At 42.3% G+C, this 69,943-nt stretch overlaps 7 protein-coding genes across 10 annotated transcripts in view; 6 read left to right on the forward strand and 1 right to left on the reverse strand.

Annotated features, from left to right (window-relative positions):
- Positions 1 to 1,489, reverse strand: part of fgf14 (fibroblast growth factor 14) — a 90,292-nt gene extending 88,803 nt beyond the window's left edge. The window contains exon 1 of the mRNA XM_071923534.1: positions 1,282 to 1,489. Within this exon, the coding sequence (XP_071779635.1) occupies positions 1,282 to 1,489 (208 nt within the window). The remainder of the gene's footprint in view (positions 1 to 1,281) is intronic.
- Positions 1,490 to 14,959: 13,470 nt separating this feature from the next.
- cfap97d2 (CFAP97 domain containing 2) lies at positions 14,960 to 17,520 on the forward strand. Its single transcript, XM_071926325.1, has 6 exons — positions 14,960 to 15,055; positions 15,246 to 15,326; positions 15,699 to 15,826; positions 16,008 to 16,185; positions 16,376 to 16,583; positions 17,516 to 17,520. Exons 1-6 carry the CDS (start codon positions 14,960 to 14,962, stop codon positions 17,518 to 17,520), a joined length of 696 nt encoding a protein of 231 aa, XP_071782426.1.
- On the forward strand, positions 17,460 to 27,306 carry cdc16 (cell division cycle 16 homolog (S. cerevisiae)). The gene is made up of 18 exons (XM_071926364.2): positions 17,460 to 17,608; positions 17,800 to 17,854; positions 18,131 to 18,228; positions 18,485 to 18,523; positions 18,653 to 18,787; positions 19,431 to 19,590; positions 19,727 to 19,821; positions 20,289 to 20,422; positions 21,061 to 21,140; positions 21,310 to 21,359; positions 21,439 to 21,512; positions 21,625 to 21,750; positions 24,151 to 24,303; positions 24,508 to 24,571; positions 24,708 to 24,769; positions 25,557 to 25,692; positions 26,215 to 26,305; positions 26,461 to 27,306. The coding sequence occupies exons 1-18, from the start codon at positions 17,561 to 17,563 to the stop codon at positions 26,718 to 26,720; spliced, it is 1,860 nt and encodes a 619-aa protein (XP_071782465.1). The 5' UTR covers positions 17,460 to 17,560; the 3' UTR covers positions 26,721 to 27,306.
- Positions 27,307 to 29,856: 2,550 nt separating this feature from the next.
- On the forward strand, positions 29,857 to 33,866 carry upf3a (UPF3A regulator of nonsense mediated mRNA decay). Of its 2 annotated transcripts, none has more exons than XM_071926380.1 (10): positions 29,857 to 29,997; positions 30,517 to 30,623; positions 30,903 to 31,009; positions 31,395 to 31,493; positions 31,679 to 31,789; positions 31,956 to 32,011; positions 32,113 to 32,271; positions 32,409 to 32,542; positions 32,679 to 32,982; positions 33,693 to 33,866. In XM_071926380.1, exons 1-10 carry the CDS (start codon positions 29,857 to 29,859, stop codon positions 33,864 to 33,866), a joined length of 1,392 nt encoding a protein of 463 aa, XP_071782481.1. The 2 variants fall into 2 exon arrangements, with proteins under 2 accessions (XP_071782481.1, XP_071782482.1); XM_071926381.1 differs by having other exon boundaries at positions 32,679 to 32,970.
- A 3,746-nt stretch (positions 33,867 to 37,612) lies between these two features.
- p2ry8 (P2Y receptor family member 8) lies at positions 37,613 to 39,583 on the forward strand. Its single transcript, XM_071926324.2, has 2 exons — positions 37,613 to 38,058; positions 38,551 to 39,583. Exons 1-2 carry the CDS (start codon positions 37,682 to 37,684, stop codon positions 39,299 to 39,301), a joined length of 1,128 nt encoding a protein of 375 aa, XP_071782425.2. The 5' UTR covers positions 37,613 to 37,681; the 3' UTR covers positions 39,302 to 39,583.
- A 940-nt stretch (positions 39,584 to 40,523) lies between these two features.
- Positions 40,524 to 47,222, forward strand: asmtl (acetylserotonin O-methyltransferase-like). Of its 3 annotated transcripts, none has more exons than XM_078286028.1 (15): positions 40,524 to 40,567; positions 41,267 to 41,386; positions 41,589 to 41,720; positions 41,840 to 41,887; positions 41,989 to 42,053; positions 42,153 to 42,217; positions 42,495 to 42,603; positions 43,006 to 43,354; positions 43,440 to 43,682; positions 43,840 to 44,002; positions 44,744 to 44,943; positions 45,048 to 45,180; positions 45,263 to 45,403; positions 45,589 to 45,711; positions 46,957 to 47,222. In XM_078286028.1, the coding sequence occupies exons 2-15, from the start codon at positions 41,294 to 41,296 to the stop codon at positions 47,160 to 47,162; spliced, it is 2,070 nt and encodes a 689-aa protein (XP_078142154.1). In that variant the 5' UTR covers positions 40,524 to 40,567; positions 41,267 to 41,293; the 3' UTR covers positions 47,163 to 47,222. The 3 variants fall into 3 exon arrangements, with proteins under 3 accessions (XP_078142154.1, XP_071782448.1, XP_071782449.1); XM_071926347.2 differs by lacking the exon at positions 46,957 to 47,222 and adding an exon at positions 46,189 to 46,807; XM_071926348.2 differs by lacking the exon at positions 46,957 to 47,222 and adding an exon at positions 46,189 to 46,807 and having other exon boundaries at positions 43,885 to 44,002.
- Positions 47,223 to 47,431: 209 nt separating this feature from the next.
- Positions 47,432 to 50,624, forward strand: slc25a6 (solute carrier family 25 member 6). Its single transcript, XM_071926342.2, has 4 exons — positions 47,432 to 47,791; positions 48,535 to 49,021; positions 49,248 to 49,388; positions 49,497 to 50,624. Exons 1-4 carry the CDS (start codon positions 47,681 to 47,683, stop codon positions 49,652 to 49,654), a joined length of 897 nt encoding a protein of 298 aa, XP_071782443.1. The 5' UTR covers positions 47,432 to 47,680; the 3' UTR covers positions 49,655 to 50,624.
- The last annotated feature ends 19,319 nt before the right edge of the window (positions 50,625 to 69,943 follow it).

Consider the following 69,943-nt stretch of genomic DNA (forward strand, 5'->3'; position numbering starts at 1 on the left):
TGGAGCAGGACTTGGGGAAGTTGGTGTTTTTGCTGCGGCTTCTCCACTGAGCAGCACTCAATCAGCTGCTATTTCACCTCAGCCTTTACATCTTTAGAGAAGGCAACACTGTTCATCTTTATTGGAAATGCCAGCCTGGGCATCCTGGTAATACAGCACATTACACAAATTAGACAAGATGTTAAGCTTTGTAGATAGTATGTTTTGTCTTTGCTTCTTGCGGTGTCAGCAAGGCAAAACAGCTAAGCTACAGTATGATGATGATCTACTATACTGCAGTGGCAATGTCGAGGAAAGAAACAGTGCTGCTGAGCACATCAACTTCAAACCTACAACACGAGGTAACAAGTAGCCTGGCTACATGCTGTCCACCCAGGGGTTTTCTTTCATTCCTACAACAGCCTGTTGAAATAAACATTGTTTGCTCTCTGAAGCTCTACGATATTTCACAGTTTTATAGCTGCAAATGCGCGGTGTAGATATGATGCTGAAGGCAGACTATAGCTTGCATCGCTTTTACAAAAAAAAAAAAAAAAAAAGCCTAATGTTTGGACTGAAATGATGCCGACTGCTCAAGTGGATGATTTGCATTAGTGCAGTAGAGCCCAATTCCTTTTCTACATGCCCCATTCACACCTATACTACTGGCCTGTTAAACAAAATACATCAACTAAGTGAACATAAAATCATCTTTCCCCAGGCCCGTGTGATGAATACTGGCCTGTGATAGCCTAAAGACAGACATGAAAGAATAGTCTGTCTCCTCCAGCTGGCTCGCTGAAAACACAGCGAGTGTAGCCCATTTAATCGAGAAGTGGTGTTGCAGGGGGGGAATGCTGCTGCAGTAAGCCCGAGAACTGAAAACCTGGTTATGGGGGATCACGTTGGATGGACAGAATAGATCAGCGAGTAGCGGTGCCTCGACTTGATCCCTCTCGCCACTGAAGGCATTGAAATAACATCTATCTGCGCGCTATTTAAAAAGTTAGGAGATCATGGTGCCTCGGTGATGCAGGGGGGCTTTTTGTGTGTCTGTGCGCTGCGCGTCCCCAAGCCTGGGCTCGCCGATAGTAGCTGCACAGGATAAGTTGTTCCCCCCTCCCAGCGCCTCTGCATCCACTCGCTGCATAAATATGATTGCAGATCTATCACCATTACAACAAACAAACGAATAACACAGAGATCCACACACACACACATAGACACACACACACACACACACACACACACACACCGGTTCGCAGCGAAACGGAGGAGTAGGCATAATGGTGATGAGCTTACCACTTGGATTCTTGTTTTTCTTAAGACTCTTGCCACAAAGACACTGCAGCATATGCGTTCCTTTGCTGAAAATGTTCCAAAGAAACCACATTGATTTGGGCGAAGAGCAATCCAGTGGCTTAAACACCCAGATATAGATGAGATCCTTGCGGTTGCATAATAACACAATTGGATCAGTTCTCCAGGACAAGGCTACCAATTGTATCATAGAAAAATAGGTATATCCAAGTCCTATGCGTTTTCATTCACGTGGCAAAATATTCACTACCTGTCAGACTTCGTAATTAAGGTGTTTTTTCTTCTTCTGGCGTATAAAGGATGCCACCTCAACTAGTCGATAATAGAAAATATACTCTATAAATTGCATGTGTCGCACCGGGAGGAGACGTGCAGCCAGTAAACAAACAGAACTAACGTGAAAACAGTGAAACACGGTGGATTTCCGAGGAGAAAATCATTGCCTATTAGTTCATCACTCTGAGGAGAGGAGGGTGGATCTGCACAGCATCAAAAGCCAAGGGAGGATGCATCCTATGCACAGACTGCTGCAATGATAGCCCCAACAAAACAACACATTGCCGGATCAAGTCCACTTGGTTTCTCGTATAAACCGGCTTGTTTGGCGAGGTCAAATTCCAACAACCTCAGTTTGCATTTCTTTTAGTCCCCCCACTGCAACGTTTCTGTTAAAGCCAGGTTTGCTTTCTTGGTGTCTGTCCGTGATTCCTGGAGTATGTGTTTCTTTCCTTGTGGGGGATTTTCCTCAACCCTTTTCACCACAACGCCACTGGCATCTCCAAAAGTACGGTGCGCTTGTATAAAAATATTTGCATGAATTTCCCTTCGCATCGGACCTCTGTTAGAAATAGACGGGGAGGAGGGGTTAAATTGAAAGATTGGCTTTCCATTACGTAAACACGTGGTTTCTGCGCCGTCATATCACTGATGCTCTCAGAAATTTTTATGATCTGACTGAGACTATTGTCTTAAGCCATTTCAGTGAGGATTCTTGGAAATAATGTCAGTGAAGTAACCCTAGATTTTCTGCATTGCTTTAGGAGGCATGTGTGTGTGCCCCGCACGAAGAAGATCTGCATTTACTGCGCTCTTCTTCATCCCATTTCTACTCGATGTGCTATTTTCTTTTTTACTCTTAAGTGCTTTAAGACTTCTAGCGGCTTTGTGCATCCACATATGTATTAGTTTATCGACACATTTGGGATGAAAGCTCTGTTCCGTTATAAAGTCACAGGTGCTAAGACTCACCTGTGATAGGTTGGTGGGGATGCTTGCGTGGGCCAGTGTCAAGTGATCTAAGCATTATTGAAACAGGGCTGCAGAGTACAGTAGACCACTGGACACTGCAACAGCTGAGATCACTATTACTTCTATAGGCTGAGTGTATTGAATCTCACATTAGTACACAAAAAACAGCAAGCATTAAAAAGCTGAATGTAGAAGGGAATTGAGTGCATAGTAGATAGCAGCATAATGAAAACAGAACATCCCCTATGAAAAAGAACTATAGTGATTTTAGAAGGACACTATACAACTATCACAACAAAACAATAAGTTTGTTATATCACAAAACATTAAGATATACTGTTGAAGTTGCCAAGCTCAGCTCTGTTTTGTGGCTTCATCTCTAGGGACTGGAGGCCAGTTAGTGTTGCTGATGACGACTGTTTCTGCTGTATGAGTACCTCTCTCCAAGGATTTGATGGTTTTCCATCACAGACTTTGTTTTCTTCTGGTTTCCTTCCTCACCAGAAAGGGGTTTGTCAAGGACCCAGACTACTGTCCAGACTGCTATTCTGTCCTCTTAAGACCAGGAAGTTAAATGAAGTTTCCCCACCTAAGAGATTTTACGTCAAGAGACTGAATTAGTACCAGCTGTGTCTTTGCTATCTGCTGTTTCTCTATTGCAGTCATCATTGGTGGCATCTCATACTTCAAATCTAAGAAGATTACACCCATGCCTGTCAGCATGACTCCCTCTCACCACAAATGGCAGATGTCAGGGCTTCTGTCAGTGTCTGAAAGTGGATATCCATCAGAAGCTTAGTATAGAGTTGACCCCTCTCACAGGTGTTAGATACTGGTTGCCAGTGAGCCACCATCACTAGGCTACAATACAAATAAATGACCGTCATGCCCTTAACAAGATAAATGACTCATTTAGATTATTTTTTTTGTACCTTTAATGTGTGCAGGGATATACTGCAAATCTTGGCTGACTAAGTTTTTTTTCTGTGATTTAGAATTTAGTAATCAGGCATTAGTGTTGCACTCTTGCCTCTATGGTGATTTACTGTACATCTACAAATGCAATAGCTATCAAGCTTGAGGGAAAAAAGTTAACGCATGCTTATAAGTAAACAGTGTCTCATTAGATCACTTTAATGATCCATCATTTTGTGAATGGCCTCCAAAAATGAAGGGAAACATTAGGGACCATTTATCTGGATGCATTCCATTCCATTATATATCTATTACGTACTGTATATCACCCAACCTCTAGAGATCTACCATTTTCATAGCCGATATCCTTTATGCACAACTGTGATAAGCTTCTCATATTTGATATTATATGTTCACAAGCTACCGTTGAACTCTGTATGGTATTGAAGACTTATCATGAAAGCTCCTTGTGCCCAATGTAATGTAGAGTGAGCAGAACAGAGAAAAAGCTGAGGTTTGTGTAAACAATATTAACCACAGCACAGGAAGCTTGATGAGAGACTGGAGGGGTTCATTAGTGGGGTTGTGTTGTGTGTTCGTCTCTCTGAATTACAGCATTAATCCACTTTAATGACCTAGTTTTGTGGCGCCCAGGTCTTGTCAGTTGTCTGTGATAACTGGTTCCTCAGGGATGTGGGCCACTTAGAAACAAAATGTTTCCTGATTGGATTTCTTTACACAGCATAATAATTATGCGACGTCACTGTTTAAAGGCTTACTGTAAAGAAACTGTTATTGATGGAGGGGTTCCCATCAATTATTCAATTATTGATGGAGGGAGCGCGCGCACCTGTGCACACTAACACACCTACATAGGCGCTTAGCAGACAGGCGCACAAAAGCACAGCACATACGCGCACACACACACACACACACAAGCAAGCAATGTGCATGTGTGCACAGTGTCCATCCACATGAGTCCTGTGAGGTCAGGTGGACTTCGCCTCACAGTGGAATCAGCACAGCCCCTGGAGCAGTACACTGCAGGCTCTCCAGCTCCCTCCCTCCGCAGAGGCCTCTCATGTCAACCTCCCTATCGATCCGTCTACCGTAATGTAAAGTATCATTGCACCCTGGAGGATATCGTCTGACAATTTTGTCAGGCATCATTAGAATACTTCTTTTTGATTGCCTGGGCTGCGGCCGACAGGCAGTGGCTCCCTTGTGAGTTTTAACAGCCTGTTTTCTCCTGATGGGGAAAGATAACTTGGTTTAAGGTGCATGGAGATGGCCAGAGATAAATGGGCCAGCCCCAGTTTTACTGTACAGCCTTAAAAGGCTAACATATGGGGAAGACTGAAGACTGCATTCATGAGTGTTATCATGCAGAGATGGGCATGGGTGGGATGGAAGGGCTTATGTCATATATTATCTGTTTGATGTTTTCAAGATCAAAAGAGATGATAAAAACTATTTAGTGGAATATCTGATAACACAGGGGAGTTGATTCAGACTTTTTTTTAGGACCTTGAAAAGATGCTCAATAACAATCCACACTAGCAGTTACTCATCCGACAAACCAGAGCAAAAAGTAAACAAAGATAATTCCATTCAAACATCCTGATTATTCACTGAGTCACTGCTATACAACATTTAGAAGCTCAAGACGTGATGAAAGCTAGAGGGCTGTAAGCAAGTTTTGCCTTAAATGTCTTCATTCATCTGTCTTTATTTATGCATTTGTGATGTCAAAAAGGCCAGGATGGCAGCACAAAAAACAGAGGGCAGCTATTCTGTTTGTTCAAAACAATTAGGATGTGGTGCATAGATATACACAATTTACATTTCAGGCATTTAGCTGATACTCCTATCCAGAGTAACTCAATGAGTGAGACTAATCTACAGTGAATAAGACTAAAGCTCAGCGGAACATGTGTTGTGTATTGGATGAGCCGTGACACATTCAAATCAGTGAAGTGACTTTCTAAAAAGGTGGCAGTAAGCATGTTGACTTTTGTTAAGAGATTTTGCACAAAGTTGAGTGTTTCCTCAATATTAATTGCTGACCTGCAATGATAAATGTCTACAAAGCAACATTAGTGTGTAGCCAGTAGCTTAATGTGATGTTCTTGGAAGGAGTGGATATTCAAGCCAGTTTGTTGTTTGTTTTTCAGGGTGTTTTCTCCAAGTGACTAGCAATGATTAAAGCCAAGATAGATAAATCAGCCTGTCAACCCCAGTATCCAACACAGTATAATATGCCTCATCTACTGTAGTACTGGATAATGATGATGACACATTTGCCCAGCAGTAGCCCATAGAGAAATAATCTACTGAAAAACCTACTGGTATCAAAAGAGGGCTCTATAATGTGACCTACTCTGTGAAGAGGGTCAGTGCAATTTGAAGCTCAGAATGATGTAAATTGGCTCAACAGCACTGGGTGCAAGTTCCTTACATAATGATTATATGGCATTGAGAATCATTATGACAATCAGACTATTTCAACTACTGAGTTGAAACTAATACAAAGGCACGTAGGCAAATATTATGATGTACTGCTGTTAATTTTTTCATATAATCCAAAATATTTCCAGCAGTTGGATAAGAGACAATAATTTTCTTGCAACCTGAGATCTCTCAACCATACATATAAAATGTATTAACTTCTATAATCAGTCTTTTGTAGCCTACATTAGGAGCTTCTGCATTTGCCTAAGCCATGGCTCTTGCTTTCAGGGAATGCCAGACCGGGCCCATATCTATGACCATGTCCAGTAGCAGTGTTGAAACCGTCCGCTCCCCTTTACCCCACAACTCACCCAGAATGCCCACAGCCAAGTTCTCCACCAATCAGAGCAGGAGAGAGCGCTGTGTTTGGCATTGCTTTGAGCAAGGGCTGCCTAGCAAATGGACAGCTGCTATGAACCGAGTCACGAGCAAAGACTTTCCCTCTCTCTCACACATGCTCACACACACACACACACACACACACACACAAACTGAGCATGTAAACAAATTTTAGCTAGCTTCCGTTCCCTCCCATTAGGCTCTTTGCCCACTGAACGCCCTCCTTCAGGTTGTCCACAACACAGCTGCTGATGTCCGAGGACAGAGTTGAAGGCCAGAACAACAGTCTGTGCTTTGGGCCCAAACTGCCAGACTAGTATTTCACACAACTCCAACCAGACCAAGATGTGATTCTGATACTTTCTGGGTTAGATTGTTTTATATCTAAACATTTCTAAAGTGTACATTCATTATTTTGTGTCCAGCCACGTATGCACAGTAGATGGTTGTATCAGATTGGGTGCAGAAGATGTGAGTAAGAGTGCATTGTATGGTGCACATGCAATACAGGATATGTGCAGGCTGAACAGTTGATATATTTGGTACATATTAGCATTCAGCTTTGATTTACTGTCAGTTGGCTAAAATGTAATGTCATATGTGATGTTTAGAGAACAGCACTAAAACCTCTCCAGCGCACCCACATTGTGACTAATAGGGCAAAAGACCAATAGAACAAATTGACGAATCCCACACACATAATAACCAGCTCCTCTTTAAAATCCATTGTGATTACCAATATTCATTATTCCAGAGAGATAAGGGCAGTGACACTGGCACAGTGAGAACTCAGGCACCCTCAATACAGCAATCCAGCCCACATTCAATGAGTGTAGAGTGCGAGCCATAAAGACAATGTAATTCTGCCCATTAGGATATATCAAGGCCACATAATGCAAGGAATAGGCAGGGGGGTAAGGACAACAGCTAGCGGTGTTGTGGGCTTACATGTAATCATCTCTCTTTCTCATATCTTCCCTGTTAATTTTATGACATACAATCTAAAAGTAAAAGATAAAAAGATAACAAAAATATTTTCAAAATTGAATGGAGTCTTGTTATACACAGCCAACACTGTATGTAACTAAAAAGTTAAATGCAACCTGTTTATTCCCCCAGAGTTATTAATAAGTTTTCAGTTAGGTGAAGTCACATCATGGTTAACAGACAGACTGGCCATAGTAAGCCTCCCCTTTGCTCTCTGAATGCCTTGTGCTGCATTAATTTCAGGCCTCAGCCTCTCTCCCCTCCAAACTTCAGGGCCCATTTCATGGACGCTCAATAAAGCCCATCGAGCTTCTGGAATATTAGGAGCAGTCGGAGATGTAACCAACTTTGCATTGATTTCATGTTTTAATGAATCTCCTGGTGTTCTTTTCAGCATGGGGACTGGCATTCTCTCTTCCTCTGACAAGCAAATCTTTCCCTCTGTAAAGAAAACAAAGCGGGTCTAAGACAATCACAGTTTCAACACACTCATATGATATATTATACATATGATTACATCCAAACTTATAATCTTAAATCCCGCTGAGGACATTTGACATAGAGGAGTTTGGTTGAAATGTAGAACCATGCAGAAAACTGTTGAGAGATGTTCTCAGTTTCGCTCTGGGCAAGGTAAGGAGAGCCTTCACTGAGTGACCACTCTGAGCAGGAGAAAGGGCCTGCAGTCAAATGGAGCAGTGAGTAAGTATGTTGGTAATGAATGCCACTGTGGTCACTCTCATGCCTGGCATCTCTTGGCCCTTCCTTCTCTGGCCTCTCTAACCCCCCAGAAACACTCTGTCCTCTCTATCCCCCCCCGACCCCCTATCTAAACTTTGCCTAGGAGTGATACATACACACACATATGCACACACACACAAGCACAGTCTTAATGATGCACAGGGCCTAAAATAAATCCCACTCTAATCACGCTCTTTCATAGTCATCTCTCGGGGAGTTTCCTGTCCAGTGAGAATTGTCACGATCAACATGTTCCCCTCCTTATCATGAAAACACTTTCCATTTTTAGCCTCTCGGAAATCTCTTCCACAGCTTCATTTACATTTCACGATGAGCCTCTGTTCAGGTTTACAGCTTTATTCCTGAAATGCCACCTGATGGTCCGGTATATGCCACTTTATTTAAATTGTATTGTGGCGTTTCTCTCACGGTCCCTAAGACACGTCGCGTTACTGTATATGGTTGTATCAATGCCGTTACATAGCCATGCTCATGAGGTTGGAGTTTGCCCGCGCCCACAGCCATGTGCGGTCATGCGATTGATTGGTTCCTGCTGTGCCAACAGATAATCAATATTTCAGCTATGTCACCCTCTCTGTAGCCACTAATCTGCCATGTAGTGACCCGTTCTCCTCACTCCTGCTCTATACCCAGTCTTTATCCTGTATCATTCTTCCCACAGACACAAGTCACTTTAACAGTGAGGACAAAATATCATCTTGTACCAGGTGTTTTGTCTAATAGCCTAATGATTCCCACAGAAGAGGGCTGGTGCAATTACTCTGTCCAGTGTAGGAAATTAGACCTTTGAGTAGCTGTGAATTATGTTGTCGGAGAGCAGAGGATTACTGGGAAAGGGTCCTACTGGTCAAGGAATACGTTGCGGCCGGTTACCATAGAAATAGAATTGTAATTCCATGGAGGTAACAGGGCTGTGGCCTCCTGGGAGTTGTCCACATCCATGAGAGATATAGATATCAAAGGGACATAAGTAGGAAGGGGTAATACATTTTATCCCAGTGATGTTACAGTACACAGGGGACATGCTAAAGAAGTCACTAATCAATATTGTCTTGATTAGTTTTCCCCCACTCCCTTCCTGACGAAAAACTGAAAAATGTCACATGTAGCCGGACATTATATTCAACACCACCTGGCTGTTGTGAGTGTCAGGGACGAGGCAGCTGCGCCATAATGAACTACTTTACTCCACGCTGGAGGCCAGTACAGCGTTTTGCATTACCTGACCTGCCAGGTTCACTGAGTATGACGACGATCAAATTAGCTCTCCATGACATATTATGGGCTAATTCATATTCAGAGATTCTGCAGTGCAAATATGATTAGCTGGCTTACTTTTAATAGTGCTAATCTTGGAGGAATAGGCAGGTGCACCGTTTCTCCTGGTCTGGACTAATAAATATAATAATAATAATTATATATAATAGATAAAATAATATAACAGATGATAGATATATTAAATAATAAACTTTATTTGTATAACACTTTTCAAAACAAAGTACTAAGTGCTTTACAGAGTCAATAAAGGGCTTTACAGAATCATTAAAAGGGAGGACAAAACATAGCAGAAACCTCATAAAATGAAGACATAAAAGGCGGTTACACACCAGACAAAAAACAATAAGATAGAGATAGGAGGAGAGGGGGAAAGCCCTCTAGAATCAAGAATAAAAGGCGGGATACATAGCTCGTAAAATAACATATAAAACATAAGAAGAGCAATAAAGTGGGAAATTATGCAAAAGCCTGTTCATGAGGATACTGATTTGGCTAGCTTTAGTTTCTCGGGCAGGGTGCTCCAAAGCCCAGGCACCCTGACAGCAAAAGCACAGTCACCTTTAGTATTTAACCGGGAGTGTGGAGCAGCCAGGAGAGCCCGGCCTCAGGACCGCAGGCTGTGCGTCAGCTCATAGGAGTTTAAAGGTCAGCGATGTAGGCTAGATCATGTTATGCTGGATCACATTGAGCCTTACAGAGTTTTCTTAAAATCAGTTCTGAAAACTAACCGGCCACCAGTGAAGTGAGGCTAAAACGGGAGAGCAAGAGTAGAGGGAGTTACAGTAGTCTAGACAGGATGAGATAAAAGCATGGATAACTTTCTCAAGGTCTGTGAAGGATAGAAAGGACTCAGAATTCTGACTTTTTTTTTTTTTGGAATTCTGAGTTTAATCTCAGAATTCTGACTTTTTTGAGATTGGCCTGTAATTGCTCAGGGCAAGGGGATAAATAAAAATAAAAACTATGGATTTATGGTCCAATATCTTCTATGTCCAAGTCATTTGGAATGAAACCTGACTTACGATATGACTTTTAGAGTGAGTGGGCTCATTAACAGATTGAACAAAAATAAAAGATTCAGAAAATCACGGGCAGGGATAAGAGTCGGACAGCAAACATGGATATTAAAATCACCAAGAATGAGTATATACAGGCATGATAAGTGAGTAGTTCGGACAATTCTTCAATGAAAACACTGTTTCAGAATACACAGAAGAGGGGCCTTGCCAGTAACCAAGAAGCTGAGATGTTCAAAAGAGGTGAAGTTGCCAAGGGAAACAGGAGGACATTTATAGTCATGAATTAAGTTGAGGGTTACACTTATGAGGACAAATCTGAGCATACATCTATGTTTGTGTTACCTTACTGCAGTTGCTTAGTCTGGTATGTTACTTTACCTGGTCCCACTCCAGCTAGTTTATGATCCTCATCACTCATTCCACAGTTATGTAACAGCACTAGACTGAGCATTTCATCATGCTTTGCAATTGGACTGTGGGCCTTTTTTTCCTTGTAAGGACTGCATGTTTCATTATTTATACCCTTGCATAGCACAGATCTATGTGGAGTATAAGCCTATATGGGTTGAGTATTAAAATGGGGCCGACTTCCTGCATTCAGGAGGAAGTGCAGCTTGTGTGTGCCAAACTGTCATCAAAAGAGCCACTTTTAGAGGGATAAAGCCTGTTTCCAAGTCAAAGCATCCATTTCTCTGTAGCTCAGCAGCATTAATGGAGCAGCGGGACTTAGAGTAGTGCCTCAGAGTTGTTCCCCCTTCTACCATCCATTAGTTGGAAATTGTGTTGACTTTGAAACTACTTTCTATATATCAAGGTAGAAAGGTTTTTAGAATTTTGTGCGAAAGAATAGATTTCATTACAGTCTAAGCTTTTTGTCACTGTGTTTACCGAGAAAACTGCATGGGAACGTGTGTGTGTGTGTGTGTGTGTGTGTGTGTGTTATGTGGTTTTTAATACTTCCTTCCTACTGTTTCTATTTTTAAAAGGTCAGAACAGTGTGTATTCAGTGCTTCATAAACACCAAGCTGATAGATGATCACTGAGTGGTAAAGAACGCTTTTAAGGGGAGAGGCGGGACCGGCTGTTGGTAAAAGCTCCATCCGCAGAACGCATCACTTTACAGCCCTCTTGACCTGGAAGGTATGAGCACATGGGATTGAGTAACGGCATAAACAGGAGGACAAAATAAAAGTTTCATTGTTGCAAAACTTAGAATAGCACTATTTAAGCATATTTCAGGTGCGACATTTAGAATGACCTCGGCAAAAAGTAAAGACAAAATAATTAAAACTGAAAGCTAGAGACAAAGAAAGTCATCCGTTTACCAACAAAAAAGAACACCTTAATTGCAGCCATCTGTTCGGCACTCCTAGCAAGCAGTGTGTGTCCTGGCCGGGATGCAGTGCGGTGCAGCCACCTCTAAACAGGATCCTCCCCTGAGACCTGTTACCGTAGTCACTTTCCATCACACAGATAAAAAACACTGATCCTAACCTTGGGGGAATGCACCCCTCCTGCTGATGCCTCTGTAGTGATGGCCACAGGCAGCACCGCTACCGTTGCTGCCCAGAAAAACAGGAGCTCTGAGGGAACTCTTGGTATTTGTCTCAATCAGCTGAGACAGGGTTGCCAGCAGGGATGACGAGGTTAGTGTTCGGTGGCCGCAGTGGGATAAGCCTATTTTTTACAGTCTATGGGATACACAGAGGAATTATATCGATGCACAGACGCACAAATGCACAAACACTACTTGAGGTTTCCCTCAGTTACTGGAGTTTATTGCTCATTTTGTATTTGGGTTTAGGTTTTTCAGGATTGCTGATTGTAGCTACAAACCGCTATATCCCTAGACTTGCTAACATAATCAAACAGGGATGAAATTGCCAAACAGGATGAATCAGGATGACTAGGGGTCACTGAGTGGAGCATAACACTGATGAAGCAGGTATCATATAATGCAACTGACGCAAAAAAAAAAACACCAGTGGTGTATCTGTTGGATTACATCAGAATTTTGCAGCAAAACTACTGTTAGTCATATTTGACTACTTTTAAAATGTTTTCAGCCTTGTAACAAACTTTTTCATTTCTCTTTTTTCTTTAATTATGTCAACTCTGGATTTGGGTGGTTGTCTGGAGACCACAAATTTGCAGATATAAGGTTGCATATTTTACAAGAAGTGATTTTCATTACATATATGAATCTCAGTCTTTGGAGGGAGGCTTTAAGACACACAGGTTCATCTGAAAAACACATCACACACGCACAACTGCACACACACACACACACACACACACACAGACCTGTTATGTTGATATGAGTATCAGGTCTTACTTTGTCTCTCCCACAGAGACTGTCTCTCTTAGCACGTATTCCCACAACAATGCAATGGGAGATCTACCAGTGAGACTTCCCTGGAACAGTGAACATCCCCTGCCATTCTGAGAAGGTCATGAAAACATGCGTCATTATCTTAGATACATCATTATCTCCCTTCTTATTGGATGACGACACTTGCACTGAGTTTACAGAATAACCTTATATGCTTCCTCTTTATGCATAACATACCAAATGTAAGCATACAGCACCACTGTATATATTATGCATGTATCCGTGCCTTTGGCAATATCCCCATCTAAGCATTGGCTACATAACAAAGATTTTTTTTAATCTTTGAAATGAGATAGAAGAAACAGAAAGAAAGAGAGGGTGAGAGAGGGAGAGGCACCTAACTCCCTTTCCCTATTTTATCACCCTGATATCTGCCATCTGTCCCATCAACACGTCTCCTCTTATACAACTAAGTAACAAATTAGACTGGAAACATTTTACTGCCCATAATTCATTCATGAGGGCTCTTCCCGCGCAGTGAGATGTGACTGCGGTGGGGGAATAATTAATTGGCTCGTGGGGGTGTCCATGGGGAGATGTCAGACATGGAGAATCAACTCTTGCCAGGACAGTTTTACAACTCATACAGTCTCATACAACTGTATTATTCTGTAATATACTCATAAAAATGATACATCCATAATTATTTGCTTGCAATGGACAAGTGCAACTAACCATTGAACATTGCTGAGTATGACCAATCTTGTTGCACTAAACACTAAATTTAAAGACTATCATGGTGAAAAAATTAGTAACACAATGCATTCCTACATTATAATTTGATTTCTTTTAGATTTTCATGATCTGGTTTTGGCTGTTCATGCCGGCGTGGGATAATATGAATTATAAACGGTGGTGATCTCAATTGCTCTAGAAAACGTCATACCCAGTTCTCATCAGTAGAGGGGAGTGTTGTAATGAATATGTCCATTCATGAAGCTTAACATAGCCTCAATGGGATTCATTCAACAAACCTTTGATGATGAGCTCCTTATGTTGCATTGTCTGGATAAGAGATATATACTTTACACTGCAATATAAATACTGACCATCATTCCAAAGCATATTATACAATTCTACGTGCAGTATGTTTTAAACTTAAATGAAAGTTCAAATCGTTTTTATACAAGAACTGGGAATTTTCATGGCCAGACATCAACTTAATATTGTGCAATTTATAACAGTAGATTCTCTGTGGGAGTCCTCTGTAAATAGCTGTGTTTACACTAGATGTGTTGGTTCAAGTTGCTGCAATGTTAGTTTCCAAGTAACTGTTACCAAGGCTATTATTGTCTGTATGCAACAGTAAGTAGGAAAGTGCACGCCTTTGACTTCACTGATTAAATCCAGTCTGTTTTTTTCCACTACATGTAATAATTCTACATTTGATTTTGAAGATTATTTCATGATCAGTCTGTTCAACAGATTTATTGAACTCTGGCATACATTATGGAGACATTTCATAGGCTTCCTACCATATTTAGCAGAGCTCTCAGCTATTCTCACAGGGGTGACAGAAAGTTTAAGTCTGATCACCATTCATAAAGTTCTCGTAGTACATAAGTGTGCTGTATATAGCTTGGGTTATGATGCGAAATGTGACTGGGAGAGTATCATTTTTCTTCATTTTTCTTCCAGGCATGAACAATAATTTAGCGTAGGATGAACACATTTTGAAAACTGTGTTTGTATTCCAGTTCATCTTCAGCTTTGAACTGTGTGGAACGGTGTATTCAGCAGCAGCTCATTTTACAGTCACTCTCCCCACAGGTCCCCGCTAATTATCTCTATGCCAGTATGCGTTTCCCTGTGTGGAACTTGTTAAACAAGCACAACGTTTGAAACCATTCATTCATCTCCGCTCTCTCCTGCTGCTGTCATGGCAACCTGTGTATGACTGGCAGAAAACAGACTGCAGTCTCAGAGCTCCAGTCAACCTGGATGGTTTAGGAAAGAACAGACTCTTGGGCAGACGAAGAGTTGAGCTAAGAGGCCCGAAACTGATACTGAGAGGCCAGGCCAGCCACAAACAGTGAGGTAGGTCAGAGAAGTCTGAGGCCCATGGTCAGCTAACACACTGTTTACATTTGTCTGATTAATACTGAACCTCATCACTTATGCAAAATGATACAAGACTGAAAGGTGTTTTTGTGAGAGTAGCATTACCACTTTGTCTGTCTGTCTATTGATTTGTCTTTACAGGACCGTGATGCAGCACTTGGCTTACCAACCCCTGCTTCCCACTGGGAACAAATACCTTCAGCAGAAATGGGACAAGGCTTCATATGACATGCACAGGAGAAAGGTTAGGCATGATGTGTGACGCTTTGGATTATGAAGACTAAATCTGTTGTCATGTACCAAATGATATTCCAATTATTATGTCATACCCCTCAAGCCTTTGTTATAGTTACAAACCATGCAGTTAGGTGTTGGATTTAGTATTATCCCATCATTCAATGCCTTATACAGAAGTGTGTCATTTTTATCCCAAGGTGAAATCAGCCAAACCAACATTAAACACAACTCCACCAAGGACCTACGGTCACCTGTCTGTCAAGCTGAAGAAGCAGAAGGTGGTTATGGACATTCACAGCTTATGTTTTCAGATAAGCTCACATCATGTCCACAGGGTGGCAGCAAAGATTTCAGAAACTGCCCAATGGAGCCTCTATTTATTAGACAATAATACCTTTTTTGTTATCTTTTAGCTTAGTTAAATTTAGGTTGTTTGCATAATGAAAACGCAGATGTTAAGTAATAAATACAGTGATAAAATGCAATAATAAAACAATGGAAAGGAGAGAATAAAATACTAATTTCTTCCTGTGATAAAAACACAAAGGGACTTATAAAAACTACAAGGTAACTGTTGTGTAGACCTCAAACATGCTGATATGTCAGGGATTGTGTTGTTGTTTCTGTTCCTAAACACATCTATCACACAGCTTGAAGAGCAGCGGATGATGACGATCCAGAGGGAAAACGACATGCTTCTGGAGAAAATATCATGCATCATGCGCACCACTGGGCAAACTGACAATAGGAATTACTATGAAAGGAAAAGGTTAGTTGAGTTTTGGACTTTGCATTTGCACTGGCATAAACATCAATGTAGGCAAAATGTAGTCGATGTCATATGTAGTGTTAAGTAAAGGCAACAAGTTGGATTACCAAATAAAAAGATAGCCCTTGAAACTCAAAACGCACTATTGGAATGAGCAGCCCATCTTTTCTCTTCACTGTAGCCTTGGCAGGGAGAGGCGACAGCTGGAGTTGCTCCGTATTACCGAGGAGAATCAGGTGATCCTGTTGCGTCTGAGCCAGTGCAGGCCTCACTACAATGTGAGGAGCTGGCATGAGGACTGGCTCAAGACTCTCAAGGTGATGGACAGCATTGGACGTTACCCACGAGGAAGGGCAAATGAGCAAAAGGTGAGTGTTTTGATTTGAAAAATAAAGTAAGATTAATGCATGGTTTATTCCTATATTGGAATCATCTGTCACTTCTACACTATGTACTGTAACCTCAGTACCATAATATACCATAATGACTATAAATTGTAAGTGTCTTAATGATATTTGATTTTATACCATGATAATGGTTACAGCTTTCATCCAACAGGGACACGAAAAATCCAAGAAGAGGAGCAGTGATTGTGAGAGTGAAGAAAAGACCAGCGCCGATGCAACAGGACAAAGCTCTGAAAGCAACACGACCAATGGCAAAGCAGAGAGTGAGGAGAAGGAAGGGAAGAAAGAAACCAACAAGAAGGAGGAAGCAGGGACACAGATACACGAGGAGACAGGAACAGACCTAGCTCCAAAACCAAGTGCACCTAAGACATCCAGCGCACCAGATACACCTGAAAAACCTAGTGTTTCTGACCCAGTAACAAATACACCAAATAAACACCTTCATCCTGCTGAAGGTTCTTCCTCATCTGATAGATCTGAAACATCAAACAGCCCTCACACATCACACACAACACCTGACACACCTAAAACACATGAGGAGGAGACTGCAAGCAGTGAATACAAGGACACAACTGAGGAGGAATGAGATGCCTTGTTCTTTTAGCAAAGTCACATTTTGTTTCTGGACAGTAAAGACACTACAACTTATCTAGGTAGGCTATTGTAAATGTTTGTATCATATAGGCTGTTCCTCTTCTTGAGCTAGTTCACCATTTTTATGGTTTTATTTTTGTTTTTGTCTTTTAGCCAAGGTTTGGTCCAAAATTTGGTTATTGTTAAAATAATCTTAGTCCTACTCCATGGACAAAGATGATCTTAGCTCCAAGAGTAATTGCACCCATTTACTGTATGGAACTTATTAATCATAGAAGAAACCTCACCATGATCTTTGGTACTGGATCAATTTCTCATTACATCCAGCAATAGATACTTTGTACTGGGTGTGTACTGAGATGATGTGACATTCATAGAGAAAGTATAGAATGCTTTTGTAATATACTGGTGTTAATAAGAAGAAAATAAATATTAAATGAAAATCCGTTGTTTATTTTTATATAATTACTCATATCAATATACAGGCTATATAGATATAAACTTGTGTTATAGAAATACAAAGTGGGAAAAATAGAGCAGCGGAACTGTCCATCCAGTTTGAGTTTCCCTACGGCGCAATTTAGCAGAACACTCGTTGCAGAAAGAAGCCGCGGATTTGATTTTACGGAGCTAGCTAGTTAGCTAGCACGAATGTGCACAGTTTCGGTACACTCTAATTCTTTCTGTGTGTAAGAATGACACACTTTTGATAGTCAAAGCGACATTTCTAAAAATCAAAATGAACCTCGATAGACTTCGAAAGCGAGTACGGCACTACATTGATCAAGTAAGAATAATGATTTGCTTCTGAGTTTCTGTGTAGCTAGCTACCGTTAGCTGGTTAGCAAGCCTGGCATGAACGGTAACGTACATCCTAGTTTGCCTGCCAAGTCAGGCTATCTCTCGTCCAGGTAACCAGCCAAATCTGAAACTATGCATTGAGTGACTGTCTTCTTGTCTGTGTTTGTGCGTTTACAGCAACAGTATCAAAGTGCTCTGTTTTGGGCCGACAAGATAGCATCCCTTTCCCACGGTGAGTGAGTGAGCAGTGCTGTTTGTGACTAGCCAGTGTGGTAGCTTACTTACCAATCTGCCGGCTAAAGTTAGATAGCTAATGTTAGATGGTCTTGGTGTGGTTTGAAGCAGGCATCCTTCTTTAGTCACTGCCGTATTTGTCACTGCACCACCACAGCTGAATTAAAGATTGTATTATTGGTGATGGTTGGCAACACAGTTAGATTGACAGCAGCAGCAGATTTGTAGTGCAGCAAGCCTGTCAGTGCTGACTCCTACCGTCTGTTATGTACAGAGGATCCCCAGGACATCTACTGGCTAGCTCAGTGCCTTTACCTGACCTCTCAGTACCACAGAGCCTCCCATGCCCTCCGCTCACGGAAACTCGACAAGGTAAGTCCAGGCTACATGTTGATTTCCTGATCTGTTCAAAGCCTTGTGCTTGGAGGTGAAGGAAAGTTTGAGTGGAGGGGATGAATCAGGATTTGAAATACTGTCGAAATCCAAAGTATTTTTTTGTGTTTGCAATAATTACTTTGTTGATGAGCAACTTTACAAAGAACTGCATTTGTGACCTGTTTAAGTGATTAGCATGTTGTCAATTGTTTCAGTTTAAGAGTCTGAAGTAACACTCTGTCTCCTCACACAGTTGTATGGAGCTTGTCAATATCTTGCTGCTAGGTGCCATGTAAGTAATTTAAATACACAACTACATCATACTCTAAACCTCTGTCTACATGCTTATTAACCTTTTTCAGCTAGAGAATTAGGCTTTCATGCTTGAGATGTATTCATTACTGACTGGTCTTTTTCCTAGTATGCTGCCAAAGAGTTCCAGCAGGCTTTGGATATCCTGGACATGGAGGAGCCAGCCAGTAAGAAGCTGCTGGACAGGAGTGGGAAGGAGGACAACGGGATATCAGCCAAGGACTGGGACATGTCCCCTGCCTCTGTAAGCCTCGGCTGCTTCTGAAGCACTGGAATACATCACATGCATGATTTGATATCTTAATTGGCTTATATTCTCTGTCTGATCTTATCACAGCCGCTCGATGATGTGGTGCAGTGTGGCTGCTGTGGGGAACTGTCATAATCTCTACCCACATCCTCACTCATCTTTATCAATTTATTATTTTTATTTAAAGTGTGTTATAGTCCCAACATACACTTTGGCAGAAAGGACATCAATTTCTCAGTTTCTCTTGTTTTTAACACATTTTTGGGTGAACGTTTTTTTCTATCTGAGAATGCATAGTATTTGTGGAGTGTACACTATCGGTCTACATTTCAGACACCTTTATGTTGTTGGATTGACTGCTCAAATTAAACTACGTAACGCCACCTATGCAACCCCCATACGTTGTTTGTGCAAGTGGCAAAATTGCAATGTTTCTTTTCAAGGTTTTCATATTGCGTAGCATGAATATAGTGGTGAAAAAACTGGCTGCCTGATAGGAAGTCTCTTACGTCAACATGGGTTGGCATAAAAAAAGTAATATAATGGGACCTGTTTTGGATATTTACCAGGGATTCTGCCTCCCCCTCCTTTTCCTGTCTTTCTCCTCTCTCCATTCCCTCACTCTGATCTATTTCAGATCAGCAGCTCAATCTGCCTCCTGCGGGGAAAGATCTATGATGCCATGGATAACCGGCCACTGGCCACCTCCAGCTACAAAGAGGCCTTGAAACTGGATGTGTACTGCTTTGAAGCCTTTGACCTTTTAACGTCTCACCACATGTTGACTGCGCAGGAAGGTGAGGCTGATCTGTGGCGATGATGTGTGCGGAGCTTTCAGTGTTAGGCACAGATTTATGCTTTCTGTTACTGTGTTATTTAATTAACTTTTGTATAATGCCAATATGTTTCTGATTGTTGTTCATGTCCCAATAGAAAAAGACTTCCTGGACTCCCTTCCTCTCGGTCAACAGTGCACTGAGGAAGAGGAGGAGCTGCTGCACTTCCTCTTTGAGAATAAGTTAAAGAAGGTACGGGGACTCTGTGTTTAGTTTGCAAAATTCTCAGGTATCACCTTTGCTGAACTCTTAATTATTGTTATTTCTTATTTTTCTTACTTTTTAAAAAACAGTATTAGTTTAAGCAACAGATGAACATTATTGTCCAAGTTGGTCCATTTCCAAATATTCAGCAATGTTTTTTTTAATTGAGCTGAAAGAGAGCCAACAACCATGGCAACATATGGTGCTCTCCAGTGTTGCTGAGCTTCAGGGTTCATTTGTCTGCAGTTAGTGTTAATTGAAATGCTAATGGGAATTCTGTCCTGTTTTTGTTCTAATCCCTCTTCATCTGCCCTTTTCTCTGCCTGTTTCATTACCTTGTTTTATGTCCTTTCACTCCTACTCACTTTTACCTTTTCTACCCCCCCCCCCCCCCCCCCCTTTCTCACCCCCGCACCCCACACACACATAAACACACACCTCTCCTCCCTCCCCAGTATAACAAGCCCAGTGATTTGGTGGTGCCAGAGATGGTCAATGGTCTTCAAGACAACTTGGATGTAGTGGTGTCTCTCGCTGAGAGACATTATTACAACTGTGACTTCAAGATGTGCTACAAACTCACATCAATGTAGGTGTTTTCATTTTTTCCCATAGCTTTTGTTGGTCTGCAGCATTGGGTGGATTACTCAAAAATATGTAATCAGGGTTTAAAATGAAAAGTAATCACTTACTGATCACTGCAATTGAAAACGTCTCAGTTACTTATTAACTAGATTACTTCCTATGTATACACAAGTTTCAGCATGTTAATAGTGTGGTGGTATACATGGCATCATACAACAAAACTTAAAAGATTAATTATTTTCAACCTGGGACTTATTTTCCTAGTTGTTGTTGTCATGACAATTCTGTTCAAAATTTCATCACTTACTTCACTGTGGAGCTTTACATTGAACACAATGTCATGATGATTTTATCTATAACCCAGGTGCTTGTGTATTTGTCACAACTATTGAACCCCTCTAAAGCTGCTCAGTAAATGCCCAATCAACCTACTCATCAGTTGTATCTGGCTTTTATTTGCTCCTCTGACTTGAACATGCAAAACATTGTGATGAGAATTAATCTGTGTAATCCATGAAAGGGTAATTGCATTCCACACTTTTTAAAAATGTGTCCCGGGTTAGTTATTTTAGTTTTGTAATGTTTCCCTGTAACACAATACAAGCCCAGTTAAGCTTATTTGTTGGCTTGTTTTTCTTTCAGGGTGATGGTGAAAGACCCGTTCCATGCCAACTGTTTACCTGTACACATAGGAACGCTGGTGGAGCTCAGTAAAGCAAATGGTAAAATATACACTGACAGATGATTCACATACTAAGCATGTGCAGCCTTTTGATTGTTGCCTAAACACTAATACTAAGATTTAAATTACAGTGCTCTACAAAAATGTGTCAGTTGTATTGGTTTAATTTGCTCTGTTGTTTTAAGCCATATATATTTTTTCATTCACAGAGCTGTTTTACCTCTCACACAAGCTTGTAGACTTGTACCCCAACAACCCAGTAAGTGTTCCCACTTTATCACTTTTCTGTGTTTTCTCCAATTTCACTATTTGCTAACCAAGTAAAAACGTTTTACCAGGTGTCCTGGTTTGCTGTTGGATGCTACTATCTCATGGTTGGCCATAAAAATGAACATGCCCGGCGATACCTAAGGTATGTATTTACACACAACCTGTTTCATACCTGTTTCAGACCACCTTCCATACACTTTATATACAGGTTCAGTCATAATTACCACATATTGGGAATTGCATATCTCCTACAGTAAAGCTACCACTCTGGAGAGGACATATGGTCCCGCATGGATTGCCTATGGCCATTCGTTTGCAGTAGAGAGTGAGCATGACCAAGCCATGGCTGCCTACTTCACTGCTGCCCAGCTGATGAAAGGGTAGGTACATTATCTACACATGACGTCATGCTCAACTCAGTATATTCCTATTAATGGGTTTCTTGCTAAAGCTGCACAAGGCAAGATTTTTTATGTAAAAATACGGCTGTCTAATCAGCCTAAATCACAAAATGGGGTTGCAACAGGGAACGACGTCCCTTCCCCAGGAATGGAGACCCTGCAGATCCTTAAAAAGTCTGAACAAGTCTTAAATAATCCAAATATAAGTCCTTAAAAAGTATTCATATGTGTTAAAGATAGTCATTAGAAGTCTTATTTTTTCACCATGCAATGACAGGGTTAGTGGTACAATATGCATCCCATCTGCTTGAATACACACAATTGGACTTAATGTCTCTTTACAATTAATTTCCTGGATCCATGTTCAATCAGAAAGACTGGTACCAGCTTTGTGTCTTTTGCATTAAAAGTAGCATTAAAAAGTCTTACATTTGACTTTCTGAAACCTGCAGAAACCCTGTGGACCCTGTTCCTTGTACATGGATAACTAAGATAGCTTGATAAGTTTGTTGACAATTTGACACAAGTCCAGGATTTTCCATTCCTTAAAGCAAGCTTAAAATTTTTTTAAGCTTGTTACCAGAGCAACATCTCCTTAAGCTCAAACCTGCAAAAACGCAGGCAGTTAGCTGAACTATGACCATGCCTTGTTGAACTTGCTCCATCCATGAATTCATTTCCAGACATAACTGCACCCTTCCTTAGAGAAGCGCCGATAGATCAAGACACTTTTATAACTAGAAGAGCATGAACTGAGAGAGCACGTACATGTACTGGTGTATGAAAGATACAGGTTTAGTACAGAAGGGATTATTTACAGTTTACCAGCATATAGATTGTGGCACTTGGCTCTTGAGAGGCACTCTGTCACTGGGAAAATTATGTTCAGACACAGACTTAAAGTGCAGAACAGAAAGTTCTTTATTCCAAACGTGGGGTAAAGGGCATGGGGGCTGGAGAATAACATGTTCATGAGACCGGGGTTCTCGTCTAGTCAGAGGTGCACAGGGGAAACATGATCTGGGGAGACACACAGGGCAAGGCATGAGAGACGGGGAGATACTAGGGGAATTGCCAAGCTTACAAGTCCGTGAGTCTGTAGTCTGGTCCAATGTCAAGTCCTTCCGCTGCAGGTCTGTTTCTGGCGGCATCCAATTAATCTGCAAACCAAGAAACGGGCGCTGTCCCTAGTGCTGAACCTCAGTGGAGAACCTCCTCCAGCCTGGGGATCCACAATATATATTTAATGTTGACTTTGACCTCTGTGGGCCAATGCCACTGGCTCTGAGAATGGAAGAAAATCATAGGCTGTGGGCTTCTTACAGGCAAGAAAAATCAAATTCTGCCATTTCATATAGGTGTAATTATAAATAGCCTTCTCATAGCATTTAATTATTAGCTCTTGCTGAGCCACAATAAAAAAAAAAAGGTGCTCTCATATCATTGTTGATCATGGTTTTGACTCTCTTCCCCTTTTTATTTCAAATTGGGAGCGTGCAGTTATCCAAGATAACTACATCCACATTTTACAAATCAATCCACCACCTGCATTCAATGAACAGAGTTAGCCAGATATGGATTAGCAAGATAATTTGAAATGGCTGGCATCATATTAGCCTGAATTAATCAAACAACGTACGAGGAACTGGGCCTGGACTAGGCCAGCTTTCCTCTTAGATGTGCACAGACAGTTTTTGACTTAGGTGGTGACTAGTGTTGCTGATGAAGGGGAGCATTCTTAGTTTAGAAGAGCATGTCACACAAATCTATACAGATCCTTACATGTTTATTCAAGAAAAATGCTTTAGAAAAATTAAATACTTGACTGAGTAGTACATCATTAGTAGTGACTGTTAAAATTTTATGTCTGATTCATAAGTGAGGAGTAATATTGGTAGTACATCATTTGTACACCATTACCTAATGTACATGTATAGTTAGACATACATGCTCTTCTTTAGGAGCCTATTAAGTTATAATTGTTTTTCTAATGGAAGTATAAATTATTTGTTGATCATTCAACAACAGATAATGTTTAAATGTGTCATATATTACTGTTAAATTGTTGCACTGGGCTGTACTCACGTTTTACTCATGTATGATAAACACTGTTATGCAAGTTTTTGCAGCCCCTAGTATTTCTAATCCTTTATGAATGTGCTGTAAAGGTATTCAGAAATTGTTTGCTACTCATTATTAAAACTGTCTGCAGCCTTTAATCTGAAGTTGCAACAAATAACAGTCTATAAGTAAGCCATTTGTTGCCATTAGGGTGAAGGGAAGATGGAAATGATGATGCAGTGACAGCAATTCACTTTATTCAGATGGTGGCCCTATTTGATTTGATTTCACTGATGTCACCTGTGCTCTCTCACCCAGGTGTCACTTACCCATGCTCTACATCGGCCTAGAGTACGGTCTGACCAACAACTCCAAGCTAGCAGAACGCTTCTTCAGCCAGGCTCTAAGTATTGCTCCTGAGGACCCATTTGTCATGCACGAGGTGGCTGTGGTTGCCTTTCAAAATGGAGAGTGAGTCATGCACACACACACACACACTAGAGCGAGGAAAACGTGCAAGTACACAGATTTAATTAACACAATACACCGGATGCTAAGATGAGCTGGAGCAGCAGTGACACATTAAGGGCATGCAAATTACACACTCGGTGACATCTGGTTTATTAGGTAAACAATTCAGATGTTGCATATAGTTTTTCACATCTACTATTTCAGCTGGAAGACAGCAGAGAAGTTGTTTCTTGATGCAATGGAGAAGATCAAAGCAATAGGGAATGAGGTATCTGCTTATTTTATTCACTGTAATTTGAAAAATATTGATGATATTGATATTGGTGTGAATGACACCTGTCTTCAGAATATGACCACGCTTCTAAAAGATTTGCTTAATGTAGGCTTTCTTGCTATTTTTTCAGGTTACGGTGGACAAATGGGAGCCTTTGTTGAACAACTTGGGTCATGTTTGTCGAAAACTGAAGTAAGTGTCCATCCCATTTGGCTGTACCATTGGCTATTTCTGTAAACGGTCCTGGATGGGCCTAATTGAATTATGGCTTGCATGTGCAGCTCTGCCTTTGTTCTAAATGACGTTGTGGCTTTCATGTTCCTCTTCTAAGGCCGGAGTTGAGGTTAGCACTTAACAGGTAGAGCTTCTCTTTGAGGTAACAGATATAGTACTACTAAAGGACAGGAGGCTATATTTATCCTGAGTGGATGCGTAGACAAGATGGCTTAGAGTGCACTCTCCTCTATTTCGTTCATCCCCCTCCTCACCTTTTTCTTTTTCTTTTACCTGCCTGCTGCACAGACTATTTTCATAGATGTACACTCTTGTTCTGCTCCAGTCATTCTGCATAAGTAGGGCCCTCATTGAGAATTCATGCAAAGATCCTTTAATGAATTATGCATCGCCACTACTCAGCAGATATAAGAGGGGCTTGCAGAATGTGTGCAGCACAAGTGGCTGTTTTGAAAGGTCTGGGTAATTTTTATGTAAAAGGAGATCAGGATATCATCCACACAAGGTGAATGCTTCATCTGGGTTGTTGGGCGTAATGAAAGTGTCACTGGTCTTTTTCAGATGCTGTCCTTCCTTTGTAAACAAATGTAATACAGCTATGGAAACGTTATTTATTTCTTGTTTAAGTCCCATCAAATGTGTTGGGTTCATTCTATGAGATGTCCTCAAACATCTATGCAAGATATTTCACTAATTGATACTTACTGATGTATTTAATTGTCTGTTCTGGTGTTTTTTCTTGCAGAAAGTACGACCAGGCTCTGGAGTACCATCGCCAGGCTCTGGTGTTAATCCCTCAGCATGCGTCCACCTACTCTGCCATAGGATACGTACACAGCCTCATGGGCGACTTTGAGAGCGCTATCGACTACTTTCATACGGTACGTTCCCTTTCCTCCTCAGTCTAGTAGGTGTTTTTTCCCTTTTAACAACCCTAGATGGTGAGACTGTGGCAAGTACTAAATAAGCAAGAGGAGGGTTCAAGGCCTCTCCTTAGAATCCAAGCAACATGAGGAATAAACAAGGCAATTAGTATTCTTTATGGAGACCAGTGCAAGAAAACAACACCAGCCTTTCAGAAGACGTATGCAATGGAAATAAATTAAAGCACAGAAAGAAAAAGATATTGCATAGTAAAATACAGTTTGTGACATTGTCCAAAATATATTGCATGACATTTTTGGTGCTTTGGGTTTCCTTTGGGCTCCCATAAAGTTCAAGATACATTTTCTGAGACCTGCCATACTGTTACTGTGGTGTCAATCAATCATCTGGACTGCAGCTGCTTTGGAGCATCATCTATGGAGTAGCATGTATTCTTAATTGTTTAGATCAAGGTACAGAAATATCCTTCTTTTTCTAAGAAATACTTGAAATTGATTTGGTTCCATTCTCTCTGGCAGGCACTTGGACTGAAAAGGGACGACACATTTTCTGTGACGATGCTTGGCCACTGTATTGAGATGTACATTGGCGACACAGATGCCTATATAGGTATGGGAATCAATACTGCTGTACTCCCCAGTCTCAGAGCAATAACCTTGCTTTCATCTTTGAAATATTATTGTGAATAATGATTATTTTTCAACATCTTATAACCGTTTTAGAATTGCAATTAAAGTAACGTGGTGTAATTTGTTCCCACCCAGGCACAGACATCAAAGACAAGGTGCGAGGGAACTTGAACACCCCAGCGTTGATGAAGATGCTGAACACGTCATCAGAAACCGGTGACCCCCGAGCCACGCCCTTATTGGATGACAGCAACATCATGTCCTTGGAGACACCGCTGTCAAATCAGGACAAAACCTTGTTGGAGACGCCCCTGCGGCGCTCTCTAACCCTGGAGTGCGATATGTATGAAAGCGACATGATGCTAGAGACCTCCATGTCAGACACCAGCACGTGATCCCACCCTGTCAGGAGGTGGAACTGTCGTAGCGACAGGGTGTCACAGATACACATACCCAAGCCCAAGGACCAGTTCCAAACCAAAACGTTGGCACCTATCCTCTACCAGAGGTTACTTGTGGAGTCCCCCTTGTGCATCTGATATTATTGTGTTGCTGTAAGTGACATAATGTAGAACGTGCCATTGTGAACATGATGAACTAGAGTGTAAAAGTGTGGGTAAATATGTATACAGCACCTGCTGTACATCTGATTTATTGTGCAAGAATGCACTTTAAAGGGGGAGTTAACATGTGCCTTGGATAAGGGGTTAAGGGCTCGGTTTAGTATTGGACCTGGAGTTAAGCCTGAAGACAGTGGGAAGGTGTGATCCTCTGACACTTGACTGAACAGGGCAAATGCAGCAGCACTCCTTAATTCACAACTAACAGACTGTAGTCACCTATTACTGCCCATGGCAGGACCCTCCGTGTTACTTACCTGTGGATTTTTACTTTGAATAAACAGAGCCGACTGAATGCAAGCGGTTTCAGTGAACACACTTATTGGTAATTCCTACAATAAACCATGCATTTATCTTTTTAGACTTTGGTATCTTTGTTTTTTGTGTGTGGGAGCGAGAGTGAGGTTGTTCATTTGGTTACTGCACCCAGTGGTCTCACTCTTCCAACAGACCGAGTTATGGCAGTATCAGATTAGTAGTATGCAAATGTCAATCAACTAACTCAAATGGGCTAAAACGTTTGAATAAAATATTTTAGAGTTTTCTTAATTATGTAAACCCTTTGACATTCATCTCTTATAATAGATCCTCAGGTACACAACAAGGCACAGCATGCTAAATGTCATTTTCCTCAAATTTGAATTTAACTTAGTCACACCATCCAGCCGTCCCTTATATACAATAGCCTACTATTGGGCACTCTAAAATGCAGTACTCCTCCCAGCTCATGAGAAACATGTTTACGCCGTTTAAGTGTAAAGTTGATTTATCCCTGGACTCTCCCAGTATCTACTTTTCCAAGGAGTGAATCTATAATGTCCCACGTCCTCTGCTTTCATATTGACACAACTCGAAGTGCTTTTGTGTGTGTGTGTGTGTGTGTGTGTGTGTGTGTGTGTGTGTGTGTTCGTGACTGCTGAGTGTTGCACTGCCTCTCTGGAGCTGCTTGAATTTAACACTAATTCACAGCCCCTACAGAGACAAACATGCCAAGTGCTCTATGTGTGTCTGACACTGCTTGAAGAACAGAACACACCCTTTCAAAATGTCAGGGCGGGGAGGGGGGAGCGCTCTCTCCTTGTCTCTCCATCCTTTCCCGGACAGCCACAGGCCGCATATTTATCTCAGTTTGCCTGACCCTCACTTTTGTCGAGACACCGCGGTCGGTCCCTCCCTGCTCCTGATGGAGAGTGGCTGCGGCGGCTTCGGGAAAGATGGGCTGTACTCCGTCTAAGTCGGTGGTCACTTACACCCAGGAGAGGGTGTACCGGGACCTGGACACCTGCTCCACTTTTGTTCCCAGCCTGAAGAGCTCCGTGTCGACCCCGGAGAGACCCTCGCCTCGGCTCTGTGTGGAGACCAGCAGTGGCAAGCAGCCCTTCCTCAGCGGTGAGTGAACTGTTTGCCAAAGTCCCTGCATCTAATATCATTTGTCACCTTAACTTCCAAGGCTGCTTATATCGACTAAATATCTGGGGACAATTACTGATGACTGACAAGATATTTAGTCTAATAAATTATGAGACGACATCAAACTTTTTTTTTTTTTTTTTGAAGAGAACTTTAAAATTGCACTTTATTCCAAAGTGCACAATGCAACTCGGACAGGCGACCATCATCACTGCCAACTGCCGCCCATGTTTACATTTCAAAAGTTACCTTTGTGGATCATTTTTCATTCGTTTTCCGTGTGTTTTCCAGTTCCCTGCCGAGATATCCACGGGCGGTCAGTGAGCCAGCCCTCCTGCCCGGACGCATGGAGCACTTTGAGCTGCGCCACTACAAGCAGCCCGGCCTGCTTGTCTCGGCCCGCTGTGAAGCCCGGCAGCTCGGACCCGGACAGTGATGCTGAAGGCTGTGTGACTCCTCACCTGACTCCAGCCTGCAGCCAGAGGTGACAGAGCCGCCGCGCTTGCATCATTATGCGCTGTTTTTCCAGCGTGCATGTATAGGCCTACAACTCGGATTTATCTTGATTTTTCTGGTTTCTGGTCAAGTGAAGTTGTTTTTGTGGACTATGGCGTGAGACAGACTGTTCTTAATTTTTTATGAAGAACATAGGCTACTGGAGGGTAAACCCATCTAAAGTCAGTTTACCCACCTGGCATACATTTTTATGGGTACAATTCAAATAGGCTACACCGATATACATCTTACTGATCAAGTTATATGAGGATAAGGTCCTTTAAGAAAAATAAAACATAAACTAATGCATTTCTGAATTGTTTGATTGATCGATCGATAAATTTGTTTATGGTTGTGATGCTGGACATGATATAGATTACCCACTTTAAAAAAAAAAAAAAAAAATATATATATATATATATATATATATATATATATATATATATTATATAATATTATGGCTGGATCTCTGGTTGTTGGAAATTGGAAAATGTAGGAAAATGTTAACATGGTAAAATGTGTAAAGGCCGACAAAGCTCCTGAGTGAGTTTTCAGTCTGCTTTCCTATATGTCATTCCTACTGAATGGCAGAATTTGCTTCATGCCAAATCCATTCGGCTGAATTAGACATCTAGCACTTGACGTTTTGTGTAAAATGTAGCCTAAATCTTCGCATAAGAGTTGTGCAACAGTGTGTACCTTGTCAATTAAACAAAGATTTGACACCAGAATACAATCTTGAATGTTTTAATGACAAATCCGTATCATTAATATGCCTCGTATATTATTAATATATCTCGTATTTGATAACTTGTGACCGTCCCAGAAGGCATGGCCGGAGCCAGGTTACAGTTCAGTGTGAATTGCATCTACTATCAGCCTACTACTACTATAAGCCTATTACAAAGCCGTCTTTAGCTAAAAGCTCTCTCCACTCGCGATATTACATAGGCAAACTCTCGCGAGTACACAGTGACTTTCACAGGCTAGAGGGAGATGGATAGAAATGAGGTCTGAAAAGGACCAAATGACCGGAGGCAGGGAGAAAAGCGTCGTCGAGATACAATTTAGAGACATCCCGAGAGAACAAGACAGCAACCCCGGTAATTCCAAGCAGAAAGAAGAGAAGAAAGAGGTTTTTACAAAGGTAGGTGCCCAGCGTCTGCGATGTGTCGCATTGTTTATGCTGTGTGGAGAACAGATATGGAGGAGGTGGGCTCGTTTCAGCACCGCGGACAGCGACAGCAGCGGGACGCACTGTAGGCGCGCGACGTTCCCTTTTATTTAATGCGCTGGCTCTCTCGAAATGTCAACTGGGCCTGGCCTCTATCTTTTCAGCCTATATTTCATGTTTCCTTATGCCTTTTTTTGATGGAGGAATTGATTTTGTTTGTAAATGAAGCCTGCATTTGCAGCTATATGATTGCAGGGAGGAATGCAGTAGGCTAAGCAGCGCCTAATAACATACTCTCACATTATCATGTCCCATCCAGTCGATCTCTTCTCGCGTCACCTAACAGTTTAGAAAACAGCTTTTCTGTTAGGTCGTGCTCTGAATTGTGGTAATTGAGGATTGAAAATCTGCCTTGCAGAGATAACTTGACCACCGACAATGTCTTTACTGCTGGTCAGAAAAATATTTCACATTATGAATGTTTGATTACAGGTGGTAATTCGAAGGCTTCCGCCAAGCCTGTCAAAAGACCAGCTAGAAGAACAGCTCAGTCCGCTTCCATCCTATGACTATTTTGAGTTCTTTCCAGCTGATCAAAGGTAATCATGATAACCTTTTGAATAAATGCTCTAACAGTTGTCGAACAAAGGAGTCAATAGTCACGAAGGGAAATTGTTAAAGAAAATATAGTCTGGAGACTGAAATCCTGCTAAGAAGTCTTGAACAGACTTTGTACTGTCATCCAGATAAGTCTCAGCCCAGCTACAGTTTTTTTTTCTTTTTTTCTGGATGTGCTTACAAATTATGAAGTTTTTAATATCTCTCTCTCTCTCACTCTCTCTCTCTCTCTCTCTCTCTCCCTCCCTCCCTCCCTGCAGTCTCTATCCCCACCTGTTCTCCAGAGCATATATCAATTTTAAAAACCCTGAAGATATCCTCCTGTTTAGGGACCGCTTTGATGGTTATGTCTTCATTGACAACAAAGGTAATTTTTCTATGTGAAAACCTTTCTGATGCTCTTTTACACATAACAAAAGAATTTGGACCCATTCAGCTTGCATGGCACACAATACATATGCTGATGCCTGAGAAAGCTGCAGACATCAGAGTCCTACAATAGAATGGTGTTTTATTATAATGTTAAGCTCAGTGGGATTTAGTTTATGGTGCCTTGCAGGTGAACAAATAGCCACCAAATGATGAGAAACAAACAATGTGTGTGTGCGTGTGTGTGTGTGTTTTACAGGATAATTGAATTTTATGGACATGGAGGCGGACATACATATAGTTATAGCTTTTGTTGCCATTATTACCATTTGATTACTAGTCTGTCAGGTGATGAGCTGCCTTTTCTGTCAATATTGACACAGGCCAGGAGTATCCGGCAGTGGTAGAGTTCGCCCCCTTCCAGAAAATCTCCAAGAAGAAGCTCAAAAAGAAAGATGCCAAGGCCGGGAGCATTGAGGAAGGTACTGGAATGCAGAATCCATCATCACAAATTATCCTGATATACAGTGGACATGATGATATTCAGCTTTTTATTATACTGTTCCTGCATGGATTTAAGACTTACTAATTATCAATATTTCGCATCTTTTAAAATTCTAATCCGATGCTTAATGTCATATTCCTCACGGCTTTGCAACTCCCTCAGATCCAGAATACAAGCGGTTCCTGGAGAACTACTCCTGTGATGAGGAGAAGTCGATGGCCAACCCCGAGATCCTGCTGGGAGAGATAGAGGCCAAGACCAGAGAGCTCATAGGTACAGTAGCATAGCACACAGGCACAGTGTATAGCTTAGTTTTTGGTGAGTCATTTGTTGCAAACACATTTATAAAGGTACAGATATGAGTTGCAGCGACTCAAAACAAAACTATTGAACTTTTGTTTACTTCTCTCCCTTTCTTCTCTTCTTTGTTTGGTTTCAGCCAAAAGAACAACACCACTGTTGGAATACATCAAGAATAAGAAGATTGAGAAACAGGCAAGAGAAAAAAATATGCTTTGATAAAAAAAAAAAAAAAATAGTTAAATAGTTTTACAGTGTGAAAAGGCTCTTGTAATGTGTCACAACTTTCCCCATAGAGGATAAGAGAGGAGAAGAGAGAGGAGAGGAGAAGAAGAGAGCTAGAAAAGAAACGGCAAAGGGAGGAGGAGAAGAGAAAGCGGCGAGAGGAGGAGAGACGCAAACGAAAAGAGACTGAAAAGCAGAAGAAACTGTCAGAAAAAGAGATCAAAATCAAGGTAGCCTTTCATTTGACTAAATCTCCTGTCAGTAAAACTCCATCTAACACTAACTTGTTTATTTAGTTTGGAAGCGACTCTGGCATGTTGTGGTTATGGAGCCTGTATATGCCTCCTGTATTTTCTGCACACCTTAGCTCCTGAAGAAGAGTGACAGGGACGACGATGTGGATTCAGACCGGTTGAAGGACAAAAGCGACGTTGGGGAGACAGAAAGGGGCAAATGGGAGAAATCTGGTGGACAAATAAAGTCAAAGGACCACAAGGACAAGTAAGGACTTTAATGTCTTTGACTGGGGAGATTTCTTTTTGTGTGGCACATTGTGTGGGATGGCCGGTAACAAAAATTCTCATGATAACAACTGTGTGTCTGTCATAACCATCTATGCAATCTCCAATCTGGCCACTAGAGGTCAGCCTGAGAGTGACAAGGAGCAGAGGGAGCAGCACGGCCGCAGACAGCGAGACAAGGACCACCGCGGGAAAGATGAGGAGAGGAAACGCCAACGACACCACTATGATTTTGACAAGTTTATGCGCCGCAAAGATGAGACCAAATGGGGCAAGGGCTACTGCCAGGACAGAGCCAAGAAAGAGGGGCACCATCATGGCTACTCCTACTGTCCCGACAGCGGGGACAAACTGGGAAAAGAGGACAGGGAGGACATGGGTAGCAGGAAGGAGCGCCTCCGAAACAAGGTGAGCGAGAAGGTGAGCATGAGAATGGGGGGGAGATGATGGTTATGGTTCTTTTTCTACTGATGTATATCTGTACTGTTGGGAAGCCCCATCACCCACTCATGATGCTGATTGCGTAGGCTGCCATAGCTTGTGATTTATAGATTATACTAATTAGCTCAGAAGATTACACAAGCACAAGTTTAATAGCCTTATTGCCTCATGTAAGTCTTTACCATATCAGTTATCCCATTGTATTTGAGGTGGCAAGATAGATAAATATGATGAATGTAATACATTTATATATACTGTATATACTAGTCCCAGTCAGACGGGCCGCTTCAGGGGATTTCCTCTGAGTCCTCCAGTTTCCTCGCACAGTCGAAAGACGTGGTGGATTAGAGTGTCTAAATTGCTCATAGGCAATTTGAGTGTGTGTCAATCTGTGTTTGCCCTGTGATGGAGATGGATCCAATGTATTCTGGGATCGGCTCCAGCTCCCTGTGACCCTCAAAAAGAATAAGCGGGTCCAGAGAATTAATCAACAAATGAATAACAAATAGTATATTCAAATTTGTGCGCTTTTACATCAGCAGTCACAATTCAAAGACACTCGATAACATGTATAAATTGAACTCCCTTCAGTAACGAGCAGAAGCCTAACTTGGGTTTGACTAGTGGTTGTTGATGACACTGTGTGCTGCTTTTCTCTCCCATGTCTCTGCTCTCTTGTCTCCCTACAGGACCGTCCAGCCATGCAGCTCTACCAGCCCGGTGCGCGCAACCGCAAGCGTATGAGCTCAGCAGGCAAAGGTTACGACTGCATCCCTGTGGGACACTCGCCCGAGCGCGGGACGGAGCATTGCTATGAGGTCGTCGCTATGGGAGCAGGGCTGGAGAAGAGTCGGGATGAGTAGCCGGCGGCCTGGATGGTCATGCCACAGAGAGTACAAATACAGTGAATACCTGAGCTATCCAGCCTAAGCCTATGGTGTTGGGCTCGGCTGGTTATTGTAAGCTGAGTTGTTGAGCTTTTAAAACTGATATACACATTGAGGGAGAAGGGAAGGTCACTCGAAAACAAACATTTAAAGGAATTCTCATCAGCATTTAGTGTAATAACATTGAGAGCTTTGAACGGTGGTAAAGGTTTTTGCCGTGTTAGAGCATGATACAGTACTTTAACAGTTTGAATACATCACATATTTTTAACTGTCTCACTGTTTAATAGTCAAAGAAACATCCAGTTATTATTCAATTGTATTGAATCTTTGGAATGGTTCATTGGAATAGTATTGAGAACAGGAGTAAACAACTCTGATTATAATAGCACAACAACAACAAACTCAGTAGGTTTTCATTACATGTCATGTCATACCTTGGTGCTTCAGTGCTGATGCTCTCAGATAGAGATTGCTCCATTTATTTTTTTAAATTGCTGCCTGCCAGCTAGTTTTCCATTTTGTAAAAGCTTCACGACACGAGGCCGTCCCATGTTGTTTCTTTTTGTCTTGTTTTTGAAGCGCGCACCTGTACGAGGCAGCTCACTAGCCGCGTCTGTCAGCAGTTTGCCGGTGAAACCTACGACCTCATCCTCCACAAGAGATCTTCTTTCTAAGCCTTTGTAGAGTCCATTGAACTCGGATGGTTTTAAAGATAGCCTATAGATTTTATCACAAAGAAATATAATGTAAGTAGGATTTTATTTAAAGATTTTGGATGTAGAAACTTTAAATACTCAAAGAGAAGAAATCTTGTGCGTATTTTTGTGTGTTGAAGGCGAGCGTGCGAATGAGAGGAAATTTTGTTATTGTCAACATGTTTTATCACTTGTCCCTCATTTTTAGGTGTCTTATGACAATTTGTCCATAATCTTACTCCAAGGTGTCATACGGCACAAAGCAGAATTTTCTGTTTTTATGATCGTCACCCATGAGCCAGGAAGAACACATTCTCTACATTTCTATAAAACCATTTCCTAGGAAAAGATGCAAGAGTGCAAGAGTCTGACACCGTTAAATGAAAAATTTTAATTTTATATGCAGTTTGCACGGTTTTCTATCAATGCTATCAACTGTTTATTATGTAATGGGAAAAGCTACTCATGTTGATATAGTAACGTCTGTGTAACATGCCTTAGATTATTTTTGCACATGACCTTTCACATTTGTGTGTCATACCTCTTGTGTCATTTTGTTTTGTTTTCTTTAAGATGTGAAAAATAAAGCTATTCTACTGATATAAGAGATTAAAAATGGTATTTCAGTCTTTGTGTTAGTTCTCTGGTTCTGTAGAAGAATGACAGTTAGGGTGAGGCAGGATTCTGCAGTACTGCCCATAATATACATTTAAACAAGGCAGGTGTGAGTGATATGTAAAGTTCTGTTCCTGTGAATGTCTCTTCGCTCGAATGGGTGTGGTCCAGCCAGGCTGATTCACAAGATCCAGATAGTTTCTAACATGACATTGAGAGCAGGTTATTATCCAGGGTATCTAAAGCTTTTCTTCACTTTAGCTGGGATCACGGTGATACCTGAAGACGGGTAGTACATTGGCTTTGCTGTTTTTCAATCAAAACAGAAGTAGTGGATGATGCAACATTTGCATTAATAAAGTCTCTCTTCTGGATAATATGTTGTCAGGCAGCGAGGCACACACACTTCAATAAAGCAGAACTATCGCAGTCAACAGGAAGCAAGCACCATATGCAGACAACTCGTGCATCTCAGGAACAACAATGGGTTGAAAACCTGCTCCAATCTGCACATGTGTGTGCCGATTTGTGGGAGGGGAGGGGGGGAGAGGTATATTCACTAATACACCCTGCTCTCTCTCTCTCTCTCTCTCTCTCTCTCTCTCTCTCTCTCTTTCTCAGAAATGTCCTTGACGTTGTGTAAGAAATCTTGAACAGATTTTATTCTCTCTCTATTTCCCCCATGTCTCTCTCCGCTCTTCCAACGCTGCAGCGGCGTGACTGACTGACAGAGAAAAAATCACAGCAAAAGCTTTGACAAGTCATCATTTCCAAGTCTTTCAAAGTACAGAGCTTGAACTTTTAAATGTGACTTTTCCATACAAATTACCTACAGGTAATTTTCCATCTTTATAGGGTTATAGGAAGATAATGGTCAACAAATCTTACCACCTTTACACTGTTAAACAACATTTCAGTGTTGTATAGGCATTTCATGGACCGCATGGGCTGAAATAAGAGAACAATTCAAATAATCGTGATCAGCACTAACTCTCCATGGTGTCAGTGTGTAGAGCGGCCTCACGTCAGCCCAGCTGCCAGCAGTCTGCTCCAGGAGTGAATCTCCTGGTTGGGTGTCAGTGCAGTTGTTGGGGTGATTGCCACATGACTCACTTCCTGTCACCACTCAGCATGCTCAAGCCTCATTTCCTATAACAATATCTGTTCATCCATCCCCAACCGTCTCTCACATGCCTGCCTGCCTGCCTGCCTGCCTGCCTGCCCTCCGTCTCCTCTGCCTCTGTGTTCTTATAGGTGAGCGCTCAACTGATTTTTACTGGGAACTGCCACCTTTATGATCAATTCTCTTATACACTGATACATATTTCCAATATTAAGATGATCATGAAGTAGGCCTAAACCATTTAAGATCACAGTTCCTAAAAAACTGGTAGGTGGCAGATGAAGTAATACAACGGCAAGATTACAGCAATATTGTGGGGGGGGGGGGGGGGTTTGTTACTTTAAAGAAACGTATTTTCGTTTTCATTTCCATCATTATTATGTCATTATTTTTACACGTGTAGGAATAGCACACTTTCTGTTACATCATTTTCAGCATAGAATGTATTTTCCTCAGTGATGTTTTTGGAGTGTGTGTCTGTTGATTTAGCCTCAGTTTGGTTTGTGGTTTACTTTCCCCCACCATATGCACCACGGGCATACCAAGGAGAAAGTGTTCCTTGTCAGTGTTGAAATGCTGAGGTTATATAGAAGAGGAAGTAAAAGTTACCACTACATGGCAATAAAAGAAAATTCTTTTTGTTTTACTGCCATAATAATGCCTAAAATAATATTGACTTTAATCCCAACAATCAGTCTGTTATATTTCATAATACACTCACAATCATTTCATGCATGGGTACACAGGCTATGACGAACGAACAAGCATGGCAGTTGGTATGCCTCACCACAGATCAAGCATGCCCTTTTCCTGTGTGAAAACTCCACCTGTCACATGTGTGGGGCCTGTGTACACAACATCAGCTATAAGGCAATGGTGCCCTACACGGACTTGATACGCATCTTTCACACCTTGAGATCAATCAGCTTTGCATAGCACAAAAAAAAGAGAGAAAAAGGCGCACAGTGGCAAACATCACTTTTTGAGGCATGTACACTACCAGTCAAAAGACACACCACATTTTTCTTTATTTTTACTATTTTTCACATTTTAGAATAATAGTAAAGACAGCAAAACTATGAAATAACACAAATGGAATTATGCAGTGTCCAAAAAAAACCAAATCAATACTATCTTATATTTAAGATTCTTAAATAAGTAGCCACCCTTTGCCTTGATGGAAAGGCTTTGGAAAGAAATTCATACATAGGCATCAACTTCACTGTTTATATTTGTCTAAGAAACAGATTTCAAGCATTTAAGCATAAGCCTTTAGATTAAAATGGCTTTAAGAGAATGAAAAACATAGTACATTCAATCAGGTGTGTCCAAACGTTTGACTGGTAGTGTACATCATGCTACTGCAATCCTCACTGAAGCCTTTGTCCGTCTGTCTAAACCCTGGCACACAGGTAACGAGAGGCCACTCCCGTCCCATCATGTCGGGGGCTTCCAACAGCACCGGGCTAGACAACGCCACCCTGTCCCTGTTTGAGAACTTCAACGCCAGCGTCACCATCTCCATCATCTACATCATCGTCACTATTATCAACCTAGCGGGGAACGGCATCTCCATGTGGCTCCTCCTCTTCCGCACCTCCCCCAAGACTCCCTCCATCATCTTCATGATCAACCTGACCCTCACCGACCTGGCCCTGGGGACGGCCCTGCCCTTCCAGATCGCCTACCAGTTCCAAGGCTACGACTGGACTCTGGGACCCAGCATGTGCAGGTATTCTTTATGTATGTAGGACGCTGCCTCTTCATGGACCTGCTGATGAAGGCAAAAGACGGTGTCCTCTCCAGACATTGAAAGACCTTTGCTTTCATGCTGCATTGATTATCCTTGTTTAGTAAATTCAGGCATGCTGGTTGTGAGGACAGTGGTTGTCAACCTTTTTCCTGTCATGACCCCCTTTAAACAGAATTTCACGCCCTCCTCCTATTGTAGTTATAATAAATGTATTACCTAGCTAAGAAAGGGTGAAACTTGCATTCAGACTGAGCCATTTATTTCAACTTTTCCATATTTAGCCTGCTGCTGTTTGTGTTTACATTTACGCTCGACAGCCAGTGGTGTTTGTCAGGTAATGGATGAATACAACAGATTTCTATTTTTTTCATAAAATTGCCCCCTAGGGCCCCCACCAGTTGAGATCCTTTAACGTATGTCCGAATGTTGCTTTAGTAATGATGAAAAACTTTCTTTTCTGTTTTCCCGCAGGTTCCTGACCCTTGTTTTCTTCTCCAACATGTACTGCTCCATCCTGACCATGACGGCCATCGGCGTCGACCGCTACCTGGGCATCGTCAGGCCCATGCTGTTCAGACAGACCAGGGAGAGGAAGTCCATCGCCGTCATCGGCTGCCTCTTCATGTGGGGCTTGGTCCTGGCCGTTCTGTACCCGATGATGACCACAGACCTGACCTTCTACATTCCCGAGCTGGGAATCACCACCTGTTTTGACGTGCTGAAGAGGGACATGCTCCCGTCCACAGCGGCCTGGGCGACCTTCCTCTTCACCCTGTCGTTCGTCCTCTTCCTCTTCCCTTTCTGCGTCACCACGTTCTGCTACATCAGTGTCATACGCAAGCTGGCCAGAGACTCCAAGACGGCCCAGAAGGACAAAGCTATACGTCTGGCCGTCATTGTTCTCCTGGTCTTCACCGTCTGCTTTGCTCCCAGCAACATCCTCCTCTTGGCCCACACTGTGCAACGGCTCTTCTATAAAAAGTCTCTCTATATGGCCTACAAGCTGTCTCTCTCTTTCAGCTGCCTGAACAGCTGCCTCGATCCGTTCATCTACTACTTTGCTTCCAAAGATTTCCGACAAAAGCTGAGGCAGATGCTGAGGCTGAGGAGCCTGAGCAGTGTGGACGCCACGAAGGTGGAGCGTAAAGAGAGCCTCTACTCAGCACATTACACTTCCAATGGGCAAGAGGGACAGCACAGCAAGGTCTTTGATCCCCTGTGACAGCACACTGTAGAGGAGTGAGAGAGAGAAAGAGAGAGAGAGAGCGACAGACAGAGAGAGAGAGAGAGAGAGAGAGAGAGAGAGAGAGAGAGAGAGACAATACAGCAACCCAGATCCTCTGTCCAGGCACTGACTCTCTCTCTCTCTCACACACACACACACACACACACACACACACACACACACACACCTAGACACACGCCTAGACTAGACTGGTATTTATCTTGATGTTTTGGCAAAATGTCTGTGAACTTGCATGCCAATAAAGCAAATTGAATTGAATTGAATTGAGAGAGAGAGAGAGAGAGAGAGAGAGAGAGAGAGAGAGAGAGAGAGAGAGAGAGAGAGAGAGAGAGAGAGAGCATGACAGCATGACAGCATGACAGCATTCTTTATTGGGTCAAATGTCAAGATAATTTCACTTCAGTTTTTTGTACCCCACAGAACAAGTGAGCAAACCTGGCAACTTCAGGGTGTCTTTCCCAAGTACTCTTTACGCCTGTGATATTTATTTCTTGAGAAAAGACTGGAAAAAAATAAATATCCGATATGTATGTGTATATTTATATATATAAGCTTCCTAACAGCTCCGTTATAAATGTAGCAAACTGTAGCCTAAATAGACTGTGAATATATATCTGTGAAGTATATTTCATGAGGCTGCTCAATCTGTGACTCAGCTATTCCACTGACTGACTGAACATAACTGACCTTTTAACTTTTGTAACGTGGTTCCCTTTATATTCTTCTTCTACTTTTTGTCACAAAAATAATAATAATAATAACAATAATAATGCAGAAAAGTGTCTGTTTGTGTCTGTTCAGTACTGTGTGGACATAATCTGTGTAATTTTCACTTGTGGATCTGACCTTTTAAACCCTTTTAACTTGCTTCCCTGTGTAGTCTTCCTCTTCTTTTTCTTCTTCTTTTTCTGCTAAACCCCCCCCCCCAAAAAAAAATAATGATAACAATAATAACAATAGGAGTAATAATAATAACAATAATAACATTAATGTTGTTATTCTAATTATTTGATCTTTGTGTTCAATTCTGCTGTGTGAATATAGTCTGTGTTTAGCTGTGTAAATTTTCACTTGTGCACAACTGAGCTCTCTAGTCTATTCTATTCTATTCTATTCTAATTCTAAACCGAAGTGTGCGATTGGTGGATCCTCTTCCTGTATAATTACGTCATCGCGTATGCGCGGTCACGTCGGTCGTAGCAAACCGAAATCAACGATCATTCAGTTCCTTGACTTGTGCAGGTAAGCGGTAACTTTCTACTTTTAACAAATAGAAATAGTTTGCAATGCTACGACATTTACGGCTGATTTTAAAGTCACCTAATGCATGTTAGGTGCACTCCCTACGCTGTGTGAACCAGCGGACCGACGTTGCTAAGCTTTGTTGAACTCTTTACAGTGAAAGTAGTCGACAGCTGATCTGTAACGTTACAAGCTGTGCTCAGGTGTTCTCTAAACACAAAACAAAACATAAATGCACAAAAACCAACAAAGCTAATTGATATCAGAATGTTTTTTTAGGCAGGTTAGCATAGTCGTGAGCTATACATGTTTTATTGTAAGTGAATGCCTGACAGTTGTGTGAAACATATTACACTGTCACATTTAGTTTAATAAAGCTGTGTTTGTACATTTCCAGGAAAACCCCATACGTAAGACATAGTACATAACTAGGCAAAGCAGAGGCGTTTGACCCCATTATTTACATGCATTCTTTGACGCACAAGTTACAACATATCATTACAGTGTGTGGGAATTTGCCTACAGTACATACTGCAGCTCATTGTCTTCCTTCACATGCATTATTGTATCACATGTGGGAAATGTGGGCCTGTCCTCAATGCATAACCAAACAGCTGTAGGCGCCTGATTCCATATTGCTGAGTCTTGCACACAAACTAGGGCACATTTTCAATGTTTAACTCTGTTGAACACCTAAAGGGCAGCGAGGAGAGAGAGACGGCCACCATGGTGCTCAACCCTGTGATTTCCAAGCTCACCGGCAAGCTGGTGGTGCTGGCCAGCGCTTCTCCTAGGAGGCTGGAGATCCTCACCAATGTGGTAAGAGTCTCCCTGGTTAAATTCATCTTGACAATCAACAGTTTTGAATCCACAAAAAAAGTGAAAATGCCCAAATACAGGTGGGCAGGCTAGAAAGTTGAGAAAATGTTGTCATGGCTCATAAATTGTCTTGTCGGATGACAGTGATGTCAATGATAATGATAATAAATATTCTCTTGTCTTATCATCTCGTATGTGTCAGGGCTTACGGTTTGAGGTGGTGCCGTCCTGGTTCAAAGAAACCCTCGATAAGAGAGTTTTCAAAGCACCCTATGAGTATGCTGTTGAGACAGCCAGGCAGAAGGCTCTGGAGGTGGCCAAGAGGATGCCCTTTGTGAGTGGAACTGTAAACAATCCAGCTATAAGACTGTATGGCCACTTTTTCTTTGACAATATAAGCTTTTATTGTAGAATAAATGACAAATAAACATATTTTTTCTTGATTTTCTTTAGAAACACCTGAAGACTCCAGACATTGTAATTGGAGCAGACACTATTGTGGTAAGAGGGAAGAAAACATAAGAGCATTTTATCTGCTTACAGTGTGCATTACTTATGTTATTTCAACTTGCTCTGACCATTGTATTGTTTCATGTTCTCAGACTGTAGATGGCTTGATTCTGGAGAAGCCAGTGGACAAGCACGATGCTTACCGGATGCTGTCAAGGTTAGTATCATTTACATAATCTGAGTTTGCATCAGAGACAGAAAACAGGCAGAACCTGGTATAGAATATGTCTGTTCTATCTTTCTTTCCTTTTTGCAGGTTGAGTGGTAAAGAGCACAGTGTTTTCACTGGAGTAGCTATTGTCCTCTGCCACAAGAAAGAAAGTAAGTCTAAAATAAATAATGATGATGTTTGCTGTAGGGATTTCATGGAGCAAATTTCCTGGAACAAATTAAGCCCGCTGAGGTCATTCCTCATTGTCTAGACTGAGGTGCAGAAGAACGCTTCTGAGATAAACTATAATGCAGGATTTTCACACCAATTTCCTAAATGTGTGTGGGAGGGTTTTACTGGGGATAAACCCTGTTCAAATCTAGTAGTCTGCTTCCAGCCCATGAACACATTTCATTTCTAGTCTTAGACTGATCCTCTTCCCTCCAGGTGAAGAGATTGATTACCAGATGATCGACTTCTACGAAGAAACAAAGGTGAAGTTTGCTGATCTGTCAGAAGATATGCTCTGGGAGTACATCAATAGCGGTGAACCCATGTGAGTAATACTTACTCGAGTGCGCGTGTGTGGAATAGCTATTGATTTCTCTTGGTGTAGTAACCTCACCCAGCATCCGATCAATGGGGGCCACTTCACTGAATTTAAACTTTATGAACCTGCTGCCTTGTGGACTTTGAGTTCACCATTTTGTCCCAGCCTTGTTTGCATTGTTCTGTTTGGCAGTGGTCTGAAATCGCTGATTTCAGCAAGAAATAAATGATTGACCTAGTGCGGTGAAAATGTATTGGCGCTATAAGTGCATGCGTTATATGTTCTGACTTTATGGAGCCTAGCATTTACACATATTACCCCTTTGTGTGTGTGTGTGTGTGCATGTTTGTGTTAATGTGAGTGTGTGCGGCTGTATAAGTCACGTGTGTGTGTGCCTCTGTGTCTCAGGGACAAAGCTGGCGGCTATGGCATTCAGGCTCTGGGCGGCATGCTGGTAGAGTACGTCCATGGAGACTTCCTCAATGTGGTGGGTTTCCCCCTCAACCACTTCTGCAAGCAACTGGACCTCATTTACAACCACCATCCCACCTCCTTGGACCTGGAAAGTGCCTCTGCCAGCCTGAGCCACAGCAGCACTCAGACCACCCCGACACTCGCTAACCCCCCGGCCAGCCCAGCGGCCCAACCCAGCCACAGTCCCAGCTCTTCAGGCAAACACAGCTCCCCACCCAGCCCCACACCCACCAGCCAAGCACACCACACCCAAAGCAGCCCGTCAGCCAGTCCGGCCCATAAGGTTCGTTTTCACTTGTACTTTTTTTAGCACAGTGAGCAACATCTACCACCTATTTGCCTTAATAACAAACAATCTCTCGATGTAGGTGAAAAGGAAGGGCAGTGAAAGTGGAGTGAGTGAGAGTTCCTGGACGTTGGTCAACAGCCTGTCAAAGCAGTCAGACGGTAGAGAGGCAGGGCTTAAAGACGCTGACCGCACAACATTAACTCCGGTGACCAGCAGAGGGCCCTCGATTGAGCTGAACTTGATGGAGCATGAGGACAGTGAAGATAACAAAGAGGGCTTGCAGCGAATGATTGAACTGATGGACGGATTCAAAGCCTCGAAGGTATTCTATGGATAAACTGTGTGTGTTGATATTGTTATATGATAAAAAAAACATGTCATTATAGCAGCACGAGAGTGAGTAAAAGTCACAATTTCACACCTCACATAAAATTGTACCCGTGCCTCAGTGACCATTCTGCCTCTCGTAACTGTTCCAGGCGTTGTTTACAGCATCCAAGATGCGTGTGTTCGACCTGCTGCAGAGCCGGCCGGGGCTGGATGCTGCACAGATGGCCCAGGAGATCAAAGCCTCTGTGAAGGGGACTGAATGCCTGCTGGAGGCCTGTGTGTCTCTGGGACTGCTGGAGAGCCAGGAGAGATGTTAGTCCGCACTGAGCAAATCTGTCTCTTAATTACATCACTGTGTCTGCATCTTAATATTATCAGCTGAGGGCAGCTATTTTGATGAATACATGATTATTACTCCTTAATACCTTTTTTTATAAACAGATTGCAGTTAAACCTAAAATATCCTACTCAGGTAGAAGTACTGTTACGTTGCTGATATTTTGCTTAAGTAGAAGTAAAACTACTGGTGTAAAAATCTACTTAAGTAAATGTAAAAAGTAGCTCATTTAGAATGTCCTCAGAATAAAAGTTAGAGTTACTTTTTTCGTAAAGAGAACATTGATAGATGTGATCTTTCCCATGCAGTTCTAAAAGAATGAGAGGACCAAGTTCAAACTAGATTCTTTTATTTAGACATTTTGGAAATTACAAAAAATGTGCAAACAAAAGTAAAGCCAGATTGCTCTTCTCTTCTTTGCTGACTGACTGTAAAAAAAAAATTGTGGAGGCCTTTGCAGTGAACAATTTCCGATGGTCCGGTTTCTGATGCTGATGGAGAGCCACAACATTTGTACTCTAATGGATGTGATTTAAAACATAGTGAAGCACAGTACTTCAGTGAAAATGTACTTAAGTAAAAGTTAAATTACTGACTTTAAAAAATACTCAAAAAAGTACAAGTACACAGCTACACAGATGCAATGACGTGAGTAAATGTAATCAGTTACTTCCACCCTTGACTGTGAGTTGACTTCTCTTGCTGTCTCCACTCAGCATACCAGAAGCCGGTGTATGACAACTCAGACCTGGCCAGGCGGTTTTTGCTGTCAGACGCTCCTTGGTCGCTGCAGGGCTACATCGAGCACTGCAACGAGCTGGTGTGGCCCCTCTTCTCCCACCTGGAGAGCGCTGTGAGGGAGGGAACCAACCAGCACCAGAAGGCCTTCGGCAAGAAATCGAACGATCTGTTTCAGGTGATTGTCTCCAAGTTCACAGTCGGATGTATAAGAGGTGGATGAAGTAAAGCCAGTGCTAATTCTTTTCCACCTCTGTGTATTGTGTTGCTCTCTCTCTGTAGGATGCGTACTACAACAGGCATGAAGTCAAACTGAGATTCATGAATGCCATGCACAGCATCGCCAAAGCTACAGGAAGAGCCGTGGCAACAGCCTTTGACCTCTCCAGTTTTAAAACGGCTTGTGACCTCGGAGGTAGGGAGACAGTCTAAATGACTGAACACCCTGAAACAGTAAGCTCTTCTTCTACATCTAATATTTTTGTTTTTTTTCCCAGGATGCACTGGTGCCATGGCCTATGAGTTTGCCAAAGCCCACCCTGGGTTATCGGTGACGGTGTTTGACTTGCCAGGCGTTGTGGAGATGAGCGGTCATTTCCGCCCACTGGTCATAGACAACAGGGTGTCGTTTGTAGCAGGTCAGTCTGAGTGTCGGCACCAAATCACCTTTTTGTCAGTGTGTGTAAAATGACACCAAGCTAACTAGTTTATAGCTTAACTAGCTTATTTTTCTGTTGGACCTTGATGCTATGTGAAAATGACTGTAAATGTACACTCTTCCCTGTGGTCATACCTCATGGTATTGTCTTCACTGTATGAACAGGAGACTTCTTCAAAGACAAGCTGCCCAAAGCAGACTTGTACATCCTGGCAAGAATTCTCCATGACTGGTCTGATGAGAAAGTGCATACCTTGCTGAGTAAAATTTCAGATGCGTGCGCACCAGGTAAAATTCACAAACCTATTTCAGTGTTTGAATATTTTTGCCCTGATATATTTTGACTGATTAACGAATGCTAAAACAACATTGAAGGTTATTCACTGATACGTGGTGAGGATGCTGCAGCCCAGTGGTTCTCAATCATTTGCTATTGAGGCCCAAGAGTCTGCAGGTTTTCATTCGAACCAAACACTACTGCAGATGATTTCACTGATCAGTTCCTCCTCTCTGGTTGACGGACACTGCAGCTTATCGTCATTGGTGTTCACTGATTTTAAAGCCTGTTTACAAGCTGAAAACTGCATTATTGCGAGATGTAAATGAAAATCTTGATGCTAGTTTTGTTTCTGCCTGGTTCTACTTGTGCATCTTTCTTTCGCTAAAGCAAAGAGATGCAAGGAGATAGCAGGTACAATACCACTACTATCTTACTATAAGAATGTATTTCTGCATGCATCCCATGCACTTGCACCACGCTGCCAGGATGCGGACTCCTGGTGAGTGAGATCTTCCTGGACGAAGACAGACGGGGCCCGAGTCGCGGGCTGCTCCAGGCCCTCAGCATGAGCGAGGGGAAGCAGAGGAGCGCCACAGAATACAGCCTCCTGCTGAAGAGCCACGGCTTCACAACAGCTCACGTCAGACACACAGATAACCTCCTGGATAGCGTGCTCTGCATGAAAGAGTGACCCAGAAAACAGCCAACAACAGGATATAGAAGATCTTCTGATATATATCATAGACTAAGATTAGGACTGTTGATGATATGATGACGAGAGTGTAAAGCTGCCTCACTGAACCACATCAAAGGTGTCTTTTAACATTTACTATTAGCATTTACTATTAACGATTTGAGCTGACCGCTTCTTGTCATAGACAGTGCTACTGTCAGTGGTTACACAAATGCGATGGACATTCATGACTTACTAAACACTAATGCACCATTTCACTTGAACTAAGTATTGTACGAACCTGCTCAATGTTGTTGACTTGACTGTTGACTTCAGCACTACCTCTTCTGCTGATTGACAATGTACTAATAGATACAGGACAAATGTAAATGTATTTTGTGTGTCTCAAATGTAGATATACATATTCCTATCCACTGAAATAAATTCTGCTGTTGTGTACATTTTTGAATGTGTTGTTATGGGGTGCATCACAAAATTCAGTGTTATTTTGTATGTTTTAAGATTAGCCATTGTATCATATACACTCTGCTGAAGGAAATCCTCTTGTTTTGGGCCCCAGGCTGTGCGGTGCTAATAGCTGAGACCATGTTGGATGGATCGACCCCCTACCCTGCTCTGCAGTCTCTTAATATGCTGGCCCAGACTGAGGGAATGGAAAGGACAGAGAGCCAGTATACAAACCTGCTGAGCAAACATGGCTTTGGGGACATACGTGTGGTTCACACTCAGAACTTTCTGGATGCTGTTATTGGCATTAAAATGTAGCGTGTACGATTATGATAAATGTTTCTCTTGGGGTTTTAAAAAAAAATAAAAAAATTATAGTTTGTGGAAGATTACATGACAGAATGCTCATTCAAACGCGATTCTTGAAGTTTGTTTGGGTTGGGTTTTTTTTTTTTTCACATTAATTTAATTATTGCAGACAGCCTGTACTGTGTTCATTTTTGGTCATAAGGAAAAATGTGTAGTTGATTGCAAATCTAGAAAGGCCTGTAATGTTTTACGATTCCTTCTTTCATTCAATACAACTTGTTTGTCTCCGTGTTTGTTCAAAACTTTTAATGCCGCATAACGTGTCAATGTGATGGGACTGCTAACGCTGGTGGATGCTCCCACGTCCGTTTCCTGTATCCTCTCGCGATATTCTACAAGGACTTCTTGTTCTCCCATTTTGTAAATTCACGGATGCTGAACTTGTGATACCCAAACGCCCGAAACTCATCCGCTGAGTTCCTGCTGCTTCAGCTTCTCCAAACCGACATTCAGACACACCAGCAGTCATGGCAGACGCGGCTGTCTCATTCGCAAAGGACTTTCTGGCAGGAGGAGTTGCGGCGGCTATCTCTAAAACTGCAGTGGCACCGATTGAGCGAGTGAAGCTGCTTCTTCAGGTAAATTGCGTATCATGGGTTGGTTGAGCATGGTAATGTAAAGCTCGGTGAAAATGTCCTCCACGTGTGATTGCCACATTATTCCACCATTGCAAGTGACCATAATACAAAAAACAAATGGTCGGCAGCGGTAGCCTGGCATCTTTTGCCGTTATCCTTGGGAGCCATATTTAAGACCTCTGCTCCATTGCAGCTGCGTCCTGCAGCGACGAAGCGCGCCCAGCTTTTAATGCCACTGCATGCAGAAGACCAACTACTTACATATTTACTCGACCGCAGTAAATGCAATGTTTGGCGTTTCTATGGTGTCAAAATAATGTAACACCTGCCCAAATTGGTCATAGGCGATCCTGCGAGATATGCAGCCACATCCGCTCACCCTGCTTGTGGTGCAGTAGCAACTGCAGTGTCATACTGATCTACTGTATATGCTGATGTGGTTTAGTTTATATCATGAGGCTAGTGCGTTATGTAGCGAAAGTATTGTAGGCTATTTGATAAAGCTTGCCTGTTTTTGTCGACTTAAGTGCCACATGTAGCATCTTGGCCTAGTTTTCACAGAGGAACCTTACTTTGACTTTGAGTATATTGACACTCAGCCTATTGATACTTAAAGGTGAAATGATCTTGGTAGAATCAGATTTCAGCTAAACCTGTGCTGTTCTTATTTTTGTAATACAGATATGAATAAATCTGTCTGTGGTACCTGAAGTGCACCTCTCTCTCTTCCCTTTCCCCATCAGGTCCAGCATGCCAGCAAACAGATCAGTGCTGACAAGCAGTACAAGGGCATTATGGACTGCATTGTGCGCATCCCCAAAGAGCAAGGCTTCGCCTCCTTTTGGCGTGGAAATCTGGCCAATGTCATCCGCTACTTCCCCACCCAGGCCCTCAACTTTGCTTTCAAGGACAAGTACAAGAAGATCTTCTTAGGAGGAGTGGACAAGCACACCCAGTTCTGGCGCTACTTCGCCGGTAACCTGGCTTCCGGTGGCGCCGCCGGAGCCACCTCCCTCTGCTTTGTCTACCCGCTGGATTTCGCCCGTACCCGCTTGGCGGCCGATGTGGGCAAAGCGGGAGCCACCAGGGAGTTCTCGGGGCTTGCAGACTGCCTGAAGCAGATTTCCAGGTCAGACGGGATCCGAGGCCTGTACCAGGGCTTCGGTGTCTCTGTACAGGGGATCATCATCTACAGGGCTGCCTACTTTGGCATCTATGATACAGCTAAAGGTAGAAAACCAATCAGATCTCTGACTTAGAAACACAAGCAGACCTCCATGCATCGTGAACGTAACAAATGATGGCTCTTCTTATCGTGTTTTTACATATGCATAACTAAACTCATGTGTCACAGGTTGAGATTTTGTATGTGATTAGTATATTTGAAGCTTTTTGGCACCCGTAATAGACCGGTTTTGTATTCCACCCATGCTGTCTGGGGTTGTTTGGTGTGTAGGTATGCTTCCTGATCCCAAAAACACTCACATCATGGTCAGCTGGATGATCGCCCAATCGGTGACGGCCGTGGCTGGAGTAGTGTCCTACCCCTTCGACACTGTGAGGCGTCGCATGATGATGCAGTCCGGACGCAAAGGAGGTAAGATCGTTAAAAAGAAACTTGTGATAACTTGCCTAAAAAGCGTGTCTGTACTGTATCATTTGTTAAGTAGGTTTTTCACATTGACATTTTCGTGTGTCTCCCCAGCGGACATCATGTACTCTTCCACCTTGGACTGCTGGAGGAAGATCGCCCGCGACGAGGGAAGCAAGGCCTTCTTCAAGGGGGCCCTGTCAAACGTGCTGCGAGGCATGGGCGGAGCCTTTGTCCTGGTCTTGTATGACGAGTTCAAGAAATATGTCTAAGTTGAACCGTGCCCTCCCGCCCCAACAAACTGGCAGGAACTTTGACTTAGTAGTATAGGTGTTACCACTGGTGTTATTTAAGCTTTAACCGCTTCCTTTTCCTCTCAAAGCAGTTCTGCCTGGGGTTTATATCACAGGATAGTGAACCGCTGATTAAAACAGACAAATCCATCAAACCATCCACTGTTCAAACACAGTGTATATTATTGTTCCATTTGGTCTGTTCCACCATGATTGTCCTTTTTTTTTTGCACAGAATGATCAAAATCGAACTTATTTTCTTCTCACCTTAATCTCTCCCAAGTGAAGTTGTGAGGAGAGTAGTTTCCTTGTCACTGTATTGCTCTTCACCTCTTAAGTGATATGTGATATTCCAGGAATGTTCCCCAAATATTTATTTTGCAGTTCAAAGAGTTACACAGCTATTTGCTTTCTTGCTATGTCAGAAAACCTCCTCAAGATGGCATCACAAAATTGCATGCCTCTCTGGATAATTTGGAGAGGCACGCAGAGTTCCCTATTTTGTTACACTATCCAGTGCTTGCCAATGACAGCTAGATGGGTGTGCTATAGTAATCATTTGACAATAAAATGGCCGTGTGTTATCAGAATTAAGGTTTATGTTGCCAAGTTTGGGATTGAAGTTGTGCTAAATCCATATGGTTGGGTTACATAGTCTCTTAATACATGGAAGTGTATGACAGCAGCCCTTAATTCCTTACAGATATACCTCTTGTCAGTCAGCTTTGAGGCAGTGGGTAACAGCCAAGCAGCTGATGGGGATCTGGGAATATCTCTGGCCAGAATAAATAGCTCTTATTCCTTGTGACACTGAAAGTGTATCTGGATTACTCTTCATTTTGGATCCCTCTCTAAGTATTTTCCTAGAAGGGTAATAAGGGTGGTCATATTATTCATGGCTATTTTCTTGTCAGTCTGGGCTCCAGCTCTTTGTGACATCTAGCTGATTTCCATTACTCAGACATTAGTTCTTACAATGGGGAGAGACAGAGGGAGGGTGGGTTGAAGTTCAAATATGGCACTGTGTGTATAGCACATAAGGTTTGTTGTAATGTGAACACACATACTGAATGCATCGAGAGGCCATATCTTTGCAATAGTTTGGTCCTACACTGACTGAAAAGTGTGAATGCCTGTATTGATTCAATAAAACTCAATACCTCATACACATGGCATTACTGATCAGTTCTTTTTAAAGAGAACAAAGTGACACCAAGTGGTTGCATTGATTAAGGTATAGGGACATTTCAGGCTCATGGAGTACAGATGAGCATCAAAAATGAAATAGCAGAATTAGTGTGTCTTTAAAACATGATGAAGCATTTTCATCAAAGGATTTGCGTATCCATTCTCCTCTACTGTCCCAGCTGCACTCGCTCACCCTTGAACGCCTTGGGTTCTGTGTACGAGCATCAATAGCAAAGACTCTGCGAGGCTTTGTAATGAAAACCATTCAAGTCAATCAAGTTTACCAGAGACCAAAGGCCAGTGTAATTTGGGAAAATTGCTGAAACTCCAAAGTAATCTTCTGTAATGTGATCTTGCCTATTGAACACTGGCTGTACTGTACGTGTCGGATAAGAGCTCAGTCATTTTCTTCAAATGCAGTCTTGACAAGCAGCATGGATATCCACCTGCAAGTAATCATCATTCTAGTGTTAAGTGCTTTGATATTAAAATGACTGATTTAAGACCATTTGCTGCTCGTAGATAGCAAGAGATTTGAAACCACTTCCATATGTTGATATCAAGGATAAGCTGAGTTTGAACTGAATGGACTGTGTTCTCTGTTTACTGTTATATAACAGCCAGTAAAAACACATCCTCATACTTAAGTCATGACTTAAGGTTTTCAGTTTTGAAGCGGGTAAGCAGACTATCAGTTTAGCAGGAATGGTGTAATCAAAACCCAGTTCAATGTTAATGAGTATGATGATTGATTTATGATGAATGATTTAGAGGATTTGGGTGAGTGTGTGCAGTACCTTTTAGTTGTGTAATGTAAACTCCTGTCAATGAAAATTCATGCACCTTATAGTGTAACCACTTGGGGGCAATATTGGCTAAAGAAAACCATTACACACAATGATTTCAGCAAGTTTATTGTTTTGGGGTCCTTGACACTTTCATCAAAGTGATACCAGAGGACAAGCAATTGATTGCTGAGATGATATATGACATTTTCGCAAATATCCATGTCAAAATTTTACGTGATTTTAGTTGGAAAATAAATGTTATCGCTGTTAAGACTGAAAGCGTTTGTGTGACTTTAGAAAAGATACACAGAATCCAAATGGTTGCATACAGAATAACAAACAGATTCTATAATCAGTTAGTTTCTGAATTGCCTCTCACAACTGAACCCTCGGTTGGGCGTCTATTTCAAAGAACATGCTTGTTTATCAAAGTCCTCCACTGTCAACAAACAGAATAAACCCGATGATGGCTGGCTCCTCAACCCACATCTGATTTCAGCAAATGTGCAATTGTTCAAAGTGAGTTGTGCTTCATTGATTTGTTTCAAGGCAGAGGAAAAATAACCTCGGGGCTTCTACCAGTTAGAAATAACAATGGAGTCCTTCACTGCCGTTTGTAGCTTTTCTGTCTTTTTGGCCTGACAACAGCAGTAGAACATGGAGGGAATTTCACTGAGGATTTAACAGGAGGTGGGGACTGTGTAATAGAGTACTTGTCACTTGTTCATCGTTATGTACCAGAGCCCTAAATTATTCAGCCGTTGTACTCTAATATTATAGTAATGGTGCAGAGATTTTAAAAATAATGCTTTTTTCTTGTTTGTGTTTTTTATGACTGCCCTTCTCTTTGGGGCCTCCTCTCAGATTATTTGAACTTAGTGACTGTAAAAATCATATTAAAAACAATGTGTGGATTGCGTTGTCTATATGATCGCTCATGACTCCAAATACTTTCTTTTGTTTTTTACCATTCCCTGAGGATATGTGAACATCAGCGGAGAAATTCAGCACAGGATTGGAACCCCACTGGCCCCACTAAATGCCAACAACAATCTCATTAACATATGGAAAGATTTGTTGCGGTCAAAAACGAGAGACTGTCTCCCTCTCCTGTCTCCATGTGATGTGTGAGGTGTCACTCAGAGATACAGTAGGGGAGGGGACTTTCTGGCTGTTTCTGTGCTGAAATGGTTGGTGACAGGGCTTTCATCCGACCCACTGAGGGCCCTTTGTTGTTATTTTGGGATCTCTCACGGGTGCAATCTGAGAGAGCAGCAGACAGACTGGGTCTCATCTCTGCACGAGCACACGCACGCACACACACACGCACACACACACACACATACACAGAAATACAAGCGTGCACGCTAACAGACACCTGCACATTCAAGAAATTCAATGACATGCTCGCTGTCATGTCAATCACACTGGCTGGTTTTATGGAGGCGGAGATGTGTGTGTGTGTGTGTGTGTGCAAGCAAGTTATGAGAATAACACACTTCTTAGTAATTAAGACTAGAATATTTCAAAGCAAAGGGATAATTATTTGTTCCACATGTATTATTAGTTGAGTGTCCTCCGGTGCGCTGGAAGGGTGGGAGGCTTTATGTCATCTTTATCCTTTGTAATGACGTAATAGAAGTCTCAGCATTAGAGATTTGAGTGAAGTTTAGGGCTTGTTCTCATGCCACTTAGACCTGAGCTATTTTCTTTTGTGGTCAAACCGGCTCTTTGGCTGTGAGAGGAACCTGTGGTTAAGTTTGTGGTCAACATGTGTAGAATATGTCATGACACCAGCGTGCCTGGGGCCTCAACCTTATCTAAAAAAAGCTAAAAAAATAAAAAAAACGGCATTCTCAAACTACATTGTTCTTACTGCGGTTGTGCTGCAACGTTCTCCGTTTGAAATCTACACGGCATGAATGAAAATACCCCAAGTCTATTTGATTTCACATTCAAACAGCAACAATGATCATAACCTGTGTCAGCATAAGATGCAAAACAAATGTTTAGCCTATCAATGGTTTGTGCCGATAAGATATTTATGGGGTTGACAAAGTTGTCTTCATGTCTGTTTTGTTGTCTGTTATCACGAGTAGAAGGTGCTGCTGCAGTGGCCTCTGACACAGATCACAGACGGCTGCTGTTTAAAACAAGTGAGAAGATATATTCCTCTCACTGTGAGATGATGACCCTCGCTCTTAACCCCCTCCAGCAGCAGTTCATTCCTCCAAACAATAACAATCAATTCCCTCCACATCTGACAGAGCCAAAGAACAACTTATAAATGATATGCATCTCCTGCTGGTCCCATGGCAACCGCCTTGACTTTATTGTTGCGTTTCTTTGATCCCACCAAGCTTTGATTCATTTCTCTTTCACCCTTTTAGCTAAACATATCATGTGAATTTGGAGCTTTGTTCCTGACAGGCCCCGTCTTACCTCGCTCTCTCCACAGGCTCCTGACGCCTCCCAGAGGAGCCGCGGAGGAGGAGAGGAATTCCACTGGATTCAAAGACTTCTCCGGGTTTCTTTGACTCTTCCGTCTGCCTCGCCTTCCCTCGCTCCTCATGTTGACCTGTTCCTCGTGATCCCCTGCCAACCATCATCCTAGCCCCGGAGGACTGTGGCTGTATGTGCACACACACACACACACACATAAGCACACACACCACTGGCATGGATGGAAAGCTTCAGGCATTTATTCTAGACAAGTTCCACAATAGGTCTTCTGCATATCTAGGCCTTTTATATAATGAAAGAGGACAATGAACTTTGGCTTGATTCATTGGACCTGGTTCATTAGGGCTTATATCTTTGTTGATGCAGACACAGAGTTGCCAGTTTTTTTTACAAACTGCAGACTTGAGCATATTCTTTTGGATTCCATTGAGAAATTCATGGCAGGCAGTTTCACATGGCTTTTGCTTTAACGCTCATCGTCAAAGGAGTGGGACACTGTTTCAAAAGGACTTCCACCGAATGAATGCGTAATGGAAAATGCAAAGTGTGTGTATTCTCAATGCCATCTGGAATCAATCATGACAATATCCTCAACATGACCAGTTTCTTGAATCAGCTACCTTCAGCTTGCCTCCCAGACACAGAGGCTTGAGGCCGCTCATTATTCCAGTCAGGCCTCTCCACCAGCTATCCAGAGTCTGACTCTTTCACCTGTAGATCCCCTTCCCACAGAGAGCTCATCTATCAGCTCAGTAGTCTCATCATTCGCCTTACAATGTGGATGGCCTTTTTTTCATGCAGAAGCCATTTTTTTCTGTTATGTATCAGATAAACATGTGGAGCTATTTGATCATGAACTTTATTGTTTTTGCTGTGCACCTTGATTCACACACATCGTATCAAGGATCTTACTATCAGTTAGAAAAGTTATCGCGCAAAGGGAGCAAGAAAGCTTTTGGTACAATGAAACTGGACACAATTCAGTCTGGATAGACTGATTACAACTTCATATTGTCAAGCATGTCTTTCAGGGGTATATTTGATGGGGCTTTAAACTGAATGAGATTCTATGAGAAACATAAGGTAATTTGATTTTAAATTACACTAAAGATATGCACTGAGAAAAGAGCACAAAACTGATAATACGAGTGCGCTCCTCCCGCTCTCAGAGGAATCCCTGGACTGTAAAGAAGCACAGAGCCTGTTTTACAAGGTATTGTAGAAGTCTGTTGGAGATGCAACACAGAAATGGCTGATGTGCTATGGAGATAGACAATCCTCTCTCACAATACAGAAGAAACTCGATAAGAAAGATGAACGGAAGTGTAAGCTGCACTTATCTGCATTTTAAACCTCAGATGGGGAAAAAAACTTGCAGTGATTCGGAGAAAAGGAAACACAAATGTGTCTAGCACTGTCAAGTCATCCAGGCCAAGTGATGAACTGATTTTTACATGTGCACACACACAGACACAAATACACACATACACACACAGTACACATACACACAAACATACATAATACAGAGGTATTTCCCCATGTCTGAATTTGTCATACTGTCATACTGTAGATAGTGAGTCAGTATAGTATAGTATGAGTCAGTAGGCCTAAGAAGTCATACACTTGTTTGTGTGAGCATATATTCAGGGGTAAGGGGAGCTGTGTACATGTACATGTACATGTGTGCTTGTATGTGCATGTATATCTGTATGTGTATTTGCCAAGAGGTAGAGAGCAGAGGGAATCAGGTATCAGTTAGAGGTGTCAAGCAATGGGTGCCATCCAGCATTCAACTCAAGGGTTCATCCCATTTAAAGGTCCGCCCCCCCTTCCCTGGCATCACTCAGCGTGTGTTTGTTTTCTCTTTTGCTTTACTGAAGAGGATAAACATGTTGGAAGTTATTTTTTCCATCGGTCTTTCACTCCCTCCACCATCTGTCATTGACAGAAACTCTGAAAGCTTTAGCTCTGTTTGGACTGGAAGAACAGCACCCTCCTCCTGTTTTGTGCGATAAAACAATTCAGCAGATTTCCCACAAAATCCAACTCTATGGCACACAATGTAAAATGCAGGTTAGAGGCCAATCTTCTCAGTGATGGTCTCTTTTTTTGGTAATTATGCTAATGTCTCAAAATTAATGCAGTAATGATTTATTATTGTTAAAATGCTCCCCGTAGCACTTTTGTGAAAGGAGCATTGGTGACAGCATTGTCAATCACACTATTTGTAGCATTATATGAATAGCAAGTCAAGTAAAAAAAAAAGGAGTCATAGCACTAATATGATTGTTCATTCAGTTGTTAAAAAAAACACTGATGAAAAGGCCATTGTATGTGGGTGGGTGGGTGGGTGTGTACGTGTGTTTTTAACTTTAGAGGGACTAAACACTGATATTTTTTTATGATAGGGAGTTTCATGTCCTAAAGAGTGTGATAAGAGATGCTCACTTCCGCTCTGCAAAACACCTCAAACATGACATCAACCACATAAACTAGATGTGCCATAAGATCCAACCCTGAATCACCCATTCAACAGAGTGACTGAGTGTTTGAATACACTGTGGGGAAAGACAGCTTTACTCATACTCTGTGATTCATATAGTATTCAAGTACATTTTAGTTGTTGCGCTAACAAGTGCTCAATCACCAAAAAGTTCTGTAATTAAGTTTGAGAAACAGAAATACAGTAAATGCTACACTTTTTCTTTTTCTTTTTTCCCACCAGAATACAACTGTGAAGGAGTCACATTCTCATGTCATCAAGCCAGACAGAAGAGGAACTATGATTTCCAGACATGGGTGATATATGACAAAAGGTGTGCACATGATAAGCTGAATGAATGGATCACATGGACACCAAGGATATGGGAAATCCTACTGAGAAAGGTAGAGAATTTGCTCTCTCTCTCTCTCTCTCTCTCTTTGTATTTTCATCTTCTAATCACTGATCAAATTAAATAGGTGAGCAAATACATAATAAGTGCTGATGATGATGATGATGATGATGATGATGATGATGATGAGTGTTGGTACCAATGCAAGACTGATATTCATATTGATTGGTTGACATGATCATATAGATCAAAACCATATAAGTACATTTAAATCAAATATTTCCACAGTGCTGGCACAATTTGTGTTGTTTATTTCACTTAAGACATAAAGTCGCATATTAAATTACCGGACTCTTCAACAAAGACACAGTCCTCTGAAACAGGTTTGATGCAGTTTTACTATTTGAAGCTTTTTCCTAATCCTAACCCTAAAATCAGTGTCAAAAGTCAAAACATTGATATGGGAGTATAGCTGTTTTGCCTCCATTATCATAACAACTGACTGCCTTTCTCTTTTGATCTCCTTCCCTAGGTGTCAAAGGCACTTAGGCCGATAGTTAGAAGAACTTTAGCTGGAACGTATCACCTATTACCGCTCCTTACCCTCAGTGACTACCAGGACATTTGTAACGCAACAAGTTTTGGTGACGAATAGCAATGCATTCACTGTTTTTCCATGGTATGGTGAGACAGAAGAGAAAAAAAAACAATTTAAACTAATTGAAATTGATGTTTCAACGATGACTACATTCAACTATGTGTAGCGTAATATTGCCTAATGGATTGCACAAGAACACAGACGTGCTGTGTTTTATAAACTGAGATTTATCGATATTGTATTACAATGCAAATGGTATAGATATGGAATTTTAATATGATGCCCACCTCTAATATCAAGTCAGCCATGTCAAATTATTTACAGTGGCATGGCCGTTATATTGGAATGTGAGACTGGATGAAGAGGTAAGAAAAAAAGAAGACAGAACATACTTTATATACATTGGGATAGATGAAGTGTTGGAGGTTCGATAGGCTTTACACAGCTCCAGAAAATGTTATGCATCATCACATTAAAGTCTTCCACCATCGTCAATAATTTGATCACACCTGATTACAGCAGCACTAATTCTTCTTGGTCAAAAGGGAAAGTCAATACTGACTTTACCTACAGTTGTTGTAATATCATTATTAGCCAATGGAGGGCAGTATGACTATGATGAGAGGCACCATGAAGGCTAGAGCCCAAATAAGCTCTGCTCAACACCCTGAAATGCTGCTGTATAGGGACGTTGTGCATCATATACATGGAGAGTTTAGTGTCTATTGCCATTCAGATGTGCCGCTGTAACAGTTTACAGAATCAGATCTGATCAGCTGATGAATCAGGAAAGAGGAAAGATGCACGATCTTAAAGAGAATGACTGCCAAACATTCTGTGATTTACTGCCCAGCATGTTGTACTCAGAGTTTGTAATGAGCGTTTCACTACTTTTTATTGGATCTCCTTCCTTATAGTGCACCAGCCCTAAATCTGGTCTCTGTTCCCGATTGAGAGTCTGTTTGACCAGAATTCCATGATCCATAAAGTTTTTTTCCCCCTCTTGTTCCTGCTTTATCATTCACTGGTCTGATAGAAAGATGTAAAATTGGATTAATAGAATTTCACTGATCACAACGCTGCAGGCTGCTTTCATATGTATGATATTTGCAGGATCAATAAGGTTGAAGAACAAAATTCAAACGGATTCAGCCAGTCATTTTCTTTGGTAGTATGTTGTATGTATTCATGTTTACTGTCTGCAAGTTTAGAGGCAACGTGGAATTAAAGTTCATTAATTGCTCTCATAAGACATGTTTTGCACCCATTTCCTATAGCGATTCTATTTTACCTTCCACAAGTATTACGCCTCTGGAATCTATCTATTTTTTCTTACTAATCAATGTTTTATCTGTTTTTGTTTTTTTTCATCCGACCACTTTCTGTTTCAGGCAGTCTTTGAAGAGCAGTCGTGCAGCCTGGGGGTGGCTGGGGGTGAGCGAGGCCTGGCTGGCAGCACCTGAGAGCTAACCTCAAACCTGGGGGTAAGAGACGCGCCATGACCTCTGCAGTCAAAGCAAAAAACAAAGAAACAAAGACTTTCTGCTATGATAACTAAGAGACAGAAGGGGGCTTGTCTGGCCCTCTATGCAGACCAGTGTAGGTGATTGAAACAAGTGTAATTTTTTCAATTTTGTTTAATGTCATCAGTGATGTAGAATGGGATTTGAGTCAGTCAAGTCGTGTTGTCGGTCCCATGTCCTTTGTTGAATGTGAAAGAAATATTTTGTTCAATCATTGCACTTTGTAAAGTCTAACAAAGTTCCCAAATTGATGTTCTCACTAGATTATTAATGCAGCGTAACATAACAATGTAATACCCCCCCACACACACACACACACACACACACACACACCAGTCAGCCTGTAAGTTATTACTGTACCTCTTCCACTGCATCTCTCCTAAGAGCTACAGCAAACAGCTGCCTGATTAATAAGTTAGGTCCTCTAAATATGGCTCAGAGTCATGTATCTTTAAAAACTACTTAATAATGGTAATCAAGATTATCAACAACGCACCAATTACATCTTTACACTTTCCTCTCTTAATTATGTATAGTTCTCCTTCACCCTGGATAACAGGGCTGCTTCCTCGGTCTCAGGTGGATTGTTCGTCTTAAGTGTTTATGATAGTGTATGCGTATCACAGCTAAGCTACGCTCCCTTAAAGTGGCAGCGAGCTAAAAGGCCCTGTGCCTCTTCCGTGTGCGAGTCAACCACAATGGGGGAGTTCCAATGTTTTATTTATTGATATGTTTTAGTGGGGGAAGACCTAGCATTCATTATCATAAAGGCCTCTAGACATCAAGTCACACACAAAAGACTCAGCCATCTCACACAGTCTCACACACGCGCGACGCTGAACACAGATCAACACACACACACACATACACACACAAGTGGAGCAGGCCGCTTTGCTGTAGCGACTCCTCGCCAGCAACCATTGGTAGCTTCAGTGACAGAAGCTGACAGTGTCAAAGTATCTTTGTCTCTCGCACATAAACTGTCCCTGAAGCTGTCGTTGTGAGAGAGATGTAAAACACAGGCTCGTTTTTTTTCATGGGGGAAGTTGTTTTCATTCTCCCCCTTCTAGTTTTTTTTAATATGTCATATCTCTTCTGTCAGGGCCCTGGGGCGCCTGGTGGTGCTGGTGCTAGAGGAGGAGGAGTGTTGGCGTCTGCACACCCAGCGGAGTCTGACCATATTGTACCTGCGCTCGTCTTCATCTCTCTTATTTTGTCAAAAGCTCAAAGCCGTGAAAAATTCAGACAGGCGCGTTGTCATCTGATCTGTGCGAGTGCGAATTTGCGCGCACGTGTGTGTGTGTGTGTGTGTGTGTTTGTGCGTGAGCGCATGCATGTGCGTGCGGAAAGAAAGACAGCCAGTAGGAACAGATGTGGGGAAAGTCAGTAAAAACTCAATATGAACCCTGCAGAGGCCTTCCTCTCTCTGTTCAATTATTTAGAGTCAAAGAAAAGAGGCAAGAGTAACATATTTCCTCTGAAGCCTCTGTGTTCGGCAGGAATGAATAACATATTTATCTAGTCTCATCTTTGCCAAATAGCCGGAAATGGAAACAAATACCTTCAATTGGATTCTTGGCTCTGGTGTTTTCCTTGTGCTGCTGTGTGTACTCATGCAGTCATATTGAAAAATTCCTGAGGACCAAAAATTATGGAAGTGCTGACAAGCAGAATTTTTCATGGTATCTAGATGTATACTTGGCAGTTGCAGGCAAAGCTTATCCTCTCCCATCTCCTGTCATGAGGGAGAGAGAGAGAGAGAGAGAGAGAGAGAGAGAGAGAGAGAGAGAGAGCAAGAGGGGGGAAAGTGCTCACCTATTTAATTTGATTAGAGATTAGAGGAGGAAAAGAGTCACATTTCCTCCTTGCACGTCTCTACTCTGCACACCCTGACACCTGATTTTATAAAGAGATGTCACAGCCAAGCACTAAGGTAATGCCAGTAATTACTCTGAACTCAAATAAATAAATAAGTTTGCTTTCCTTTGTGAGAGGGTGACAGGTTTTCCAACATCCTTGACTGGAAGAATTACAGTGTGTGTGTGTGTGTGTGTGTGTGTGTGTGTGTGTGTGTATGTGTGTATGTGTACATGTGTGAATTGCAGTCTGTGTTTTTGTGCCCGTGTATGTGTATGCGTGTGTCTTTGTGTGGGTGTGTGCGTGTGTTTACATATAGTGAGGCACTCGTAAAAGAGAAATTCAGACAGGATGAAATCTTGACAGCTACAGTATAGCATGTTTTCCTCTCTCTTCTTTTTTTGACTGTGATAATCTACGCTCATCCGAGCGCACTGAAGGCAACGCTCCGTTTGAGGCTGATAAGGTTCGAGTTGCAGCTTTGCAAATAATAAGGTTAGAGTTTCTACACAGTTGCTAGTGCCGCGGCTGATCTCGCGCCTATTAGTGGCAATTGGCTGTGACCTCACCTGTTCACCCATGCTGTCATCACTGAGGGTGTATCTACAACAGCAGCAGGCGATTAGATCATCCACTCTGGTCATGGAAGGAGACATCCAGACAAACGCTGCTCTGCTGAACCAAAGGAGGTCTGACGCATGTTGTCATGAAGGTTGGCTCCTTGGCTTTGGATATTGTTCGACTGCAGAAACAGAGTTTCACATTTCCTCTTTTGAGGAAAAACTCAATATATGGATCTCAAAGGCTCCAGCGTGTTAGCAGGGAAAAGTAGTGATTGCTGATTTCATGCCATTCAGTTTAATATGCTTCTCTTGTGTGGATTGTGAAGGACTTGTAAGGTCTAGGGTGTAACTGCAGGTAGGTTGTGTCCACACATAAACCACCACAAACACACACACACACACACACACACACACACACACATCTACATACAGGCAACAGAGCCTCTATGTCCCATATATCCCTTCATAGAGCATGTTCATGTGCCCTAGTAGTGTCAAGCGGTTATGTCACTCTAAGCAAAGCAAACGTGCAGGATACTCTTTTTCATCATGTGAACAGTATGGTAATCACAATCAATGTTAGAAATTTCTTCCCTCTAAAGTAGACAGGGATCCGTGTCTCTTTAAAGAGAAGATGTCATTAATTACTAATCAATAGCTCTCCTGCAGCTTAAAGTAGATAAAATATACATTTTCCCCTAAAGAGCAGCACAGAGAAAATCATTGGGTTTGCCTGCGCTGCCTGTTGTCAGGGTTACTGCTTTATTGACGTGATCCTTCGCCAGGGAGATGGTTGGATTTTGAAAGGATAAATACTGTAAAGAGGAAATAATCAGGATAGAAACAGGATAATTATGGCAGCAAATTGCAAGGAATCACAACCCTTCTCCTCCCTCCCTCCGCTTTCTCTCCTCTGTGATAAATGTGTGCAGGACAACACATCCCCTGCTTTCTCCCTCACCTTCGCATCACTCCCTCTCTTCTCCACTTCTCATCTTTGAGTGACAATCACGGCGATACTCAAGGCCTTCAGAAGCGCATTCACACCACAGACCCTCCTTCCAAACCTCCCTCCCTCCCTCCATCCCCTGGTCTCTCTGGTCAATGAGTGTCAATCAGTTGCAGATTGGCATCAAGTATCCCTATAAGTATGTCCCATAAGTCCCTCTGTACACCACATTGGCGTGCCCTAATAGTGTCATACAGTTCCGCCACTCTCGCAAAAGCAGATGTTCAGGATACTCCTTTTCATCATTATTAGGAATTCTCATGTACAAACCAGCCCTGTTCGCCTGACGAAGCCTTACCTTATAAATTATAGATGGCGAAACAATCTTTAAACATGTTCATTAAAGACAACGCTTTCTTAAAAAGAAATCCAGCTCATAAATATTTCTTCCAAGCAAATCTCAATACAACCCCCCCCCCCCCCCCCCCTCCCTATCTCTCTCACTCCCTCTTTTCCTAGACAACTGGTACATGTGAGGAGAGAGACAGTGCCTCAGCAACCTTGACTGGAGACAAGCAGGAGACACATGCGTGACTGGATCGACTGTGCCTGTGATGGCTGCTAGCTAGCTTTCTCCAGAAGCCGCCCGCCTGCCTGCTGATGTGCTATTACTCGCTCTGGAAGAGATGTTTGTGTGGAGGATGACACATTATTATCCTTTAATCTCGGTCTCAGCTTGTTGAGCATCAAATTGAAATATCCTGAACAGATGTAAAAACACATGTGAGCCTGGGCGCGCAAGCTGTGCCGCGCTTTGTTTCATCTACCCGTGATGTGAGCCTTAAGGAGAAGCTTTTTAAAATTTCATCACTATTCAAAAGGATAATTAATACGTACCCCCAGGCTTTGATTATGCGATACCCAGTGTGTAGCGCTGGTGTTGCCATAATGAGCCACTCATCAGTGCTCTGCCTGTGCCTCCCCAACAAACATACAGTTTGCATAAGGTACTTAAGATTCTGCTAAGGTACCAACATGCGCGTGTGTGTGAGTGTGTGTGTGTGTGTGTGTGTGTGCATGAATGGGCGTGTATAGGTGTGTGTGTGAGCTTATATGTGTGTGTACCTGTGTGTGTGTAATGCGGGTGTATATGTATGTGTGTTGGAGGCGTTTGAGTCCCCTTCTAATTTGCAGTACAATGCTATAGGTAAGATCATACTGGTTGTTGTGGTTTGTTTACAAGAAGACCCCTGTCAGACTGTCAGCACATACAGGGGCCTTTACAAAAGCTGCCTACATCCAACCCACCCACCCACCCACACACACACACACACACACACACTCTCTCTCTCTCTCTCTCTCTCTCTCTCTCTCTCTCTCCCTCTCTCCAGCTTGTTCCCAACCTTTAAGCTGGTGAGGAGATGGTGGTTGTCAGTCAGTGGGTGCTGAGGTGATGCAGCAGTGAGATGGACAGGCAGTTGGAGACTGACAGGCCATGGAATACGAAGGGGAATATTGGGGGGGTTCACAGATAATGAGACCTGTCAATTTGAATGCCTCAAGGCTAAGCAGCGAGCAGGCCGGGGTAGATGACTAAGGCAGCCATTTTTCCTCAGGAAAAATATTTCAGGATAATCCCTCACCCTTGACCCTGACCGGTCTCTAAACAACCCAGTTACCACAGCAATTACTCTGCCGTTCCATGGATATAACCGCTGCTCTCAGGATGCAGGCACTAGTTAAAACACACCAAACCGACACCACTAAGAACACAAACAAACCATTTTTTAAATGTTACCTGCTTGCTTTAAGAGTAGATATTGAAAATGTGTTAATTTCTACAATGCAACAGGCAATATGTTGTGGTTGTATCTGTCCGGGTCAAAATAAACCCTACATACTGTGTAAAGCCTACAGTACAGAGTGATCAGTGTACCCTTTAGTGCGAAGGGTATATGCAGCAAAACAATGCGGTCCCCTCAGTGCCCATCCTTCCCTCTATGTCTGCCTGACAGATAATAGGACATCACTGTCACAGGGTCAGGATCTCCACTGACTTCCCATTCCCCATACAGTGTGCTGCTTCTGCTTAGAGATACACAGGGATCCCGGTCAAAAGTAGTGGGGTATATGGGGAATAGAAAATGTCATCAGAGATTTGCCCAGGGCCTCAGATAGCCTGTGATAGTGCTTTACCCTGTTAGCGATTTAGCATGTTAACCCAGTGCCGAAGTGACATGCGAGAGGGGCACTGGGACCTGCTGACAGCAGACGGACCCGCACAACTTCTCTGTCCTTAAATCCAATTCCATGCTTGACACTGGGCGGAATTAGCTTTGGACAGGTGAGTGATAAGTTCCCCGGGTGCTTTCGCCAGATAGATCTAAGCCGTTCTTACAGAGCGCAAGAGCCACGTGTTTCAGATATTAAGTTGTGCCCCGGAGAGCAAATTGAGCTATAAAGCGTATGGTAATCACAATCAATGTTAAGGATCTCTTCGATAAAGCAGACAAGGATCCGCGCCTATTTAAAGAGATGATGCTATCAATTACTAATCAATAGCTTTCCTGCAGCGCAAAGTAGATAAAATATACATTTGTCCCTAAAGAGTAGCACAGAGAAAATCATTGGGTTTGCCTGAGCTGCCTGTTGTAAGGGTTACTGCTTTATTGACATGTGTAAGTGATCATTCACCTGGGAGATGGTTGGATTTTGAAAGGATGAATAATAAAAGAGGAAATAATCAGGATAGAAACAGGATAATTATGGCAGCACAGCAAGGAATCACAATCCTCCTCCTCCCTCCCTTCTTCCTGCACTCCGCTTTCTCTTTTCTGTGATAAATGTGTGCAGGACAACACATCCCCTGCTTTCTCCCATCACTCCCTCTCTTCTCCACTTCTCATCTTTGAGTGACAATCACGGTGATCCTCAAGGCCTTCAGAAGCGCATTCACACCACAATCCCTCCTTCCAAACCTCCCTCCCTCCCTCCATCCCCTGGTCTCTCTGGTCAATGAGTGTCAATCAGAGCCTGGCCCTTGCGCAGATTGGCAACAAGTATCCTCGTGCTCACAAAACAATTATGATTGGGCTGTGGTGAAAATGGATTCCCGCGTCGCCTCTCCACACTGCGCTCCTCTTCTCCCGGCCGAGGGGGTCCTGCCATGGGAAGCAATTATCGCTGGATGCCAGCTGACAGCCCGATTCCATCGCCAGCCCGATCAGCCCTCATCCTCAGGCGCTCTCTAGGCAAATAGCATCCTCACCACTCAAATCAAACCTCTTACCAACCGTTGGCTTCTATCAGAGAAATAGATGGTTCCCTTTGTTCCCCTGGACAGTGCAGTGGGAGTAAGGCGGACACAGAGGCGGACAATAAGGAGCTGTTTTGATTTTGCAAACTCCAACTGCTCCATCTCCCCAACCGCCGACCCTCAGAGAGGCCTTTACAAGGCTGGTGGAGGGAAGAAGCAAGAGGAGAGAAGAGAGGACAGGGGAGAGAAAGACAGAGCTTCTATCAGCTTGATGGGCACTCTGTCATGGAGCGGCGACCTGCTGCCTACTGTTGCATTTGATTTGTTTCTCACTCTCTCTTTTCATCCTGCAACTCGTTGTGTTCAGGGTTCAACAAAAATGAGATTCACCATTATGGGACACGCTGATAGACTTGCCCAAATAATGTGTAATCAGTCATCTATTTTTGAGATGGTTCTGTGGAAACTATTTATAATTCATGTACTGTGTTTAAATAATATAAGTTGGGACCAACCACATGTCCAATCCAGTAATATTACCAGAGTCTGAAAAGGCAGAAATGCAAAATTAAGAAAACTATTTAGAAAGAAGATAGAACAATAAATCAGTGGTGTCAAAATATATGTGGTGTAAAAAAAAAAAAAAGGTCAGAGGTTATAAACAATTAACTTGTAATTCATACGCAGATTTTTAGTCAAAGAATTTGCTTCGGAATTGAAGACGGGGAATTTTCTGGGAAAGGGGTTAAGATTGATGTGGCGGTTTAAGAGGATGAGTGTAAGATGAATGAGCCTAAATTAACGAAAACAGTACAATTAATCGTTATAAAAGTCAAACACTCATCTGCCACTTTGCTTATTAATTGAATAAACACATCAAGGCAAAGTTCAGTCAATCCTTTAATCACTTTAATTAATGCAAGTAGTTCTTTCTCTCTCTCCCGCTCTCTCTCTCTAGCTCACTCGTTCCCCTCTCCCTGTGTACCTATAGTTGTGAAATAATAAATAAATTAGAATACACAGCGCCACCAACTAATTATCATGCAAATAAAGCAGCAACAAAGCAGAGTGGGACTGTTAATCTGTGCCAGATCGTTGGCGTAATTCCCCAACGTGCTCGGAGATGTCCACCGTGCAATTAGAGAGAAGAGTGGGTTGGGGGGGGTGGAGGAAAAAGAAAGAGCACAACAGTAAAGGACAGGAACGGCTGTCACTTATTCATTGTCAAATTAATTCCGTCTTTTCTCCCCTTTGCCTCCGTCTACGGCAATGAGACTGCAATGTCACCTGCGTCTCCCTGTTGCTCCGTCTTTGTCTCTCCCCCTCTCTCTCTGTCTCTCTCTGTCTCTCTCTCTCTCTCTCTCTCTTCATCTCTGAGGGAATGCTGTGCAGATAATGGTGGTAAGAAACAGAAAAACAGGAGAAGTGACACGCCACAACAAACAGATAAATATCTTAGACACACTTGGCTGATAATTACCCGACCTGTTGCTCCTTGCAGGCCATGAGTGTTTCATGTCGGAGGCTCCAGCAGGCAATCTGGCCTTTGTTCAGACCCTACATGGCTCATATCAGCATCGCTGGCTTTTGATTGACTTCAGGAGGTCAGATCAGCTCTCTGTCTGTGCCGGAGAGTCCGCGGCAGCCTGGGGACTGATAATGTGCCAGGCAAAGAATAGTTCATCATGTTGGTGCCATGGAGAAAACAACACCAACAGAGCACGGACTTGCAACAGCAAGGAAGCAGAGTTTATGTGCAATCTGACATAAGAACACAGCTTTTACCGAGATAGAACACTTAGTCTACACAAAGGGTTGTAAATCTTTTTTTACTCTCTATTTATTTATTATCTCCAAACACCAGGACTGGCCGCAAGGGAGGCAAGCTTGAGTTAGTTTTTTTGAGTTATGGAGGTATCTGAGAGTTACAAATAGATTTTTCCATTTTCCATTTTCCATCTGTACAACTTGGCCTTTGATACATTTGATACACTGATACTTTTATACCCGTAATCGATATACTTAAAAGGGAAAAAATGAATTGAGGGCTGAATTGGGGCTTTAACTTATGTTTTAGTGCATCCATTATCATCCATATTAAGCTGATCCAAAGAGAGATTTGTACTTGATAGCCTGTGCAGAACCAGAGCTACAGCGCAGTACAGTCTCTGTTCTTTGTTTATGACTCCCTAAAGCCCCTCATAGATTACACACACACACACACACACACACACACACACACACACGCACACACACACACACACACATACACACACCCCAAATATATCACCTGCTGTGCCAAACCAACTGCACTTGAAGAAAGTGCCTACAACTTTCAGGCATTAACCTACTTTAGACAAGTTGAAGTCTCGCAGGTAATTACTTCCATAGACTACCCCCACACAAAGACAGTGATAATCCTATAAAATAAGCTGCAAAGAGAACCCTGTTTAAAAATTCAGACCCCGGCTTGATTCATCCCTGGTGAATTCAAAGCACACAGCACGGGCGCTGTGCTCAGAGAATTAAAATCAAAGACAGGAACCAATCAGATGCACTCTTTTTTTGTCATCAGTGGCGATGTAGGGTAAATATGCCATAAAATAGGAAAACAAACAAGAAGAAAGTGTCTTATTATCAGCAGCCCCATTATCCTAACGACCTGATTTGCCTAAATCATGTCCTTATTAGGGCCAAAAGTCTCCCTGTCCCCCGTGGGTAATGAGAGGCCAGGCTGGGACTCTTCTCCCAGCTCTGACATGTCTTTTATTACTCTTACACTAAATGGAGGCAATGATGAACATTTCAGCTGGGTGATTACTTGCTGTGTACCCTTGATGTCAGAGGGGAAAGTGGTGTGCCCTCTTTTAATATTTGATTGTATTTTCAGTGTAATTTGGTCCAATTCATCATTGGAGCCTTTCATTTGCGAGCGCTGTGACATTTGTCTAATGTGGATGTCCTGATTACTGGACTCTGATATTGTGTTAGCTTTTGATGTCCAATTTCTTCGTGTTGTCCCAATTTTGGCCACAGTGAATGCAGAAAACTTTTCTCCCGCTCCGTTCCAACTTTTGCTAATTTTATGGAGAGCATATTTGCCGTGCCCCGCAAATGACATGGTAAAATTATTCACAAAGGGTATATTATTATGATAACTGCATAGCTAGATAGTCTAAATATTTGTTTTTAGTGTGTTCTGATTAGCATGTGTTTTTAAATAGCTGGATTTCTTGGGAATGTATGCTTATAAAACACATGAACTATGCAAGCTTGGCTGGGCGGGAGGTGCTGTGAGCAGACCAGGCTCTCCCTGGCACCAGAAAGGACACAGCACTGCCTGATGCACGTATATCATAACAACTAATGCCATCCAGAGGAGTACAACCTGGATTGTGCATCGTCCATGGATTAATAAGCTGCTTGTCAAGGACCCCATGCTCAACAAATCACAGGCTGTTTCCAAGAGCAAAACATCAATCTTGTTATAAACGCTGAAAAAAGAACACACTGGTATGTAAACGGCTACGAAATGTCGGGAAACAATTGTGCCACACGGAAGGGAAAGAAGGATCAAAATCTTCAAATGATTCACTGTCTGTGTCCGTCTCGCTCTGTTGTTATTATTCCCAAAAAGCGTCAATTACATGTTAAAAATGTGAAGGGAGCACATTCATTATTTTTATTACACGCACCCACCAAGCTTATGAAATATTTCTTCCTCTCGTTCAAAGGCTTGTTAGAGCTTGTATTCAATTACAGCTGTGGCTGTAACATGCTGTCAGGTCTCTTTAGCCAATCATTAGTCAGGGACTGTTCCCCACTACAGTCGGCCCGGCAGAGTCAAGCTAGCGAGCGCACGACAGGCCTAATTGTTGTTCGGTGGCTAAAGGTCGGCTAATGAACCGGGGGGCTGACGGGGGCCGTTGGTGCGAGGGTGGCAGGGTGGGGGGCCAGACTGAGGGCCGCTCTCAACATACAGAATTTGCAAAACTTTCCCCAGATCAAAGTGCAGCAGAAGCGGGGCATTTGAGACATTTCTCAGCTCTGCATTAAGACTGTCTGAGATGTAGCTTCCAAATTTGAAAAAAACGGCAAGGAAAGGAGGGAGAAGAAGGGTGGGTGTGTGGGTGTGTGTGTGTGTGTGTGTGTGTGTGTGCGTGTGTGCGGTTGGCGGGGTTGTAGAAGTAAACCCTTCCTGTATGCTTTGCATTGCAGTCAAAGAAGAGACAATTATTATTCATGATTG

This window comes from Centroberyx gerrardi, chromosome 10 (genome assembly GCF_048128805.1).
Source record: "Centroberyx gerrardi isolate f3 chromosome 10, fCenGer3.hap1.cur.20231027, whole genome shotgun sequence".
NCBI classification, from domain to species: domain Eukaryota; kingdom Metazoa; phylum Chordata; class Actinopteri; order Beryciformes; family Berycidae; genus Centroberyx; species Centroberyx gerrardi.

Bases quoted from the DNA above. Each gene is read 5' to 3' on its own strand.
- cfap97d2 (XM_071926325.1), top strand. From the start codon at position 14,960: ATGCAGCACTTGGCTTACCAACCCCTGCTTCCCACTGGGAACAAATAC. The intron at 15,056-15,245 runs GTTAGGCATGAT...TTTTATCCCAAG, and splicing joins ATGACATGCACAGGAGAAAG to GTGAAATCAGCCAAACCAAC. The intron at 15,827-16,007 runs GTTTTGGACTTT...TAGCCTTGGCAG, and splicing joins GAAAGGAAAAGGTTAGTTGA to GGAGAGGCGACAGCTGGAGT.
- cdc16 (XM_071926364.2), top strand. From the start codon at position 17,561: ATGAACCTCGATAGACTTCGAAAGCGAGTACGGCACTACATTGATCAA. The intron at 18,524-18,652 runs GTAAGTAATTTA...TCTTTTTCCTAG, and splicing joins ATCTTGCTGCTAGGTGCCAT to TATGCTGCCAAAGAGTTCCA. The intron at 21,513-21,624 runs GTATGTATTTAC...TATCTCCTACAG, and splicing joins CATGCCCGGCGATACCTAAG to TAAAGCTACCACTCTGGAGA.
- upf3a (XM_071926380.1), top strand. From the start codon at position 29,857: ATGAGGTCTGAAAAGGACCAAATGACCGGAGGCAGGGAGAAAAGCGTC. The intron at 29,998-30,516 runs GTAGGTGCCCAG...GTTTGATTACAG, and splicing joins AGAAAGAGGTTTTTACAAAG to GTGGTAATTCGAAGGCTTCC. The intron at 32,272-32,408 runs GTAGCCTTTCAT...TGCACACCTTAG, and splicing joins AAAAAGAGATCAAAATCAAG to CTCCTGAAGAAGAGTGACAG.
- p2ry8 (XM_071926324.2), top strand. From the start codon at position 37,682: ATGCTACTGCAATCCTCACTGAAGCCTTTGTCCGTCTGTCTAAACCCT. The intron at 38,059-38,550 runs GTATTCTTTATG...GTTTTCCCGCAG, and splicing joins CTGGGACCCAGCATGTGCAG to GTTCCTGACCCTTGTTTTCT.
- asmtl (XM_078286028.1), top strand. From the start codon at position 41,294: ATGGTGCTCAACCCTGTGATTTCCAAGCTCACCGGCAAGCTGGTGGTG. The intron at 42,218-42,494 runs GTAAGTCTAAAA...TCTTCCCTCCAG, and splicing joins CCTCTGCCACAAGAAAGAAA to GTGAAGAGATTGATTACCAG. The intron at 44,003-44,743 runs GTTAGTCCGCAC...GTCTCCACTCAG, and splicing joins GCTGGAGAGCCAGGAGAGAT to CATACCAGAAGCCGGTGTAT.
- slc25a6 (XM_071926342.2), top strand. From the start codon at position 47,681: ATGGCAGACGCGGCTGTCTCATTCGCAAAGGACTTTCTGGCAGGAGGA. The intron at 49,022-49,247 runs GTAGAAAACCAA...TTTGGTGTGTAG, and splicing joins CATCTATGATACAGCTAAAG to GTATGCTTCCTGATCCCAAA. The intron at 49,389-49,496 runs GTAAGATCGTTA...GTGTCTCCCCAG, and splicing joins GCAGTCCGGACGCAAAGGAG to CGGACATCATGTACTCTTCC.